This window comes from Nicotiana tomentosiformis, chromosome 2 (assembly GCF_000390325.3).
Source record: "Nicotiana tomentosiformis chromosome 2, ASM39032v3, whole genome shotgun sequence".
In the NCBI taxonomy this organism is placed as follows: Eukaryota; Viridiplantae; Streptophyta; class Magnoliopsida; order Solanales; family Solanaceae; genus Nicotiana; species Nicotiana tomentosiformis.
The window spans coordinates 94138869-94210957 of record NC_090813.1 but is presented as its reverse complement, the minus strand read 5'-3'; the positions used below and the strand labels follow the sequence as shown (position 1 = coordinate 94210957).

The 72089-nt window shown below is 37.9% G+C and overlaps 4 protein-coding genes and 1 long non-coding RNA gene across 5 annotated transcripts; 4 read left to right on the top strand and 1 right to left on the bottom strand.

Moving 5' to 3' along the window:
* Nucleotides 1-4297: 4297 nt before the first annotated feature.
* On the top strand, nt 4298-7548 carry LOC104095517 (mediator of RNA polymerase II transcription subunit 4-like). Its single transcript, XM_009601662.4, has 2 exons — nt 4298-4446; nt 5916-7548. Exon 2 carries the CDS (start codon nt 5939-5941, stop codon nt 7133-7135), a length of 1197 nt encoding a protein of 398 aa, XP_009599957.1. The 5' UTR covers nt 4298-4446; nt 5916-5938; the 3' UTR covers nt 7136-7548.
* Nucleotides 7549-14841: 7293 nt separating this feature from the next.
* On the top strand, nt 14842-16407 carry LOC104095506 (peroxidase 63-like). Its single transcript, XM_009601652.4, has one exon. It carries the CDS (start codon nt 15082-15084, stop codon nt 16069-16071), a length of 990 nt encoding a protein of 329 aa, XP_009599947.1. The 5' UTR covers nt 14842-15081; the 3' UTR covers nt 16072-16407.
* Nucleotides 16408-37557: 21150 nt separating this feature from the next.
* LOC117276663 (uncharacterized) lies at nt 37558-39436 on the top strand. The gene is made up of 2 exons (XR_004506933.2): nt 37558-37748; nt 39083-39436. It is a non-coding gene; the product is annotated as an uncharacterized lncRNA (long non-coding RNA).
* A 15419-nt stretch (nt 39437-54855) lies between these two features.
* On the bottom strand, nt 54856-56949 carry LOC104095488 (U-box domain-containing protein 40). Its single transcript, XM_009601631.4, has one exon. The coding sequence runs from the start codon at nt 56533-56535 to the stop codon at nt 55105-55107; it is 1431 nt and encodes a 476-aa protein (XP_009599926.1). The 5' UTR covers nt 56536-56949; the 3' UTR covers nt 54856-55104.
* Nucleotides 56950-67626: 10677 nt separating this feature from the next.
* Nucleotides 67627-69783, top strand: LOC104086086 (uncharacterized). Its single transcript, XM_070193775.1, has 4 exons — nt 67627-67805; nt 67893-68764; nt 68849-69043; nt 69239-69783. The coding sequence occupies exons 1-4, from the start codon at nt 67627-67629 to the stop codon at nt 69781-69783; spliced, it is 1791 nt and encodes a 596-aa protein (XP_070049876.1).
* Nucleotides 69784-72089: the final 2306 nt, after the last annotated feature.

Below are 72089 nucleotides of genomic sequence, written 5' to 3'. Positions count from 1 at the left end.
TGGCAGTTTTGTTCTCATAACCAATGGTTTAGTTATAATTGGAGGCATACAATTTCTGCTAAATCAACTTAGATTTAAACCAGTATTATCAAGATAAATAATCATAATTTATATTTTGGAACTGTGCTCTGATAATTTGAGCAATCAATCTTGCAAAAGTCAAACTGCAAGTTGATAACAAATGCACATGTGACCATAAAATAGATGCATCTATTAAAATCATATAATAGTAAACGGTATACATGGCAGGTGACTGGGCCCATATATTTATCACCTTTTATTAGTTTCAGAAATCAAAGGATTCAATCCCAACCTTAACTGGTGTATCATGAAAATAAGTAGCACAAGAGAATTCTTGAAGAATCTTATATTTCTTCAATATATGTCAATGTAATTGGCAATTAATTTTTCGCATCATAATTGAACCGAGATGGTCAACCGGTCATGCCAACTAATATTTGTTTCAGTAAACCTCTAGTTTACTTGCGACATATTATTCCATCATCATGCTTATATTTGTGTAGTATAAATAGAAAAAAAATCGGGTAATCTTTCATATTTACCCGTTATGATTATAGAAATATGAAAATATTCAATATTCCTTTCATTTATAGTTTCAATATGGCAATCATTTTGACTTATATATTTGAAACTCAAAAAGTTTCTTTTGAGACTTTGCAATATCAATGTCGTGAATAATTTTATTCATCCGGGTAGAAACAAATATCCAAAGATCTTAATAACTTTTGTACTACAAGATCTTTTGTCACACCATTCATATGGTAAATGTCTCCTTCATGGAGAAAATTATATCATAATAAATTATCGTAGTCGAAATTATTTCTTGCTTTAATTTTGTTTTTAATAACCTTTTATAAGGCACAACAAAATATTTTTTTTGGCGTATCATATGTACGCGACCAATGACATATTCATGTAACCACACAATAATATTTATTCTCGTTGTTTCACTCAAACCTCCCTTAGAGGTGAGTTGTGTGGTATTCATCCAATCATGCATTGCATGTCTTTATTCATTAAGTTTATCACATATTGCAACATTCATCTTTAGGAATGGGTATGCATTCTCAATGCCTATCACAAGTCACATTCTATTCAATGAATGGATCATAATCAGCGGCGTGCTTTATTATTTTTAATACTAATTTGATGGTAAACATTGCCTTCATATTTTGAAGGACTATTTTGAGAACCCTTATTGTTCTCCTTTTATAATCACAGTGATGATTATTATTATTTTGATCTTTGGAACGCCCACGTTCATTGTTCAACCACTTGTCTTCATTTAGACTTATTGTGTGCCGCTACCAAATTCACTTCAAGAATGGAACAAATTAAATGGGACAATCTTCATGCTTTTTTATGAAAAATATATTATTTTTCTTTAGTCATCATTATATCATCAATATGGTACAGTGAGACTCAAACCCAATGTCTTACCAATATAAAGGTATGTTAAGCCATAATGAATTGAGACTCAAACCCAACTCTTATCATCATGGAGCATCAGGACTTGATCCCGATGTCTTACCCTCATGGTGCATTGCGACTTGAACTCATTGAAGTTGATATCATCAATAGCAAAGGACAAAAATAATTTTAAATACAGAGAAAATGCTTACCTCTTGAGTTAAACTCTTCATAATGTCATTTGGATATAATTCTCAGCAATAGACTTTCAAATCAGCTAAGTAATTAGTGTCAGCTAGAATGAATAACATTCTCTAAGTATTCACCTGATAGATCTTTGTTGGCTAGCTTCTTTAGCCTCTCTGAGTTTTTTCTTGTTAAATCTCTATTTCATATTCTTTTAATAAATATTAATCAAGATAAAGAATATATTTTCAGTTTGAAGAACTTGACAAATAGGCTAATCATACTTAATAGGTATGAAATTTAAGTTTTGCCAGAAAATAGATAAATGATATACATATCTTAATTTTAAGTTTATGATAGAATAAAATGAGTATCTACAGCAAGTCTTACTATAACATGTCCTTTCTAGTATCTTAAATAAAATAACAATAAAGGCTTTCATAGCCATATAACTTTGAACATTACTAAAATACTGCTACTCCAATATTACGCAACAGATGAATTCCGAGCACTTAGATCAAGACTGAAGATTTACTTGCTAGGAAAGTGAATTGCCATCAAAGTATTTTTTTTTATCACATTGAGAATTCTTACAAGTCCAATATTGAATATCACACAAAGAATAAACTCAAATATAAAGAATAAGATGTGAAGTATATATGTAGTTTTATGAATTTCACATCATCTCATTTACTTGTAACAGTTCAATTATTAAGAATTGAATACCTTCTCTAGTTAGGCTAGAGGTTTAGAAGTAAGTTGTTCATAGTGGCTGATTCCATAAACTAATTGCTAGACCAACTTTGCTTCTAACATATGTATCGAAAAGAAAAATTGACTAACTCTGGTAGGAAGAAGATAAAACCTGATTAAAGCAGACAATCTCAATTGGTTAGAGCATCGTGCTGATAACGTGTTATGAAATAAAAATAATTTAGTAAAACAAGAAATAAAAGCAATTTAGTAAAACATGAACACGAAATGGAGATAGAGAGAAGGAAGAGATTCTCTTCTTCAATTGTGTGTATTTTCTTATCTATTACAAGGCCTTTATATATGCATGAAGTAAAGTAAGCATAAAAATATATCATTGAATATGTCATTAAGCATTTGAGAACATCATGGAGGAAGAGTAGACATCCATCATAATTTGATTTTTCTTATAACAATCACTAATATTTAAACTAAATTGGAGCTAGTGTTTTTTAAAAAAAAGGGGAATGGCTTAAGTAATGACTAATAAAAGTAACTTAACGTTTTGATTTGAGATGGTGCAATATCATCTAAGAATTAGCCATTTATCAATAATGAAAATGCACTATTATTTTCACGTTGTCCGACATAGTTGACACATAATTCACTTATATAATTGCTGAAGGCCACTTCAAGAATTGCTGCAGAATACAAAGAAAGATGGATGTGGGAAAATATATTCTCATATTTCTCCTATTTGAATAAGCTTTTCTGCACATGTCGTAAAAAAAATAAACAAAACGTGTTACAGAGGTCAGCAAGGATAAAGTTGGAAGGCCCCACAATGTCAGTAATAAATTATGTTCCATCCGTTTCAATTTATCTGAACTCATTTGATTGGGTACACAATTTAAGAAAAGAAAGAAGACTTTTAAACTTGTGGTGTAACATGAGGCACATATATTTTGTGTGGTTATAAATCATTGCATAAAGGTAAATTGTTTCCAAATAAGTAAATGAGTCATTTTTTTTAGCACGGACTAAAAAAAATAAGTTTACATAAATTGAAACGGAGGGAGCAATAGTAATATCTTGGGAACACACTTTAACAAATGGGTCCACTGTTTCATCTAGCTCTTCACACGTGTCCCTGGGACAGTAATAAGAAATGATGGGCTTTGAAAATGCCTCCCTTTATTTACCAAATTCCTTGATGACAACAAACGTAATCATATTGAAAAGCAAAAAAGACGACGACAACAATAAATTTAGCTTAATCCCATAAATTCAGCTTAATTTCATATATGGGGTCTGGTATAATAGTATGTACGCGACTTTACCCTTATTCAATAAAGTCAGAAAGGTTATTTTTGATGGACCTCCGACTAAAAAAAAGTAAAAATAAAACAACAAGCAATAATATATTAATATCAGTAATATAATAAGTAATGGAAGCGAGTAACATAACAAAGTAATAAAGAACTAAGAATACAAGAATAGTACTAATACTATTGGTAAACTCACAACTATCTGTCAATCCACCCCTAATTCTCGACCTCCACACCTTCCTATTGTTAGTCATGTCCTACCTAATCACCTATCCCCAATACTTCTTTGGCCTACCCCTGCCCCTTCCTCAAGTCCGACATGGTCAACCTCTCACACCTCCTGACCAGGGCATCTATGTCTCTCTTCTTCACATGCCCAAACCATCGCATCCTCGATTCCCGTAACTTATCTTCCACAGATGTCACTCCCACCTTATCCCTAATAACTTCATTCCTAATCTTGTCTTTCCTACTATGCCCACATATCTATCTCTAACGTCTTTATTGAAAAGCAAGGGTAAAAATATAAAAGTTTAAGCTGGCATGTCGACGAAGTCCTGTCAGGTTCACCTGTTAGGCACTTCTTATTTCTGCCTAATTTACCGGGTTGGGCAAGAGATGTATTAGTAATGGGCTGATTTGCTAATAGCCCAATATAACTCGTTTCAAAAGAAGAGTAGTTAGCCCAATATCATCGCTCAAATCAACCCGTCTTTCAGATCTTCGCCCAAGTTTTTCTCTCTCCTCTGTGTTCTCGCTCGAGCGAGACCCAAACAATTGATTCGTCCATTTTCTTCAACAGACCAAGGTACGCCCTATCATTTTTATTCTTTCATTTTCATTTTGTTTCCATTCCGCGCTGTTCCCATTTTGAAATTTCATGAAATCAGTTTTTTTTTTAAAAACTTTTATGTAAGTCATCAGCAACTGGTTTTTAGCTTTTGAAATTGCTATGTCGTTTTGGGTTTAGGAGGCATATCATTTGTTAGTTTTATTTGAAGTATCTGAATGTTGTGTTGAGTAAAGTTTCAAACTTGGTGGGTCATGCAATGTTTTCTGCATTTTGCTTCCAGTGGGTGATCTTATTGGTTTCTAGGTTTATTAACAGCTTGTTTGGATGGTTGTTACCTATTGTATCGTATTGTATTGTTATGCCAGAACAATGTTTGTTTTGATTGTTTCATTAAAATTGGTTGTATTGTATTGTTAAATCCATTGTTTAAAAGTCCTATTACGTCAAAGGTGTTTTGCCTTCTTTTGTTTTCTCCTAATTTGATTTTATCTCCAATTCTAATTATCTTTGTTCTGCCAATTCTCGTTTCTTTCTTTATCATAGTTCTTTAACATTTTATTATTATTATGATCTAGTTAGGAATGGAGTGTACTTATTATTGTTTTTAATATTATTAACTTGTTCCACTAGTTTTGTTATAATTTGCATGAATTTAATTGCTTAATCTATTTATAAGACATATTTGGTGATAAATTAGTAGAAAGAGATTTTCTTAAATTATTTTTACGCGTAATTCTTGATAAATTTAATATTTAAACAATTGAGGGTATTTTAGTAAACTTATCAGTTACAGTACAGTACGATACAGTCAAACCAAATAACAAAATATTATTTAACAATAGCAAACAATACAATCTATCCAAACGTTGTATTCATAAAACGATACGATACAATACATTATAAAACGATAGGTAACAATGATCCAAACAAAGTGTAATAAGGGTATGCTACGGACTTATCTGTTAGGTACATGGTTTTCACTTATTTTACTTGCCTTTGAAATGCCTTGATTCTTGTTTTAGTGGGCATGAATCTTATGCTAGTGAGTTGTCTAGGAAATTGAGTGTCGATACTGAAAATGTTGTACTCTTTGGGTATATATAACTAGATCAGCATTTCGCATTTTTCTGTTGGTTCTGATTAGTGCTAGTTGATGGTTTCCAATTGGTTTATTATATTCTTTCTGATCATCCTTTGCATAGTCCTAAATTTTCTGTTTCACGCTAGTTGAATCTTTTATATATTTGTAATATGGACAATTTTACATGTTCAATGTACAAATGTAAAAGTTTGAATTTTGACTGCTACCTTTTACAAAAAAAAAGTTTGAATTTTGCAAGTCTTTTCTCCTCTTTCATAGGTGTGTGTGCTTATCCCTCTCTATCTCTCTCTTGGAAAAGGATGTTGTTCATTCTGTAGTATATTAATAATGTGTTTCATTGCTTAAATTTTTTGTTGACTGTATGGTTTTTTACCATTTCTAGTTTTTCAAACCTGGTGTTTGAAGATGTTACAGAATGCTCAACACCAACTTCTGCAATCGCCGGCCCGGCTTGGCCTGCCAACTCCTAGTTCACCTTCTCTTCAAAACCCAACCACTCCTCCTAAGTTCTCCTCGCAATTGTCACAACATCTTCAACCTCATCAACAGGCAAATATATTAACTACCAGTACCACCTCATCAACACTGCTTCCTCTTCTCCCACCTCTCTCTAGAGCTCAGTCTCTTCTCATTCAAATGGCATCTCTTTCTTCAAGACTCTTTGAAGTCTCACCTAACCGATCCCATTGGCTTAGTGCTTTTCGAGGCTCTTTCCCTTCATTTTTGCCTTCTGCAGCACCGGTTCCTCAAGATTCCTACCCATCGTCCTCAAAAGAAATCCTTTCTGTGTTTACTTCTCTTCAGACACAGCTGTTTGAAGCAGTTGCCGAATTGCAAGAAATTCTTGATCTTCAAGATGAGAAGCAAAAAGTCACCCGTGAAATTAGGTCAAATGATTCTGCAATTCTTGCTTTCGCCAATAAACTCAAAGGAGCTGAGCGTGTTCTTGACAATCTTGTTGACGATTACTCTGATTATCGCCGTCCCAAACGGGTGAAGTTGGAAAATGATATTGATGAATCTTCAGTAACAACTGTAGCAACCCAGTTGAAATTATCTGACATATTGTCATATGCTCATAGGATAAGCTACACTACTTTTGCTCCACCTGAATTTGGTGCTGGACAGGCTCCTCTTCGGGGAGCACTCCCACCTGCTCCACAGGACGAGCAAATGCGTGCATCTCAATTATATAATTTTGCCAATCTCGATGTTGGTTTACCTAAAATAGATGATGACAAAGAGAAGATCATTGAGCCGCTCATTGAACCTTCAGCAGATATTACCAATCTTTCAGCAATTCCAGGCCTCATCCCTCCAAATATCATAGTGCCATCTGGATGGAAACCTGGTATGCCTGTCGAGTTGCCCACTGACCTCCCACTTCCTCCACCTGGGTGGAAGCCTGGTGACCCAATTGCTCTCCCTCCAGTTGATTCTCTTCCACTTCCTCCAAAAGTGGAGGAAGCGCCAGCACGACCAGTACCTCCTCCAGGACTGCCAAGAATGCCCGAGCCAATACAGGTTCGGCATGTGCAGCTTGATATTGAGGATGATAGTAGCGATTATAGTTCTGAGGCCAGCTCTGATAGTGAAGATTGATGTTGTTAGCTGTTTTGAGTAGCTAAAACAGGTTAGCCATATGCATTTTGCTTCTCCTTGTACAAAGCAGCGGTACCCCTTTTTGCCTCCCTACTGGATGAGTTATTTTCTCTCAAACAACAGGTACCACTGCTCTCTTCTGTATAATTGGGGGACATGTCTGTATAATTGGGGGACATGTGAGTTTCAGTTTCATGTTCTTGAGCTTTCTCTACCGTGTGTGTAGTTTAGGTTTTCTTATCAGTTTCGCTTTGCCTGTTGACCATGATATCCCCAAGAAATAAAGAGAGCTAGTGTAAAGGTGATAACATGTATTATGTGGTTTCTTTCCCACTAATTATGTGGCTCATTTTGTCCCAACAGTGTTCTGAATAGTCAAGATCAAACTGTGAGGTTGTTTCTTTGTTTGTTTATATTTGTAACCTGTAAAAGCTGTCATAATTATGCTCTCTGTAGAGTAAAGATCATTCCATTATTCAGCGAATATTTGAAGACAAAACAAAAGTAATGCATTTCTAACATTGATTCTATCGAAATTGACAGATAGTGAACTTGAAGTTCAGTACAACCAGTAAGGATAAGGATTTCATTTTGTGAAGTCTTGATTTTGAGGTGTTAATTTAGGCTTAGGGAGCAAAGTTTACTTTAGTCATATTGGTAATACTTCGTGCATTCTGCTTGACTGCAGTTGAGCAGTTTGAGTCCCATCTACTTTTCACCTTGTTTGACAACATTTCCCAAATTTTCAATTAGCGTCCCCCTGCTTCACTTTTGGTTCGTCCCTCTTTTTGGCAATGTCTTCCGACTAGTCATATCATAATGTTAAACATGGAATTCATGCTTTCCTACACGTAGTCTCAAGCAAAGATCCAGTCCACAGATATTTATTCCATCTGATAACAACTTTGCTGATTCTGTTCCTCTTGTAATTACAAGCCATATGTACATTTTGCTGTGCACAGAATCAGACTGTTCTTGTTTTGAGGAACCTGAATCAGTTCGGAAACTTTGTTTTGAGTCGTCCAGAGACATCTTTCTTGATTAATTCTACGAGGCATGAGCAGGTACTAGAATGTCTAGAGTGTAGATGAGATTTATTGGACTACACGGCTGAGTGATTCCAGAGTGGATCACCTTCAAGCAGGGATGATTTTACAGGTAGCAGAAATTGGATTTGATGGACAGCTTAAACAAGTTAAATCCCTAAATGGCAAGCAAGGGCAGCTGACCATTACCGAAAGGAAATGAGTAGGAAACTAATTTCCAGAAAGCATATAACAGACTGATAAAAGCTAGAAGCTTCCTCGCCAATTGTCCCTTTTAAAGATAATGATAACTTTGATGTCAGAACAGCATCTCAAAAACTATTTGTATTGTCCTCAAATATCTCCTCTGTTTCTTCTCTTAACTTCGTGCATATGTATATCCAATAGCAGCATAGTGGCACGTGTTCTCTCGAAATTTTGGAGAAAAGGGTGGAAGTTATTTTCCTAAAAGAAAATTATTGCATTTTGTCCCGACAAGAAGCTAATGAAATGAAAAAGATACGACTTATTTTGAGTCGTACAAGAAAGTCACAGTGAATGAAGGTGTCTATGACATTTTAAAAAGCGGAGTTCAGGAAGCAGAGTTGAGGTAAAAACAAAGAAGAAAGTGTCAAGCACCTCTAAACCTCACTGGGTGCCGGAAAGGAATGGCTTTAGATGTAGAGAAAAAGCCACAAAAAGAGCGTCTAATTCAATGGCTGTATGCAGGGACAAACTATAGGACAGTTAAGCCGTTTTGATACAGAGAAATCTACATGAAAGGCAGCAAAGACCATATAAACCGAGTAAGATCTTAGCATTACAAATTATTGGATAAATTGCTGAATGAAGACAAAATAGTTGGAAATGCTGATGGGAGAAACAAAGCTGTTAGCCCTCTCAGGATTCTTGCTTTTGGGCGCATGTGGAGGATGTCATTTTTAGTTCCAAAGAATAGAAAGAAGCCCAAAAAGCAGTTCAGAAGAGAGAATTCTCGAGGAATTTGGTTAAATTTGAGTATTGGAACATGTAATAAGCTATTCAGTATCCCCTGAAATTTTCTCTTCAGTTAAACTGAGTAATCAATTTAGAAGTGGGGAGGGAAATTTCTAATTCGAAATTAAAAGATGTGACACCAAGGCTTATATTCTAGTGGAATGGGATTCTCTTATAAATAGGTGTGAGTTCTGTTGGGTTTTCTAATTTAAAACAAAAAGAGGTGCGAATGGAAAATTGTGGGAAAAGAAATGGAGAGAAATGAAATTTTGAATTAGTCTCTTTTACAAAGGAACTTTGTGGGTAGGAAGAGGAAAATTTTTATGCTTATATATAGCACTTCTTCTGGCTCTTAAAGCTTCGGCTTCGACTTCGAAGACAACCTTCTTAAATGGAGATTTGGAGGAAGAAATTTATATGGAACAACCTGAAGGGTTTGTAGTTCCCGGAAAAGAAAAGAAGGCGTGTCGACTTGTTAAGTCACTTTTCGGACTAAAACAAGCATCAAAACAATGGCATGCGAAATTTGACCAAACAATATTGTCAAATGGTTTCGACAATGGTTTCAAGATCAATGGGTGTGACAAATGTGTTTACATTAAGAATACTCCAAATCAAATAGTCATTGTTTGTTTATATATGGATGATATGTTGATAATGAGTAATGACATTGCTAACATAAATACTACTAAGCGCATGCTTAGTCCCTTTTACAAAGAAACTTTGTCCCTCATTGGATAGGAGGAGGAAAATTCTTGTGCTTATATATAGAAGTACTTCTTCTAGCTCTTAAAGAATTGAGAAGAGAGCAAGCCTCGCGCCGCCGTCGTCGCTCGGCTTCGGCTTCGATTGGTTGATAAGTTTTTGGACCAAATTTATTCTCCATTTTCGTCATTTAATATTTCCTTTCCTAATATTTTTGCGCGGAAAAATATTAAATTCGCGACATTATTTCCAACGGCCAAATTCGTGACCAGCCATTCCGTTTAACAGAAATTCGGTCAAATAGATACCTCTTCAAACGAACAAGCACCTTTGCACCTATTGGGACTCAACTCTATTGGCTATAAATAGAGAGGCTCAACCTCATTTTTCACCACCGAAATATGAAAATCTCTTCCCTCTATCTTTTCCATTCTGCATTGGTTTTCAAAGCAAAAACGTAAGCATTTTGTGTGATTTGCTCTGCCATTTGAGTTCGCCGAAGTTCTTTGATTTGAAGTGTCGCTATCACAGAATAGTTATTCCGTTCTATCGTGGGAGAAATTAATCTAAAATCTTGAGCAACTGTGAGGGGAATAAATTCCTTAAGGATACACAAGAAACTTGTGGGCTCAAAATTTTCTGTTTTGTTTTCTTAAACTAAGAAAACAAAACGTTTCTTATTTTCTGATTTTGAATACAGAATACTAAGAGGTTCAGTTCTCATTGTCATGAATTTGATTACATAATTAAGTTCTCAAAATAACGTACTTGAAATGAGTTTAGAAACTAGTCAAAACTCTCGTAAGAAACTAAATTTAACTTCTCGCTGACTATAAACCATAGCTTATATTATGCAGGGAGCCAAGTAAGACATATAAATGGGAAAAAGAAAGGGGGAAAAACACCCTGCTGCAATATACATGTGCTTGTATTTGGGGAAAAGCAAGCCATAGTTTCACATTCACACTCTCTATTATCTAAAGTTTGTTAGAAGGCCTAAAATAATGTGCTTGTTTTTCAGCAAAATGATTTCGGCTTTGCTGTGGCCCAAAAAGGGACAAAAACAGAGAGGTGTCTGAACTTAATTCAAGAAAAGGAAATTTTCCGAGTTAAAGGACAATGAGACAAGTAAGAGGTGTACCTATCATATTGAAGGGCCATAAGAGAAAACCGAGCATGAGCTGTTGGATAACTGTCACTAGTCACTTACCAAAATGTACGTTTCCATTTCTCCTCTCATGACATGGGACCAGCTTTAGCCTGCGCTTTCCTCTTCTCTCTCTTTTTCTTTTTGAAACATCTATTGAGTAATTTTGCTTATTAAAAATCACCTAATATTGTTTTTTTGTTTTTACTGAGGTTTGAACATGTTCTCCGTAGTTTGCACTCATTGACTACTAGGTCATATCTTTAGATGATATGGTTTCCTATTTTCTTCCCTGTCGCCTTATCGTTTACTTCGTATGTTTTAGTTTATGTGTCTTATTTTACTTTTTTGTTTGTGTCAAAAATAATATCTCTTTCTATATTTAGTACTAACTCTTTAACTTCAATTTTTCACATGACATATCTAATACCACAAGATTCAAGGACATTTTAGTACATTACCCACGTCTTTAGTTTAAGACCACAAAATTTAAAAGTTTTCTTACTTTCTTAAATCTCGTACTCAATCAAATTACATACATAAATTGAAATGAAAAGAGTATTATTTTCTTCCCTACAGTCCTATCGTTTACTATTTTCTTCCCTACCGTCCTATCGTCGACACTCTTGTCTGTTATCCCCCTCGACAGTGAATACATGTACTGTAAGTTTTATATGAATTTTTACATGTACTGTTATTTTTCAAAAAAAAATTGCATTTTCAGAAACTAATTTTTTTTCCAACAGAAACAAAATAGTTAAAACTATTGAAATGATGCTTTTGATTCTCTATGTAATGATAATGTTTTTTTTTTTTTTTTTGTGTGTGTGTGTATTTCCCAATTCTCCTGGTATCTCCCATGTAGATGCCTGTTAAACCCTCTTCCTTTCCTCTTTGTCCTTTCATTAATAGATTACTCTATCATTTAGGGTAATTAAGAAAAAGACGAAAGTAGGTACAATAAGTTCACTAAATATAAATACACTACGAATAAGTTGGAGCCTATTTGCTGAATCATATACCACTTGATCTGTAATAACCAAGAGCCATACTACCATGGTTTATAGTTGATTGATAAGATTTCTCTATTCTTAGCCAAAGGTTTTAAGTTTGAACTTTAAAATTAAAAAATCATAATATCGACCGCTTTCTAATTTAATGAACTTACGCCGTGCGGCACTGCCTATTAATTTACGAAAAGAGAACTGCCGAGAGCCGCAAATTGGTAATATGATTAGCTTCAAAGTTCCTACACCGACAATCTGAGGATAGGGGCACCAAACAAAAACAGAATGGGAAAGAGAACAATTAATACTCCGAGAGATAAATTGAACAATAAATTGCTACTCTCAGGTCTCATTTTACCTTTTATTTTGGTCCAAAATAAGTGTCTATTTACATAATCAAGAAGGAATTAATTTTATTTTTTTCAAAAATTGCTCTTATTTACATATTCCAATGTGTCAAGGTAACAATTAATTAAAGTTAATTTAGTGAATACATCTTTTTTTCTCTAAGAGTCCGTATTCCCTTAATGAGTGTGCCAAAAATAAAATGGTCACTTATTGTAAACCGGAGGAAGTAATTGAAAAGAAAAAAGTGTTTGTTTAATGTCCGAAATAAATGAAGAACAAGACTCCGAGAGAGTAAATGTGAGAGTTGCTCGTATTTCTGGTGCATTGTGCATTGCCTTCAGGCCATGTTTTAGAGACTGAAAATTTTACTCTACATTGGCAATGCTTCTGGATTTTGATTATTAACACCGAAAATGTAAAGAGTTTTAACATTATTAGATTACATAGTCAACTAGTAATGTTTATAATACATTGGTTTGAAAATGAGAACAAGTCACTTTTCCCAATCATTTAAAATTATAATTATAATATAAAATTTAAAACTCGTGATACTAGCGATAAATATAATATAGACCGAAATTCTTTTTATGGCCTTCGCCTAAATTTTTACTTCGAGAGAGCCTTCTTTCTCCCCCAAACGATTGAGCATTAAAGAATTTTGGATAATAATGTCACAGCGAGCAAATTAAAGATTCCTACTACCCACCCCAAATATATTTAATGTATGAAACTTTGAACTATGATTATGAAGCTCAATAATTAAAGTGGAAAAATCAATACAATCATGTGATTAAGGACACAACATACGCCGCCGATTCCGTCCTTAATTTCTCCTATGTATACTCTGTCCCGTATTTGTGGAAAGAAAAAAAAGAACATTTAAAATTCCTACTGTTTTTTCTCACAAATTTCCGAAAAAGTACAACTCAAAAGTCACAAATCACATGTTCATCAACTTCAATTAGAGCTTAACCCTTGGATTACATCCTGCTAATGACACGCATCCCTATCTTCACCCTGTCCATGTACTGCCGCTAAACCCGAAAAAGGTTGGATCTCTTTTTTGGAACTTAAATTAAGTGAACTTCGATTAAAATTACAAGGTATTATTTCATTGTTTAACTTTGCCGCGAAGCGTAAGCGGTGTCAATTTTGAATGAGAAATAAGTGTTGAAATAAGTTTACAGTCTGCTTAAAAATTATCAAATTATACTACTCCTAATGCTTCATCCTCTCCCTACATAATTTATGTGAAGGGATTCAGAGAACAAGATTGAAACACTCAATTTTCCAATGTGAATTCGAGCGTAAATTCTTCAAATAATTTTTGAAAATATAAATATTTATAAACTGCATGAAAAACAATTAATATAGTTAATAATTCTAAGATACTAAAATATTGATGAAGATCCTAGTTTAAAGAAACAGTTTGAGCTCTTTAAATGGTACTGCATGTATTCTAATTTATATAATATTATTACTTATTTGTCGAAAGAGAATGATATATTTATATATTTAAAAATAATTTAATATTATTATTTTACTGTTAAAAAGAAAATTTAATAACCGCATATTAAGATATGTTTCCGACCATAAATTTCATACTTTGCTTCTTTTTTTAAATTCACATTAAATGTAAGCGTTCGAGTATGAAACATTATAACTTCAGTAGTTGGGGTCTCGGAAATTGATCAAATTAACCATTATGGTAAGACGTTACTATGCTTTTTTTAATTACTCTGCTGAATTAACTGGTTTGTCATCTCAAGTCCACAAAATTTGAACCCAAAATAAAAATGGTAGAACAGCACCGACGGGTCAATTCAAAGAACCGGGTTCCCATGTGGACCCATGTTTCTAGCTAGCGCACATCCCGTGATTAGTGGTTCATGCAACGGCGCGTCTCTCAATTCCTTCTTTTCCTTTCCTCATTGGATCCTTTTAATAAATTTCACACTCATATGACACCTGTCTTCTTTTTTTTTTATTTTTAAATCTACTGTATTATTTTTATTTCTCAGTATTGCTGTTTTACTGACATTAGCATATGCTTAAAGGCTAAAGCTCAGCCCAAAAAATTCTTTCATGAAAAATTGTAGCTAAATATTAGGAAAGACAAAAACTTATTCACCTCAATACTAATTAAACTAAGTCCATCATAATGGTCAATGAAGTTTATTCTACTAATAATCAGGGGTAGATACACCTTTGCCCCAAGCAATTTAACCTCTTTGTTAAAAAGTTATTATATGTACATATATATATATATATTAAGTATAAAAATATTAAGTATAAATATAAAAAAATAACATCGCTTACATTTACTCATTTATTCATCTCTTCAGAAATGGTTTTAAAAACGTCGAGTTAGTAGTCCTTTTTTCCCATAATAATGTGCTACGTTGTAAACAGAAAAGCATTTGGAATTATGGAAGAAAATGAGAGTAGAACATGTTCCATTAAATAAAAATAAAGTAAAACCAACCAAAAAGAAAAAATAAATCATTGAATGAAGAGAAGTGAGAAACCATTGAAGCCGTCCAGCTATTTCCCATCCCCCACTCCATTACCTATTTCCCTCTCCCTTTTCTCCACATTTTTCTCTAAAAAATCCAAACATATCTACTTTCCCTTCTCTCTCTCTCAAAGCTACTCAATCCAAAGCCAAGAGTGAGCTCAGAAGAAGAAGCAGAAAATAGCTTAGCAAAAACTGTGCAAATGGCTTTAAAAATGCTTCTTTTTCTATGCATCTCTGCCTTATTAAGTACTCCCTCTTTATCCCAGCGCCATTCGCCCCTAAACACTGCTTATTACCGTAAATCATGCCCAAGATTTGAGCAGATAATGGAAGAAACCACTACAAACAAACAGATCACTTCCCCTACTACCGCCGCCGCCACTCTCCGCCTCTTCTTCCACGACTGCTTCGTCGGCGGCTGTGACGCCTCCGTCCTCGTTTCCTCCACTCCCTTCAACAAAGCAGAGCGTGACGCCGAAATCAACCTCTCTCTCCCCGGCGACGGCTTCGACGTGGTCGTACGCGCCAAGACAGCGCTTGAACTTTCCTGCCCAGGTATCGTCTCTTGTTCCGATATTCTCGCCGTCGCTGCTCGGAACCTCGTCGTCCAAACCGGCGGCCCGTTTTATCCAGTTAAATTGGGCCGTAAAGATTCTTTTGTATCCAAAGCCTCATTAGTAGAAGGAAATCTGCCCCGGCCCACAATGCCGATGGATCAAATCATTAAGATTTTCGAGTCCAGAGGATTTTATATCCAAGAAATGGTAGCATTATCTGGAGCTCACACAATTGGATTTTCCCACTGTAAAGAGTTCAACTCAGATCTTTATAACTACAACAAGACTTCACAAGCTGACCCTTCGTACAATCCGAGGTTTGCTCAAGCTTTGAAAGATGCTTGTGGTAATTCCCAGAAAGATCCAACATTATCAGTGTTCAACGATATAATGACTCCTAACAAATTCGACAATATGTATTATCAGAACTTGCCAAAGGGTTTGGGTTTGTTGTCTTCAGACCGTGGTCTGTTTTCAGATCCGAGGACGAGAATTCACGTTGAAGAATATGTTAGAGATCAGAATGCATTTTTTAAGGCATTTGCTTCAGCAATGCAGAAGCTTAGTGAACATGGTGTTAAAATTGGTAAACGTGGTGAGATCAGGCACAGGTGTGACGCTTTCAACAATTGATAAGGCGTTTCCCTCAAGAGTTGATTATCTTATGTTTTTGGGTTCGAATTTATTTGTTTTTGCATTAAATTACTTACGAGATGAAAGCAACTTATAATATGTATACAATGTTTTTACCCTTTTATTTAGATTAGAAAGCTCTCCTTTTGCAAAGATTTAGTTCTGTTTTTTTGTTCTGTGTTCTGTTAATTAGGTAATTGGTATTGTATTCGAGGGAAATTACCGTATTTGTGATTAGTGTGAGTTGCGTTGTGTTGTAATGTGTATACTGATTCAGGTGAGATGCACGTATGAGGCGGAAATCGTAAATAAAATTTGCAACTTTTTATTGTTCTATTTTGCATCTAGTTTGTCCAGTTTCCTACTTTTTCGTTTCCTTTGCAACTTTTGTGTGAAAGATGTTGCCTTTTCAGTTCAAAATGTTTGATTGATGGATTATCTTGTTGCTTTATGATTTTGAAAGCGAGAGTTTAAAAAAGTTGGATGCCGGTGTCTCCTTTTGTTACAGATTACAAAGGCATTGCCAACTCAAGATCATCTGGCATTAGCACCTGGTATGATGCGACTGTTGGAAAAAATGAATTAAATTTAACTTGAGGCGCGTAGAAAACTCAGCACAAAAGAAAGAGGAGAAGATACTTTCTTAGTTTTTTTCCCTTGTCTTTCAAAGTGAGCACACAAAGGACTTATATAGTCCAAAAAATGAAATGCACCATCTGATCAAAACGTCCAAGCCATATAGGCTCTTCAAAAGTTTATACGTTAAAATCATAAACCATTAAGGCTATCAAATGGCCAATTGAGTTTTCAACAGTAACGTTCAAATTAGCATTCAATATTCATATTTATTTTGTCCCAATTGAATTTAAAATTAAATTAATTTTCTGTTACAAATATATAAAAAATAATTACTATAATAATAAGAAAATGAATCTAGACATAGTTTTGGATTATTTCTTTTTGAGATATCAAAAGTATTTTTCTATCAATCCCCCACATATCTCAAAAAGAATATTTAAAAAAATAGTATAAATTATTTTTTGGGTTTTCACAAATGAGCATAATCCATCGAATTTGGTGTCTCTTGAACTATGAACCAGACCTAGATAAAATAAGATTAAACATACAGAACAATTGGTGAAGTTTAGAACTTCTATGAACCAAGAATTCTTTTGTAAGTTTAGGGTCTTATCTATCACATTATACCAGCACACACTTTGTTGTTTATCGCGTTTTTGCTCTAATAGGCCATGCGCGCGCCTGGGTTTCATGAGTGCTCTAGAAATTTTTTGCCATAAATTTCATAGGAGCGGCCCCACTCCACACTCATATAGGTCCATCCATTAAGTGTATTCTGCAGCATAATACACCACCTATAAAAGGCTATGGATGATTAGATTAAGAGTTTAATAACTCAGCCTCCTATTCCTTACAGTCTTGCACTATATACACACACCATAGGAAGGGACATAATTTAATAGTGCATATTTAATTAACTAATGACTTGTTATTACCCATATGACCCTACTTCATGGGATCTTCAATCACATAGATGGGGTTACCATCATTGCTGACATAACTCAAATTGGCAATAGTCCCATACCCCTCGATGTTTGAGATATTAATTTTCTTCCTAAAGGTTTAGTCAGAGGATTGGCCATAGTCCCGTACCCCTCAATCGGATATGTCTACTCTTCCTATTGAAGGATTTATTTTTAGCAATGACTATTGCAGCTTGGCAATCACAATGCATCGACACAGAAGGTGTCAGTTTTATTCCTAGTGGAATACTTGCCAAAAGGTTCTTTAACCACTCGGCCTCATTGCCAGCCAATTCCAATACCACAAACTTAGATTTCATGGTAGATCTAGCTATTATTGTTTGTTTAGCTGATTTTCATGCCACAGCACCCCCACGAAAGGTGAACACATAACCACTAGTGGATTTTGTCTCATCTGAATCAGAGATCCAGTTAGCATCACTGTATCCTTCTAGTACAGTGAAAAATTCACTATATTTAATACCATAGTTCATTGTACCTCTCAAATATTTCATTACTCTTACTAATGCATTTCAATGATCATGACTCGTGTTTTAAGTATATCTACTCAATCTACACACAGCATATGCAATATCAAATCTAGTAAAATTCATCAAATGCATTAGACTACCAATAACTTGAGCATATTTATTTGGCAAAATACATAAAGACCCCATTAAACTTGTCCAGAAAATATGTTTGAACACTTAAACTAAACGGGTAATTTTTTACCCCCTGAACACATTGTGAGTGAATTTTATTCCACCCTAATAACTGATGTGGCAAAAAAATAATAATAAAAACATAATTAAGTGCGTACATAATGAAAATATGAAAAGGTGGCCCCATTTCTTTTCTCTTCTTCATATCGCTTCAACCACGCCTTCTTTCTCCTCCTTGATAAGTAGGGGTTTGACCGCTTATTTGCTCTCTTTTACTTACGTTTTAGCTAAAAAATTCTTAAAAGTATTCCCGAGAACTAATAATATGTGCTTTCTTGCAGGAATACTGGGAAACGAGCCAAAAAGTAAAAATCAACTCAAAAAGGAGAAATTGGACAAGAACCAAAACAAGGCAAAAAAGGCTACAGTGCGGACCGCACAATACTGTATGCAGCCGCAAACTCTGAAGATGCACTGATAGAATTTCGTCACATAGTGCGGACCGCACAATTATTGTGCGACCGCAGAAGACTGGATTCAGAGACTTGTAGTTTGGGAGCTTGAAGATGTGCGGACCGCACTATTATTGTGCTGCCGCACTCATAAATGTGCGGTCCGCAGAATGAAGCTTAGATCTAGTCCAAGAGCAAGAGTGCGGCCGCATTCAGAAATGTGCGATCCGCACAATTAGAGAAAGTGCGACCGCATCACACTCTTATGCGGCCGCAGAAAGCCAACCTGACCAGTCAATCTCAAAGTGCGGACCGCACACATAATTGTGCGGCCGCACAACCTTTGCAGGGGCAATTTTATTAGATATTTTCAACTGGGTATAAGTAGATCTTTTTGTCATTTTTAGGTTAAGTTGGGTGTACCTGAACACTTAGAGCCGTTTTTATTTACTGTATTGGGTAACTTTGTACTAGTTTAGCATTTAAATATTAGATTTTCTTTCCCTAATCAGTTATTATACATTTTATCTTAGTTTCTTCTTTAATATCTTTATTTTCTATGAGTAGCTAAACCCTTAGCTAGGGTTGTGACCCAAACCTAGTATGGGTGCTTAATGAGTGATTGATTTAGGGCTTATTTGTGATTGGGTATATGAATTTTAGCCAAGTTCTTGCTTGAATTTGAGAATTAATGGTTGCAAACATTGATTCATGCCTAATTGATTTAGTCTATACTTGAGAAAGTGAGACTAAGTCTAGAAAAACTTGACTAACAAGAAATTGGGGTGAACTCAAGAAATTGATAGCCCCAATTAAAGGGTCGAATCTAGAGATAGTAAGACCCGACTTGAGCATTTATCACTTATTTCGTGAGATACCCATTTGGACTTGAGAAAGCCGAATTGGGCAAAATCACTCAAACTACCGAGAGGTATAGAGTGAGTAATTACGTGTGATTGCTATATTGTATCCCGATCAACCAAACATGCCCTAAAACTATAAATCCGTTAGGTAACTAACTAGGCGGAGGTCGCAACTCTAGATCTTTTATAACTTGAAAAATAACCAAAACCAAAAACATTATCTCTTAGCTTTACAATTGCAAGCATTAGCCTAAAAGTAGAAGTAGAAACAACAATTGAAAATGTGGAAGTGTAATCTTAGGCACGTCATACATTCACACTAGGTATATACCTAATCCCACATCAAGCTCCCTGTGGAATCGACCATGACTCGCGTTGGGTTTTTATTATTGCAACGACCGCCTCACAACCTAAATTAGTGGTGTGAGTTTGGGCGATATCAATTTTTGGCATCGTTGCTGGGGAGCTAAAAATGGATTTAGCTATATATTTAGTTTTCTGTGTGACTTGTCTTTTTTTCCATCCAGGTTACTAACCTTTTTGTGAATCGATTGTAGGTACAAAAAAATGGCTCTCAACAATGATCCTCTCGAAAATATGTCTTTGGGGGTTGTGGACGTGGAAAACGACCCAATTAAAGAGGTTCCTCTTGAACCTCAAGCAAATAGACGAGGCCGACCACCTCAAGACAACATTCCCATTCCTCCCCCAAATTCACTAAGAGCGACTCCACACCGGGTGTTGCCGAATGAAGGGTACGCAAATGTCATAGTTCCACCCCGCATTAGGGCGGAAAACTTTCAAATCACAAATGTTATGCTTACATTGCTTGAGCAACATGATTCTTCACCGGGGCTCCAAATCAAAATGCGTACAAGCACTTGAAAGTATTTGTGGACACCTGTTGGGGGAGTAAACAGACCAACGTTTCTGAGGATGCTTTAAGGTTGAGACTATTTCCCTTTTCTCTACGGGGGAAAGCCTTGGACTGGTTAGAAAGATTGCCAAACCATTCTATCTATACATAGGATGAATTGGCGGAAAAATTCATTGCCAAGTTCTTTTCTCCCCGGCATATGACTACTCTTAGAGATGAGATTCTAGCATTAAAATAAGAATCCAATGAGCCTTTGCATGAGATATAGGAGAGGTACCACACTATGGTGAAAGAATGCCCAAATAATGACATGACCGAGGCTATGATTCAACAAACCTTCTACAAGGGGGATCACTACTACCAATCAATGCGTGGTCAACCAACTTGCCGGTAAAAATTTCATGACAACACCATATGCCGAAGCTTGTGAAGTCTTAGATGAAATGGCGGATACTTCATCGGCATGAGGAAATGTTCCTCAAGGTGATCCAAATGTGATTCACCTACACAATGAATTACCCGATCATGGGCAAGCAATTGCCGAGTTGACCACTATAATGAATCAATTGTCCAAAGCTCAACTTCAACAGGTTCAAGGTCCTAAGCAAGTAAATACAATGGAAGGTGTCAATATGATGGTGAACAAGAGAAGGCAAAAGGGTCAACAAGTACAAAACTGTGTACAACAATTTGTGCAAGATGATAGTGGATTCGACCAAGACGAATCATATAATGAGCAAGAGGAAGAAGTGCAATATGTGAATAACTACCAAGGGCAAAGGAACAACTCCTAAGGCCTGAATCAACAACAATGGCGATCTTAGGAAAATCAAGAAAATTGGAACAATCAAAACCACCAAGGCAATTGAAGTGATGGAACTAATAATCAAGGTAATTGAAACAATAGCAATAATCAAGGAAATTGGAACAATAAAGGCAATTGGGAGTGTCAACAATCATGGATATTGGGGAGGCAACAACCAAGGAGGTTGGAACGGTAACCAAGGGAATCGGGAGTCGGGCTCTCAAAGGCCCCCGATGTATCAACAACCAAACAACCTGCCTCCTTATCCGTCTCAAGGTTCTAGTTCTTCCAATAATGAGATGGTACGGATAAAAAATATGTTCAAACAAATGATGGAGAAAAATGTCGACCCCGATGCTCAATTAGCCTCTCACAACACTTCAATCCGCAATTTGGAAGTTCAATTGGGGCAAATCTCGTAAGCTTTAAACACTCGTCCTAAGGGGGCACTACCTAGTGATACAGTGGTGAACCCGAATGGTGGGAACAACACGGGACATGTCATGGACGTAACAACAAGGAGTGGAAGAGGTAGAGATACAACCACCTCAAATCAGAGAAGAATTGTGGTTGATGATGTAGTGGTTCAAGAAGATAAGATTCCAAGTAATGTGATTCAAGCTAATGAAGAAGTGAGACTTGATATTGATGAGAGTGTGGAGGAGACCCAAGAAGAAGTGAACCCGTTTAGGGAACATGTGATTGACATACCAGAACCAGTAGTGCCAAAGGCCAAGGCACCAATGCCAAGGCCTCCTCCTCCATACCCTCAAAGGCTCGCTAAGCAAAATAGTGAGAACCAATTCAAGAAGTTTATTGACATGATGAAGAGCTTATCCATTAATGTGCCATTGGTTGAGGCGTTGGAACAAATGCTCGATTATGCAAAGTTCGTGAAAGATTTGGTGACAAAGAAAAGATCAATGAATTGTGAGACTATCAAGATGACACATCAAGTGAGTGCTATTGTGCACTCAATGGCTTCGAAATTGGAAGATCCCTACGCTTTCACATCCATTGCACTATTGGAAGCGCCGACTTTGCCAAAGCTCTATGTGATCTAGGGGCGAGTATCAAATTGATGCCCTATTCAATGTTCAAAACTTTGGGAATTGGGCAACCAAGACCCACATCTATGAGGTTACAAATGGCGGATCGTACTATGAAGAGAAAATTGGGTATTATTGATGATGTGTTGGTTCGTGTTGATAAGTTCATCCTCCCGGCGGACTTTGTGATTCTTGATTGCGAATTGGACTATGAGGTGCCTATTATTTTGGGTAGACCTTTCCTTTCTACGGAAAAGGCTCTTGTTGATATGGAAGCCAGTGAGCTCACCTTTTAGGGTGGGCGATGAAAAGGTGATTTTCCATATGTGCAAATCTATGAGGCAACTGAATAGCAACGAAGTTTGTTCGTTTGTGGACTTAGTGATCGAGGTGTTTGTTGATGATGCTAGTGCCATGATGAATGTTGATGATACTTTGGAGGCCGTATTGCTTAATCATGATGATGATGAGAAGGATGGCTATGTGGAATGTGTAAATGCATTACAAGGAATGAGGTTGTATACTTATGAACCCCAAAAATTGTCCTTAGATCTTGAGAACCGGAAGACTCCTCCAACAAAGCCCTCAATCGAGGAGCCTCCCACTTTGGAGTTAAAGTCGTTGCCTTCACATCTCAGGTATGAGTTTCTTGGCCTATGTTCTACTTTACCTGTTATTCTTTCCTCTTGCTTGACTAACGTGCAGGTAGATTCTACTTTGGCGGTGCTTCAAAAGAGGAAGAAAGCTATAGGATGGACACTGGCGGATATTCGGGGTATAAGCCCCCCGCCTTTTGCATGCACAAGATTATTTTGGATGAGGATGTCAAACCCTCCATTGAACATCAAAGAATATTAAATGAAGCAATACAAGAGGTGGTGAAGAAGGAGATCATAAAGTGGTTGGATTCCGGGGTAGTTTACCCCATTTCCGATAGCTCGTGGACCTCTCTAATGCAATGTGTCCCAAAGAAAGGGGGCATGACTGTGGTCACCAATGACAAGAATGAATTGATTTCTACAGGAATGGTGACCGGGTGGAGAGTGTGCATGGACTATCGGAAGCTCAACAAAGTCACTCGGAAAGATCATTTTCCGCTTCCATTTCTTGATCAAATGCTTGATAGGTTGGCCAGACGAGCTTTTTATTGTTTCCTTGATGGATATTCCGGCTACAATCAAATTCTCATTGCTCCTGAGGACCAAGAGAAGACTACTTTCACTTATACCTATGGTACTTTCACATTCTCGCGGATGCCATTTGGGTTATGCAATGCACCGATAACTTTTCAATGGTGTATGATGGTCCATCTTTACCAATATAGTGGAGGATTTTCTTGAGGTCTTCATGGATGACTTTTCCGTGGTGGGGAATTCTTTTGATGAGTGCTTGGACAACTTGGACAAGGTATTGGCAAGATGTGAGGAAACAAACTTGGTTTTGAATTGGGAGAAATATCACTTCATGGTCGAAGAAGGCATAGTCATCGGCCACCAAATTTTAAAGCATGGTATTGAGGTCGATAAGGACAAAACTGAGGTGATCTCCAAACTCCCTCCCCCTACACCCGTGAAGGGAGTGAGGAGCTTCTTGGGTCATGCGGGGTTCTATCGCCGATTCATCAAGGACTTTTCTAAGGTGGTAAACCCCCTGTGCAAACTTTTGGAGAAGGATTCCAAGTTCCATTTCAACGAAGATTGTATGAAGGCATTCGAATTGATCAAGTTTAAGTTGATTACTACTCTTATTATCACCGTACCGGATTGGAGCTTACCTTTTGAGCTCATGTGTGATGCAAGTGATGTGGCAGTTGGAGCGGTGTTAGGGCAACGTATTAACAAAATCTTCCATCCGATCTACTATGCTAGTAAGACCATGAATGATGCCCAAGTCAACTACACAGTGACCGAAAAAAATCTCATTGCTATTGTTTTTGCAATGGAGAAGTTCCGCCCGTACTTGATGGGTACAAAGGTGATTATTCACACCGACTATACGACGCTTCGATATTTGATGAGCAAGAAAGATTCTAAAATAAGACTAATGCAGTGGGTGCTTCTTTTGCAAGAGTTTGATCTAGAGATTCAAGACCGCAAAGGTAGTGAAAACCAAGTAGCAGACCACTTGTCTCGATTGGAGGAGGAGGGGAGGCCACATGATGGCCTTGAGATAAATAATTCATTTCCCGACGAGCAACTCCTAGTCATTTCTATGTCCGGTATGCCATGGTTCGCCGACTTTGCCAATTATCTTATGAGTGGCATTGTACCGACTGAGTTTTCTTCAAACCAAAGGAAGAAGCTCAAACGGGATTGCCTTGACTATTATTGGGATGAGCCTTATCTCTTTCGGATTTGTACCGATGGTGTGATTCGACGATGTGTACCGTAGGAGGAACAAATGGAAATTCTTGAGGCTTGCCACTCTTCGCCATATGGTGGTCACCATGGTGGAGCTAGAATGGCAACAAAAATGTTGAGTTGTGGATTTTATTGGCCTACTCTTTACAAGGACGCTAGCGATCTCGTCAAGCGTTGTGATGAATGTCAAAGGGCTGGTGGAATTTTTAAGAAAAATTAGATGCCCCTCACCACCATCTTGGAGATTGACATTTTTGATGTGTGGGGCATTGATTTATGGGTCCATTCGTGAGCTCTTGTGGGAACACTTACATATTGGTAGCTGTGGATTATATGTCAAAGTGGGTTGAAGCCGTGGCTTTGCCCAACAATAAAGCGCGGAGTGTGGTGGCATTTTTGAAAAAGAATATCTTCATAAGGTTTGGTACTCCAAGGGCCATTATTAGTGATGGGGGATCACACTTTTGCAACAAATCTTTTGATACCTTACTTACGAAGTATGGTGTTACTCACAAAATATGGACCCCCTATCATCCTCAAGTAAGCGGGCAAGTTGATGTTTCCAACCGGGAGATCAAGAGTATTTTGTCAAAGACCGTGAATGCCAACCGGACGGATTGGTCAAAGAAACTTGATGATGCTCTTTGGTCTTATAGGACATTTTACAAAATACCAATTGCTATGCCTCCGTATCGGTCAGTGTTCGGGAAAGCTTGCCAACCGGTGGAACTTGAGCACAAGGCTATGTGTGAAGAAGCTTAATCTTGAATGGGATGTCGCAGCCAACTTAAGGGTGGCATAATTGAATGAGCTTGATGAATTCTGGTTCCATGCATATTTAAGTTCGTCCTTGTACAAGGACAAGATGAAGTACTTCCATGACAAGTACATCCGGAACAAGGAGTTCAAAGAAGGCGATCTTGTACTATTGTTCAATTCTCGATTGCGGATGTTTCCGGAAAAGTTGAAATCCAAGTGGAGTGGTCCATTTGAGGTTGTGCATGTGACACATTTTGGTGCATTAGACTTGAAGAACAAGAATGATGAAGTGTTTAGAGTCAATGTTCACCGGGTGAAATATTATCTTGGCAAAATTAATGGTGGCCACGTTGTGGCGTTAGTTCATTTCAACTGATTGATGGTAACCTGTGTCGTGCCGTGACGTTAAATCAGGCGCTTCTTGGGAGGCAACCCATGTGTCTTTTTCTTTTTCTTTTTCATTAGATAGGCTTTGTTTTGTGCTAACTAGTTTTGAAGTGTATACAGGAATGGATGTGCATTGCAGGTACTGTGCCATAGAAAAATTTGGCTAAGTGTTAAAAGAGCGTGTACCACACATTAATTGTGCGGACCACACAATTCTAAAGGCAGCAGTATAAATCACTCTGCGGCCGCACAATTCTGTGTGCGGTCGCACAACTGGAAGACCAAAATTGCAAGTTCTCTGAAGTTGGCCTGTCAAAATTCATAGACAATCTGTGGCCGCACACAAAATTGTGCGGTCCGCACAAATTCTGCGGTCGCACTCACTTTTATGCGGACCACATAGTTGCTTCAAGGTCCAGATAAAGAGTGCGATGCGCACTCAAACTTATGCGGCCGCACTAGCCTTAGGTATGGGGCGACTTGGTCAACCTATAAATAAAACCTCAAGGCACTATTCATAACTTTACCACTCTGAGTTCTTGAACCCTAAGCAAACACAGTACACGATCAATTAGTTCACAATCTTCCTTCATTTTATCAGTGTAGATTCTTACCTGCATTCTTCATAACTGGTATGTTCATTACATCTTTAGATTTTGCAATTTCTTTTAGTTTTTGTTCTTTTGTGGTAGAGTTATTTTTAGACCCAAAATATCAATTGTTAGTCATGGTTGCTTAACATTATGTGGGTAGTTTCATATATGTTCATTAGGGACTGGGTAGACCATTAATCATGTTAATTTGTGCATGCCATATCTAAATTGTGAAAATATTACATGAACCCTAACCTTACCGTCCTAAATGTTCACATTGTGCGGCCGCACACAAATTTGTGCGGTCCGCACACCACTTGATTAGGGCAAATATTGTGCTTGAAAAGTGCGGACCGCACTCAAAATTGTGCGGTCCGAAGTAAAATTATCCGGCGGCATAAAAATGTGTACGACCGGACTTTTGAACTTCAGAGAACCAGTATCTGAGGAATGGACTTGTGTGGCCGCACTCAAAATTGTGCGGTCCGCACTTCAGGATGTGCGGCCGCACTTATAATTATGCGGTCCGCACTTCAGGGGGTGCGACCGCACTTCAAAATTATGCGGCCCACACTAGACAGTCTGCGGCCGCACTCAGAATTGTGCGGCCCGCACTGTCTCGTTTGATGGTTGTTGTGCAAATATTTGAATTATTTTTAACTCAACTGACCTATGTATCTTGTATTGCAGATAATGGTTAGATCACGTGGTGGATGCGATACATCAAAAGGTAGAGGTGAATCCTCCCAAGGTAGAGGAAAAGGCACTCTCCCTCTGCGAATGCAATTGAAGCCTATTGCTAAAAAGCCGTCTACCGGGAGAGGAAGGGCCATAGAGCCCTCAGAATCTAGTTCCTATGCCCCATCCAGGGAAGCCTCCGAGGTTCATTCAATGGAGGTCCAACCTGAGGCCCAGTCCCAACTATCCCAACCCACTAGGCTTTATCAATTGCGCGACGAACCTACATCTAGTTCTTCTGGGGGTTCTGATGCGGGAAGCTAGGGTTTCGATCCCTCCTCTGCACCTACTCCTCCGGCACCAATAGCTTTTGATGTCGATGATGATTATGTCCCGGATGATGGTAGAGGGGGGGGGGGGACACTCAAGTGGGCGGCCTTGAGAGGTCGAAGAAAAAGGAAATATGGGAGGATTGGTTCGTGAGCTTGACAGCCTTCAATAGATTCCGGGAATTGTGGCCCCAGAGGTCGCTCACACTTGAGCGACAGTTCTTAATGAAGGATTTGGATATTCATAATCCAAACGTCCTTAGATAGTTTCACGAGCGCAAGGGGTGGAAGTGGTTCACTCACAATGTCATCGATGCAAATGAGCACATGGTCAGGGAGTTCTACGCCAATGTGGCTCACATCAAGAAGGAGACAAAAGTGACAAAGGTGAGAAATTTGAAAGTCCGCTTCGACGCCTGCTCTTTGAACACTTATGTGGGATTCGAAGAAGTGAAGGCAGTCGAGTACTTAAAGAAGTTGGCTCTGGGTGATGCAGCTCGCCACTGGCTAGCTAAGATTTTGGCCACCCGAGGACCATCACCATCATGGATTACAACAGGAGTTCCTATCCTCTGAGCCACCCATAATTTTGCCAGCCTCGTCCTTAGTTGCAGTCGCTGCTGTTTCGGAGAACTTCAAGGTACATTTGCCCGCGCCCGCAGACCCTCGTAGTCCCCCTCTATCCCTCCTATGTTGATTTTTCTCTTATTTCTATAGAGACTGATGTATAGAACAGTTAGAACTTCATAGAAGCTTGTGACTTACGGTGTTCCGGGTCTTGGGAGTGTCATGTATATTTCGAAAGTTGATTATTGTATATGCCGAGCGGCATCTCAATTGCTTATTAAAATATCTGTTACTGTTAGTTGCTAATTTTGATGTTTTTCATTTTATTTCCACAAGTGTTAGGCTTACCTAGTCGTAGAGACTAGGTGCCGTCACGACGATTCACAGAGGGAGAATTTTGGTTGTGACATTGGCGAGCCTCAATAACTGGATGCAAACATCCACTTCTAAGTTGTCTGACATATCCAGTACTATTGCAGCACAGTCCTCTACCCCGGCAGCACCACAAGTCCCTCCGTAAGTGGAGGAAACATTAAAGAAGATTCTGGACAACCAGAAGACTATTATGGATATACTGGTGGCTCACGGGGGTGCTATTGAGGAGTTGACCAAGCAGGTGAAGAAGATGAGGAAATCCCAGGCTCCAAAGAAAGCAATGGAGAGTTTGAGAAAGGGGGTGACGAAGATAGCAGTAGCAGGTGATTTGCCTTTTGACCTACTGATGGAGACAGATCCATCAGTACCAGCTGACCCAACGGCACCATCAGCAGAGGCACCAGGTGTCCAGTCTGACGATCCAAATCTCACTGCCCCCATTGCTGAGGAGATGCTTCAGATGCTCACCTACCCTGTTGTCCCTCAGCCGGTGATGATGAGATACAATTGGAGGAGACTGAGGGTGGTGATGTTGCCAGTCACCCTGAGACCACATAGGGAGTTTTCTTTACTCTCTATCCTCTTTTATTTTGATTTTTCTAAGCATTGAGGACAATGCTTGTTCTTATTCTGGGGGATGGTCTATTTTGGTTCATTTTTGGATGACTCTGATGACATTTGATTACTTTTGGGCCAGTAATAACTTTAATACTCTTTTTCTTTTATTTTTATTTTCTCCCTCATTATGTATATATATTCATCCCTCTTGTATATATTCTATTCCTCTCGGTTTGTATATTCATTTGCCTTACTTTCAATAGTTTATTTCATAGCTTCTTCATTTTGTTTTCTTAATAGCATAGCCTCTTAGTTACTTTATTAGCTTCTTTTTGATTTGTTAGCTTCTTTTTATGTTTTAGTGAACAATAAGCCTTTGGTTTTCTTAATACTACAGTTCTTTCCAAAGGTGGGTCTTGTGTGAACTGGGTGGCTCTTCTCAACGATAGATGGCGTGACAACCTTCTTAACGGATCGAGTCAGTTTTTGATGATTAGGTAGAAACAAGTAGTATTAATGAATAAATAAGAGTCAATGATGCTTCACTTGGTACCAATACACTTAACTACGCGCTTATGGTTAAAAATAAGTTTTTGTAAAGAAATAGCCCCAGTTAGTGACCTTGTGACTCTTGTATTGACTTAGGCAATCATCGGGTTATTTAGTTGAACCATTAGCGATTTTCAATCTTGAATGCGGTTGTTGTGGGCCCTCGACTCTATTCTCTTTGACAATCCGGTTGTGTGAGAGGTGAGGTATTTTGTTACAATTCTTAGTACCCGTGCGAGTGGTCTAGAACTTGCCCCAAATGTGTTTCTAGGCAAAATTCTAAGTTAGCCTGGCTTGAGAAATGATTGTAGGCTATCCTTGACCCGTTTTGAAACCTTACATGGCCCACCAATGATATCATCCTTAGTAAACCCTTTTGAGCCTAAAGCTGTTTTATTCGATAACCACATTACAAGCCTTTACCGTTTTATAGTGACTCTCTCTTGGCACCCGAACTTTCTTTAGCACTCATGTGATTCAAATGGCAAAAACATAAGTTTGGGGGAGAGACGAGGAGTTTAAAGATGGTCTCAAGGCACAAAAAGAGAAAAGAAATGAAGAAGAGGAAAGGCAAAGAAAAATAATGGAAGAACAAAAGAAAAACACAAAAAGAAAGTGAATAATGTGAAAAGGTTGAAAAGATGCAAAAGAAAGCAAAAGTTCAAAGCATGGAGATAACAAAGAAGGAAAGTATGAATAGCATGACAAAGAAAGAGTGATGTCAAGTCTCTCTAATCCCCCTAAGGAAAAAGAAAATGACTCAAAGAGTCGGCAAAGTAAGAGCCAAAAAGAGAATATGAAGTGCTGAAGGAAAGATGAGCCAATTCCATTCCGATATTTCCCTTCTTAGTCCAAAAGCCTTCATTACATGCCGGAAAAACCCTACATGATTTCAAGCCGAGCGAGATTACCTTAGTGGTGATGTACATGAGGGGCAAGCATATGGTACTTAGAGCCAGGCTTGTGACATTCTTTTGAGAGTGATGAGTGAATCTTTCTCGAGTCATTGAATTGAATTTTTCATTCGTGAGTGAGATGAGCTTCCGGAGAGTATAGGAGGAGGAGTTTGGGATCCACAGTGACCTGCATGAAAGTGCGAGCTTCCTTGATGAACAAAGTCAACCCTTGATGCTCAAGCGTTACATTAGAAACATTTGTGCTTTAACATTCAAATCATAAGCTTGTTAATGATTCATGAGCGTGTGGATAATTGTTGGTCCCAATTGATTTGTGTTTGATTCAACTTAGGCCACCTGAAATAGTCCTTTTCTATAGGAGGTGGGAAATTGCCTTAATTGCTTGAGGACTAGCAAAAGCTTAAGTTTGGGAGAATTGATAAGTAGGGATTTTGACCGCTTATTTGCTCTTTTTTACTTACGTTTTAGCTAAAAAAATGCTTAAAGGTATTCCCGAGAACTAATGAAATGTGCTTTCTTACAGGAATATTGAGAAACGAGCCAAAGAAGTGAAAATCAACTCAAAAAGGAGTAAAATTAGACAAGAACCAAAATAAGGCAAAAAGGGCTACATTGCGGACCGCACAATACTATGTGCGGCCGCAAACTCTGAAGATGCACTGATAGAATTTCTTCACAGAGTGCGGATTGCACAATTATTGTGCGGCCGCAGAAGACTGGATTTAGAGACTTGTAGTTTGGGAGCTTGAAGATGTGCGGACCGCACTATTATTGTGCGGCCGCAGAATGCCAAAATACGGCCGCACTCATAAATGTGTGGTCCGCAGAATGAAGCCCAGATCTAGTCCAAGAGCAAGAGTGCGGCCGCATTCATAAATGTGCGGTCCGTACAATTAGAGTAAGTGCGGCCGCATCTCACTTTTATGCGACCGCAGAAAGCCAACCTGACCGGTCAATCTCAAAGTGCGGACCGCACACATAATTGTGCGGCCGCACAACCTTCGCAGGGATAATTTTGTCAGATATTTTCAACTGGGTATAAATAGATCTTTTTGTCATTTTTAGGTTAAGTTGGGTGCACCTGAACACTTAGAGCCATTTTTATTTATTGTATTGGGTAACTTTGTACTAGTTTAGCATTTAAACATTAGATTTTCTTTCCTTAATCAATTATTATGAATTTTATCTTAGTTTCTTCTTTAATATCTTCATTTTTCATGAGTAGCTAAACCCTTAGCTAGGGTTGCAACCCAACCCTAGTATGGGTACTTCATGGGTGATTGATTTAGGGCTTATTTGTGATTGGGTATATGAATTTTAGCCTAGTTCTTACTTGAATTTCAGAATTGATCGTTGCAAACATTGATTCATGCCTAATTGACTTAGTCTATACTTGAGAAAGTGAGACTAAGTCTAGAAAAACTTGGCTAACAAGAAATTGGGGTGAACTCAAGAAATTGATAGCCCCAATTAAAGGGTCGAATCTAGAGATAGTAAGATCCGACTTGAGCATTTATCACTTGTTTCGTGAGATACCCATTTGGACTTGAGAAAGCCAAATTGGGCAAAATCACTCAAACCATCGAGAGGTATAGAGTGAGTAATTACGTGTGATTGCTATATTATATCCCGATCAACCAAACATGCCCTAAAGCTATAAATTTGTTAGGTAACTAACTAGGCGGAAGTCGCAACCCTAGATCTTTTATAACTTGAAAAACAACCAAAACCAAAAATATTATCTCTTAGCTTTACAATTGCAAGCATTAGTGTAAAAGTAGAAGTAGAAACAACAATTGAAAATGTGAAAGTGTAATCTTAGGCACGTCATACATTCATACTAGGTATATACCTAATCCCACATCAAGCTCCCTGTAGAATCGACCCCGACTCGCGTTGGGCTTTTATTATTGCATCGACCGCCTCGCAACCTAAATTAGTGGTGTTAGTTTGGACGATATCACTCCTCCCCCTTTCTTCTTTAGATACTATTTCATTCTCTTTCTTTTTTTTTTCTTTTTTTCCTACTTGCTACAATTAGTCTCCGGCGCCGAAAAAACTGTTCATCGCCCCAAATTCGAAAGACTATCATGAATCCACCAACCAACTATCTAAACATAGAATCTTAGGTTTAAATTCAAGTCCACTGGTTCAAATTAGAAACCTTCGATCATAGCAATAATGGTATGAATGAATGAAATTGTTGGTTCCGTTGAAAATTTTGGCTGAAGGTGTCATTATGAATTAGTTAGGTAGCAAATATTGATTGTTTTGAGTGGTTTGGGGTGTTGTTTTGGTCTAATTCGAAGCTATCGGTGACCACTGGGTCTCCGACGATCTGATTTTTTCTTGTTTTCCTAATACATGTCTTCTTTTTTATGTAATTTTTCTATCTGGTATTGGTTTTTCCTTTTGCTTAGTATTATTATTGAAGCATTTTAATGGTTAATTAGGATTATTAGTGTAAAACTATGAGTAAGAAAATATTAAAAAAAGAAGAGGAAAGTTAAAAGATTTCTGACGTGGTGCTGACATGGTTTTGACATGGCGCGCGTGTGTAAAACATCTCATATTATGAGACTGGTATTAGTATTTCAGGGGGGAAATAATTCACTCCAAATACGTTTTGGGAGGGGGGGGGGGGGATAAAAAATCACCCGTTTAGTTTAAGTGTTCAAACATATTTTTTGGACAAGTTTAATGGGGTGTTTATGTATTTTGCCTATTTATTTTGATCTACAACATCTCCCTTATTCTCTTTTAATTGACTACTAGCATCATAAGGAGTGCTTACAGGTACCACATCAAAACAATCAATTTTTTTAAGAATTCTTTCAACATAATGTTCTTGAATCAATATCAAGAAATTGCCATCTCTTATAATTTTCATGCCTAAAATAACACTATCTTCTCCCATGTCTTTCGTCTCAAAATTAGAAGACAAGAAAAATTTGGTTTTATGTACCAAATCAAGACTAGAACTAAAAAGCATGTCATCCACATAAAAGCAAATAATAACACATGTACCATCTACATATTTTGTATAAACACACTTATCTACTTTAATTGATGAAAAATCATCATTAATCAATACTTGATCAAAATTTTCATGCCAATGTTTAGGTTCTCGCTTTACACCATACATAGATTTTGGCAATTTACATACTTTGTTTTCTTGGCCAGACACTAGACAACCCTCAGGTTGCTCTATGTAAACTTTCTCTTTTAAATCACTATTTAAAAATATAATTTTAACATCCATTTGGTGAATAAAAAATTTATAAATAGAAGCCAAGGCAAGTAAAACACGAGTTGAGAAAATTCTAGTTACAGAAGCATAAGTATCAAAATAATCAATATTTTGCTTTTATGTAAAACCTTTTGCAACAAGTCTAGCTTTGTATTTATCAATGGAACCATCCGGATTGAGTTTCTTCTTAAAAATCCATTTACAACCAATGGGTTTAGCTCCCGGAGGTAAATCAACTAAAATCCAAGTTTTATTTTGTAAAATTGAATTTAATTCTACATCAATAGCTTCTTTCCAAAATGATGCATCAAACAAAGAAATTGCCTCAGAATATGTCAAAGAATCATTATCCACAAGATAAGTATAAAAATCATTACCAAAAGATTTCCGTTCCTTAGTCTTTTGCTTCTTCTTAATTCCTCACTTTCAAAATCATTTTTAATAATATGAACACGAGTAATACAATCACTTGGAATAATAGGAGCATCACAATATTCTCAAATTTTAAAGGAAAAATATTTTTTTTTTAAATCAGCATTTTTTGTTTCAACAATAGTATTGTGTTCAAGCACATCACTTTTGATTACTAAAAATTTATATGGTGCACCACTTTCAGCATACCCAATAAACATACAATTAGATATTTTGGATCCTATTTTTCTTTTTTTAGGATCGGGTAACATAACTTTAGCAAGGCACCCCCACACTTTCAAATATTTCAAGTTAGGGGGATGGCCTTTTCACAACTCATAAGGCATTTTACCCGTTTTCTTATAGGGAATCCTATTTTGTAAATGACAAGCAGATAAAATGGCTTCCCCCCAAAGATTATCCGGAGCACCAGAACTAACAAGCATGCTATTCATCATTTCCTTTAAGGTCCTATTTTTTCTTTCCGCTACACCATTTGATTGTGAAGAATATAGCGGAGTTATCTCGTGAATTATGTCTTCTTTCTCACAATAATCATTCAACAAAATAAATTCACCACCTCTATCGGATATAACTCTTTTGATTTTCTTATCAAATTAATTTTCTACTTCATATTTATAAATTAAAAACCTATCAAAGGCTTCATCTTTATTTCTCAACAAATAAACTTTTGTATATCTAGAAAAATCGTCTATAAAAGTCACATAATATATTTTCCCTCCTCTGGTAATAGTTTGTTTCAAGTCTCCTAAATCAGTATGGATTAAACTTAATGATTCAGATTATCTAAACACAGAAGCACACGATTTCTTAGTTTGTTTAGCTTCGGCACAAACTTCACACTTATCAATATTTGAATAATTAATATTTGAAATGAGACCTTCAAAATCCATTTTCTTAATATAAGGTAAACTAACATGTCCTAATCTAGCATGTCATAAATTAAAAGAATCAATCAAGTAAGCAGAAGAACTAGCATTTTCATTCATAACATTATGTACAAATAAGCCATGGCTATAATAACCCTTGCCAACAAAATTATTACTCTTGGTCAACACGACCTTATCAGATTCAAAAGAAACCTTCACCCCCAGTTTTTCAAATAATCCCACAGAGACCAAATTGGCTCGGATACTAGGAACATGCAACACATCATTCAATGCCAAAGATTTGCCAGATGTGAGTTTGAGAAGAATTTTGCCTTTTCTAAGAACTTGAGCGGTCCTTGAGTCACCAAGATATACAGCTTCTTCTCCTTCCTCAACTTGAGTGTAAGACACAGAGTCTTTTTTGTTAGCATATATGTGCCTAGAAGCATCAACGTCTAACACCTAATCTTTCACATTGGCCACAAGGTTTATTTGGGAAACAACTGCAGCAATTACGTCATCCTCTTTGGCTTCAGTTAAATTTATTTTAGCCTTAACGGGATTATAATTCCCAGCCCTTTTCCGACATTGAGCAGCATGGTGGCCAGGTTTGCCACACACAAAGCAGTTGCCTTTTTTCTTGAAGGTTTGATTGTTGATTTTGGGCTTATAACCATTTCTTTTATCGTACCTGTTGTTTGATTTGTTCTGCCGCATGTTATCCTCCACAAGGTTAGCTCTTGTAGCAATATCCTTTTCTTAGTCAGTAACAGCTTGTTTGCGGTTGGTATTTTTAATTATAATGTGCTTGACCAAGTCCTTCAGTGACAATTGCTTGTGTTTGTGCTTCAATTGTTGTTTGTATTCACTCCAAGATTTGAGAAGTTTTTCTATAAGCATACCAGCAGCAAGCTGTTCGGGCAGAGAGATTTCTTCAGATTTGAGATCTTCAATCAGCTTGTGATATTCGTTGATTTGTGCAGTTATGTCCTTGTCCTCCTTCATCTCCCACTTGTAGTAGTTTTCAATGACAAACTTTGGTTTGGTAGCGTCTTCAGAAGTGTACTTTGTTATCATTGACTCCCAAATTTCTTTTGCCTCCTTGTAGGAAATGTAGACATCGAATAATTCGTTAGAAAGAGTAGAAATTGTAGTATGTCTACATACCTTATTAGCATGAATCCATTGATCCATCTAAATGGAAGATGCTTTAGTTGGCTTAGGATCAGTAAGTGCGAAAGCAACTCCATGCATATCCAAAATAGAATGCACGTGTTCCTGCCAGCGCTTAAAACTATTTTCACCAAAAACCTCAATTTTCGAAATATCAGGAAAAGGTTTGGCATAGGTAATTGGTGATGGAACAATAATATAAACAGTTGGTGCAGCGAGTGTAGTAGCATCAACAGCAACATTAGCAGCGTTATTCTCCATAATAACAACGTGGAACTACCCTTAAGATTGTTGGAAAAACTATTGAATTATGGAGAATAAGATTTAGCTTGAGGCGTGTCAAGGAAACTGTCCTTGAGGATATTTCGCCCACACCATGATGAATAAAATTAGACGTATCTCCCAAGATTCAACAAGCTCCTTTAGTATAACTATGAGCAGAAACAACAAAGATTGAATAATAGAAAACCCAACACAAAAGAAAGAGGAGAAAATACTTTCTTAGTTTTTTTCCTAGTCTTTCAAAGTGACCACACAAAGGACTTATATAGTCCAAAAAAATGAAATGCACCATCTGATCAAAACGTCCCAGCCATAAAGGCTCTTCAAAAGTTTATACGTTAAAATCATAAGCCATTAAGGCTATCAAATGGCCAATTGAGTTTTCAATAGTAACGTTCAAATTAGCATTCAATATTCAGATTTATTTTGTCCCAATTGAATTCAAAATTAAATTAATTTTCTGTTACAAATATATATATAAAATAGTTAATATAATAATGACTCATTAATATAATAGTAAGAAAATGAACCTAGACATAGTTTTGGAATATTTCTTTTTGAGATATCAAAAGTATTTTTCTATCAGCGACTAACTAAATGAAGAATAAGCTATAGACACATAACATGCTTGGTATTAATTCTAAATGAATCCAAATTCGTCGAATCACTCATGTTATAATCTTATACATTCTTGATTTTCCCGTTTGGTCATCCAGTTTATGTTCTTCAAATAACATTCGGACCGATTGACTCTATGAAATTATGTCGATACTGTCACGGATAAAGGTGGCAAATGGATACATATGGTCAAATTTTGAGTGGGTCGAAACGGGTGAAGTTATTGGAGGGATCATAATTCAATTAGTCTAAAGTTTGACTATTGGTTATGTAACACCCCAAAGGTTTAATTAATATTTGCATTCTCAATTGAACATCTTTATAATGAAGATCGATTTTACGTCATACTTCCTAAACGTTAATTTGACAATATATAACAATTTCTTACTTTAGGTTGTATTAATATTGACAAAGAAGTTCTATGGTATTTCTATGTGTAACACTTAATATTATTTTGATTAATTGCTATTAAATACATTAGATATTTAAGGTTTTGGGCTGCCAGCCATTTTGTATTTATCCAAAGAAGAAAAGTTGAGCAGCCACCTTTTGTTCATCATCGTCTATCCTTAATGACCTCCTCTTATAGTTTATTCTTTCATGCCAAAGAAAACCCCTACCATCTCCCCTTCTTATCACCTAAAATACTTCATGATAATCATCAAAAAATTTTACTAAACCAACCAGCAAAACTCGTTCTTGGTGAAGCTCAAGTTGCTCCTCTCTTTTGTGGTAAGTTACTAAACCCGTTTTAACACTAGATAACTATTAGTGTTTTCTTCGTATCTTCTTCTATAAGGATCTGTTTTAAGTGGTCCAAGCTTTTCTGGAAAGATATTTCATAGATCTATAGCTCTTATTCAGGCATCAAAACCTGATTTGTCTTTTATTTACCCAAAAATGGGTGATGAAGTACAGGGCAGGTGCTGCCCAGATTTTCTATTTTACAAATCCTTCTTGTACTACTGTTAGTAATTTTAGCATAACTTTTTGCACAAAACTGATATGGGGGTGATTCAAGATTTTCTGAAATTGTAAGATATATATCTACAACTGTAATGAGGACCACACAGTCTACTTTGTCCATTTTCATCTTCAAAACTGAGTCACAATACAAGACAGTGATACTGTCCAGAATTTTTGTTTAAAATATTTTGGGTAATTTGCACCAATATCATGTTTAGTTTGACATGTTAAATCACTGAACTTATATAGATATTTGATTATGTATTTAAGGTATATATACCCTTGTAAAATCTAAGGGGAAGTGTTTGAGAAAGTGGACAGATTTGGTTTGTCTATGGCGTAGACGATTCGAACTTGCTCAAGTTGTGGTTGAACTGTTTTGTAGTAAAACACCAAGGTTTATGTATATACTTTGTACTCTTTTTACTTGCTGGAATATTTTGAAATAACCTGATACTTTATTTTTATTTTTGTCTTCAATTTATATCGTTGTATTCGTGTTATATAAAGTATTGTAAGATATTCACTAAACCGCCCACTCGTACGGATTTGCTTGATTATTTTGCATTCTTGTTGGTACTTTGTCCTTCTTGTGGAAGTGACTTTTTCACTCATCTTGGCATGCCTCTTGATTCGGATCTTTTGCCATCTTGACTTTGGATTTGTAGTTCGTCTTAAATTATGGAACTTGTTCGTGTTAAGTACGAACTAGGAAGCCATTTTTAATATCGTTCTTGATTCTCTTGACTATTGGGTTTTGACCCTACTTGATTTGGGACTTTGGTCCACCTTGATATCTCATTACGCTTAGTGTGATGGCATGACGTACATATTGGACGAAAAATAAATATTTGACAAACTCTTTTGGATTGATAGTATACGCTTTCTCGACTCTTGAATCTTGAACATTGTTATTGATATTTAAAAATACTTCAAGGTTTGACATTTGATAATTTTGATATATTTGTTCACTTGTTTTAAATTATGTTTAATTTGAGCTACCTATGACTGAAAAAAAAATTGGAGTATTTAATGGCTCCAAGCCCAAAGTTTATACGGCACTAAGCTTTATGCTTAGTGATAGTTGTTTTCTATCGTAGGTAATGTATGGGAAGAGAGTTGAAAACGGACTTATGAAGTAGTCTTTTTTGGGAGCAGTTATGGAGATCACATTTGCATATGCACCTAGATTTTGTATAGGTTTGGGACTTGTACATGATCTATATGTCACACTCATGTACGTTATTTTGGAGGCTTGTTGGATCTTAAGACCAAAATCTTGTAACTTGAATTTGGTAATAACTCAAGTCTTGTAATATGTTGAATCTACACTGTCTTGTAAAAATGTACAAAGGAGAAGACTAGTTTTATTTTTTTTACTCGCTAGTTTGAAATTTATGTACAATATGAACATGCAGTGATGTTGAACGAAAAGTATAATTTTGTTAGGAAGTTGCTTAACGTGTTGATTATTCAAGAAGGGTTATATCACCTTATGTTGATATTTTGACATAGTATTTTATTTTTAAAAAAATATTATGAAGTGTATTTTTAAAAACAAAAATATTGCACTTTGAACCTTTATCGAATAGGCCTATTTTCGCTTCTAAATTATTCTAAATATCTTTTTGGATTAATATCTTCTTAATGTTGTAAGTAGTAAATTAGATTTATTTCGTAAGTAGCATCCTCCCAAAGGGGTTGCTACATGTTAAGGTAAAATGAGTCAATTGTGTCGTAACCTTACTTGCTCAATGTGACACAACCTCTCCTCTTCTTCTTTTTACCAAGTTCTTCCAAATTGATAAAATTTCAATCTCAAATTTTTTATTTTATATGGTCAAGTTTGAGTTTTGACCCATTGGGTTACATTTTTTGACATGTTTACTAGACATCATTTCAAGTTCAACTCGGTCAAGTCAAAAGATGGATCATAAATCATCTTGTTTAAGTTTAGACAGGTTGCACAAATTACGTAATTGTTGATTCGTAGTCCATGTGCATTGGCTAGAACATAACCTAATTTCTGCCGATTAAAAAGAAATAGAATAAGGTGTTTTTAAGTGGAATCCATTGGTTTCCAGTTTGCATTTGTTTGCTTTTGCAACTAGTGTGAAAGATGTTTCCTTTTCAGTTCAAAGTGTTTGCAACTATCGATATTTGGATTACATAGGAAGTTTTAAAAAAAGTAGGATCTTGCTTGTCAATGTTTTCTTTATTACAGACTGTAAAGGGTCGTTTGGTATGAGAGTATAAGGTGGGATAATGTGTAGGATTAAATTTATACTCTGTTTGGTTGGCGAGGATAAATTTATACCTCCAACCAAACAAGATATAAATTTAATCTCAGACTTAATCAAGGATATTCCATCGTGTCCCACCTTATCCCATCAAATGTGGGATTATTTTATCTCATCTCTTATGTGGTATAAATTAGTCATGAGATTATAATTCCAGCCGAAATAATTTAGTCCGCGTACCGAACGATAAGGGCATTGCCAACTCAAGTTCATCTGGCTTTAGTACCTGGTATGATGCGACTAACCAAAGCTAGGAACACATAACGTGCTTGGTATTGATTCTGGTATAGGTGTCAAAATCATATCATGTTTTTGTAACTCCGCCCATTCCATCCAAGTTAACACGGATTGGTTATAACTCGTTTGTTGATTTGATCCAACGGACTGAACGCAAAATGACTCATTAAATTATTGGGTCAAAACAATGTAGAAAATATAACTTGAATCCAAATATATTAAAAATTATTTTAACTTGAAAGCAGGGGTGGAATCAAGGTGGCCGAAGGGGATTCACCCTTTGCCAGAAAAGTATACTCTTTATACAAGGTTAAAATTAATTTTTATGACATGTATTAGATGTTAAATCACCTTGACTTTTCGTGTATTGTATTAGATATTTTGTGTATTTACTTTTTTATATTTTAAATTTTCTTTATAAAAATTCCGACTCCGTCACTATTTGAAAGTTGGAAAGAACTTAAGTTAATGATTTAAGAAAAATACATTAGCTTTTATAATTTTTCACTAAAAGGAAAATTAAAAAGGATGATATTTTAAGTCATTTTGAAAAGGTTGAGCTATGACCAGTTGATTGATCTCTATTAACCCAACTCATTTAAACCAAACAAATTCTGGACGAACTGGGTCAGTTTCTGTTTATGGAGTTTATCCCGCTATAACTCAACTTTTTAATTTATGCTGCGTGAAAAGAAATAGAATAAGGTGTATTTAAATTGAACCTGTAGTAGGTCTTGATTATGCTGACTTATATTGGAATACTTAAATTACATAAGTGTATAGGTCGAAATTTGCCCCAGAATATTTGGGGCAAGGTACCATTGAGGAAAGAGTCAGTCGAGATCGACCAGAAAGCAGCGAGACTCGTGGTCGAGATGTCAACAATGGTCGAGGTCGAGCACCGCATATAGAGCTATAACAGCTAGTTTTAAGAATATGATATTAAAGAGAATATTCTAATGGATATTCTCTGCACTTGTACTATTAGGGTTTGTTAGGGATATATCATATATAAAAAGAAAAAAAAGACAATGAGTGGGGGCGGAGGCATGTGATATTCATTTGATAAGAACACACTTTTGAGAAAAGATTCTTTTTCTTATAAAGATACAAACACTACCTTTTCATCAAGATTCTTGTTCATATTATTCCACACTTTTCCATCAGAACCGAGAATAATTCGAACATTCTAGGATTTATCTGTCACTCATCATTGTCAGGAGAAACAATCATCTAGTTCATCCTTTATTGGGTGAACCACTTCTCCTATTTTCTTAAATGTCATTTATTGTTATTTATTGTTTATTGTTAGTTCTCCCTTCATTATTGCTCATACTTTTTGGAACAATTAATGCATGTTGTTGTCAACCCACTGCAAGATCTGTCTAACATTATTCACGTTTTCGGAACTCACATCTAGAGATATTATTATTAACTAAGTTTAACCCATTATTATATAAACTCAATTATTTTAGCCGAAAGTTATAGTTTTTGGTCAAACAATTTGGCGTCGTCTGTGGGGATTTCCTAGTTAGATTTTTAGTTTCTTCTAGATCGATAACTAACACGGATCGTGAATGTAAAAAAAAAAAAAGCAAGAACAAGATTTGCTTTCTTTGTATGCACAAATCCAATATGGCAGGTAACAGAGAAGAAAGAACGAGAATAATAAGTGACCTCCCAACCAACCTCATAAACGTCATCAATGAGAGCTGTGAAACAGCGGACGAAGACGCAACGCTCAATGCCTCCTCTAGGCGAGATGGGTCACCCCTCTCCACTGCAGCATCACAAAATCTTTTGGTAAGGGAGCTTCCACATCTGTGGGGGAAGAGACGCCCCCAGCTGTAAAAAAGCTCCTTGAAGCATGGCTAACTGATACGCTAACTGGCGTCCTCAACAAGTCCGCCCGAGATGCGGCTGTGGAAAATGCAAGGATTTGCACTGTGCAACAGGCGAACGAACAGTATGACCAACTCCCTCCACCTCCAACAACAAGTATTACTCACAACGTCATTGATAATGCAGGTGATACTCCGAGATCAAATGAAAGAACACCAAGAAAGGGTCGATAAAATTTCGGGCGCCCCCAAACTGTTGCCGAAGAGAGACACCGGCCGATTTGTCGAGCAGTCATTCAGTGACGATGCAGCCCTGCATGCCATACCGAAGACCTTCAAAATGCCGCCCTAAGTAAAAATATATGATGGCACGACCGACCCTGAAGATCATGTGACTCACTACGTCACCACCGTGAAAGGCAATGATCTCACCAAAGAACAAGTATCCTCCATTTTGTTGACGAAATTCGGTGAAACCCTCATAGGAAAAGCGTTGACATGGTATTCACAACTACCTGCGCGCTACGTTGAAACTTTCGAAGAGATGGCCGACAAGTTCGTAACGGCCCATGCTAGGGCCAAGAAAGTTGAGGCAAGAGTGAACGACATATTTGCTATTAAGCAGTCTCCGGGAGAGGGACTGAGGGACTTCCTCGCCCGTTTCAACCGAGTAAGGATGACCCTACCGAATGTGTCAGAAGGGATGGCAGTCGCAACCTTCCAAAACGGGCTGAGCAGGGACGGTTCGGGGGCGACTAGAAAGCTATTGAGTCGACTGATGAAGTATCCCCCAACCACTTAGGATGAAATACACAACGTATATTATGCCGAGGTTCGAGTAGATGAGGACAATCTCAATGGACCAACTCATTGACTGACCTCGGTACAGGCTGGATCCAGAAAAGATCGAAGAAATGATACCAAAAGGGACCTCACTGCTTCACGGCCCAACAGGGAATGACATCAACCATATGTTAGAGCGGTCGTTGCACCCTCCTCCCGCCACGAAGAAGGAACACCCAGATCAAGCACAGGGACTCACCAGAACAAAATAGATATGCCTCATTTATTATCCGCTCACAACTTTTGTGTGTCACCTACAGAAATAGTCTACGCCTTGGAGAAGCTCGGACCAAAGGTGAAGTGGCCACAAAAGATGAAGTCAGAACCGAGTACCAAAAAATTGGACGCCATTTGCAAGTTCCATCAAGAACGAGGGCACAAAACCGAAGATTGCATCGCCCTAAGGCAGGAGGTCGTAAACATGTTATGACAGGGACACCTCAAAGAGTTGTTGAGCGACCCGGGAAGGACCAACTTTGCCAGAGGACGCGAATAACATCAAGGACCACTGAAACCGCCCTCACCGACCTGCACCATCCACATGATCATCGGTGGCGACGAAGATGCTTCCATCAACAACGTAAAGTTCACCACTACCCACAAGCTCAAACAGTCAATCACCCGCAAGCGGTACGACGAACTAGAAGAAAGTATCATCTTCGATAAGTCAGATACTAACGGTTTGGGTTTCCCTCACTATGATGCCCTTGTTATTACTTTACAAATTTTAGATACAGCTGTGAGACGCATTATGGGAGACGATGGGAGTGGCGCGTGCATTATCCACCCTCAAGTACTTGTACAAATGAAACTCAAAGATAAGATAGTGTCGCGTTGCATCACGCTAACTAGTTTTAACAATGCAGTTGAGCGAATATCATGTGAAATCACGCTCCCCGTTCTGGCCGATGGCGTCACTTTGGAGACCACGTTCCACATTATGGACCAAGACACATCGTACAATGCCATAATAGGGCGATCATGGATACACACAATGAAGTCTATCCCCTTCAGCTTATACCAGGTCATCAAATTCCCGACTCTCTGGGGGGATATTCAACATACGAGGGGAACAACGCACATCCCAAGAATGCTACCGCATTGCCCTAGAATGCACGGTCACTCAACAAACGAAGGAAAAAAAGAGGCATAGCAATCAACAGGGTCGAGGTAGATATGTGATGATAGCGAAGACGTCATCAGAGACCCCGATATGGTCGAAGCTACGGAATAGACCATAGAAGACCTCGACCCCGTTCAATTAGACACCAACGATCACAGGAAGAAAGCTTACATCGGCTGCAAATTTCAGGAACTAGGTAAATTCCATCAGTTCTTAACTACTAATGCAAATTTATTTGCTTTCAGCCATGCATATATGCCGGGTATCCCAAAGGAAATCGCCACGCACAAACTGAACGTCGACCCATTCCACCCCCCGGTGAGGCAGGTCAAGTGTAAATTCAACTCCGCGATTAATGACGCGGTACGAGAAGAGGCGGAAAAACTATTGGAAAATGGTTCCATCAGGGAGTCGAAGTATCCCCAGTGGGTTGCCAACGTGGTGAAGGTGAAAAAGAAGAATGGGAAATGGCGGATGTGCGTGAATTTCACAGATTTGAACAAAGCATGCCCCAAGGATTCGTTTCCATTACCCCATATCGACCAACTCATCGACTCAACAGCCAGGCATGAATTACTGAGCTTCTTGGATGCGTATTCAGGCTACAATCAAATCCTCAGGGAAGAAGAAGATTAGGAGAAAACCACATTCATCATCCATCAGGGGACGTACTGCTACAAGGTCATGCCATTCGGGCTGAAAAATGCAGGGACAACTTACCAAAGGTTGGTGACGAGGATGTTCAAAGACCGGCTCAGCAAAACGATGGAAGTCTACATAGACGACATGCTAGTCAAGTCCAAAAGGAAAAAAGATCACATCGACCATCTGAGAGAGACCTTCGACATACTCAGACGATACAGAATGAAACTGAACCCCGAAAAATGTGCATTCGGCGTGGCCTCGAGAAAATTTCTAGGTTTTGTGGTATCACAATGAGAAATAGAGGTCAATCCTAATCAAATCAAAGCCATCAAGGGGATACCAGAACACTTGACCACCAAAAAACAAGTTCAAAGGTTGACAGGCCATATCGCCACCCTTTCAAGATTCATCTCACGATCATCACACAGGTGTCACAGATTATTCGGCGTACTCAAAAAGGATAACGGCCTCCAATGGACTTCTGAGTGTGTCCAGGACCTAAAGGAGTTGAAAGCGTACCTGTCATCACCACCACTACTTTCAAAGCCGGAGCCAGGGGAACGTCTCCTCCTTTACCTCGATGTATCCGAAGTAGCTGTAAGCGCAGTCCTTGTTCGAGGAAGTAAAGCTACGCAGTATCCCATCTATTACATTAGCAAAACATTAGTAGACGGCGAGATGAGGTACCCTCACCTCGAAAAATTGGCCCTGGCCTTAGTCATAGCTTCGCGAAAGCTTAGACCATATTTCCAGTGCCACCTCATCTCGGTCGTCACGATTTTCCCCCTAAGGAGCATTTTGCATAAACCGGAGCTGTCGGGAAGGTTGGCCAAATGGGCCATCCAACTGAGCGAGCACGATATCACATATCAACTGCGAAAAGCGATAAAGTCACAAGTCCTCGCTGACTTCGTTGCCGACTTCAGCGCAAACGTAATTCCCGAAGTTGAAAGAGAAGCCGCCCATGTTTCTCCCCAAACATAGGACCTCTGGGTCCTGTACACAGAAGGCGCGTCTAATGAGTCAGGGTTCAGACTGGGACTCGTACTCGAAGTCCCAACCGGCGAAGTGATTTGCCAGTCCATAAGGTGCCTAGATATGACTAACAACGAGGCCGAGTATGAGTCCGTAATTGCAGGGTTAAGACTAGCACTCAAGTACGGGGCGAAAAGGTTAAGACTACGCTGTGATTCCCAACTCATAGTCAACCAAGTCACATGGACTTTCCTAATCAAGGAACAAAGGTTACAGAAATTTCAGACCGAAATCTGCATGTTGCTGCCCGAGTTCGATGAATATCAACTCGACCAGATCCCACGAGCACAGAACGCCGAGGCGGACGGTCTCACCAAACTAGCCGCAGCCACCAAAAACATAGCAACCGGAGACAGAAGTGTAGTCCACCTTCTCAACTTGTCGATAGACCAAATCGAGGTAAGAACCATAAAACTGACTTGGGACTGGCGCAACCGTATTGTTATGTACTTGCAAGACGGCATACTCGCAGGTGCTAAAAAAGAGGCCAAGAAACTAAAAATGCAAGGATCCAGGTACATCATCATCCACAACGACCTGTACAAGAGAACGTATGACGGCCATCTAGCGAAATGTTTGGGCCCAAACCAGACGCGACGCGTCCTTGAAGAGGTCCACGAAGGCCATTGTGGAGCTCATTCCAGCAATCGGGCTTTGGTCAGATGCCTCATACGGGCAGGGTATTACTAGCCCACCATGAAAAAAAGAGGTCGCGAACTTCGTGAAAAAATACGAGCAATGCCAAAAGTATGCCCCAACGATTCACCAAGCAGGCGAACATTTCCACTCGGTCACCTCACCTTGGTCGTTCATCAAATAGGGAATGGACATCGTAGGGCCCCTCCCAGCAGGGTGAGGTAACGTACGATTCCTTCGGGTTTTAACTGACTATTTCTCTAAGTGGGTGGAAGCAGGAGGGTTCGTCCAAATACATGAACAAGAAATTATCGCCTTTATATGAAAAAACATCGTATGCCAGTTCGGCCTCCCCAAAGAGATCAGCTGCGATAACGGACCCCAATTTACTGGGAAGAAGGTCGCTGGATTTTTTTAGAAGTGGCGTATCAAAAGAATACTTTCGACGCCATACCACCCCGCGGGCAACGGGCAAGCGGAGTCCTCCAACAAGTTGATACTGAACATCATGAAGAAGAAACACGAAGACGCCAAGGGTCTGTGGCAGAAATATTACCAGAAGTATTGTGGGCCTACCTAACAACGCCAAAGACAAGCACAAGAGAGACACCCTACTCTTTAGTCTATAGGACTGATGCAGTAATAACGGTCGAGGTCGGGGAGCCTAGTCTAAGATACTCCCACGAGAGCGGACCAAGGAACGATGAAAGCAGAAGGTAGGAACTCGACGAAGTCGAAGAACGAAGAGACATGGCGTACATAAGAATGATTGCCCAAAAACAACAAGCAGAACGCTATTACAACAAGAAGGCAAAGGTCAAGCCGCTCAAAGTCGGGGACTACCTGCTTAAAGCTAAGACACAAGCAAGCAAAGACCCACGGGAAGGCAAACTAGGAACAAATTGGGACGGTCTGTACAAAATCACAGCAACAGCGAACAAAGGGTCATTTCAACAAGAAACAATGGAAGGAAAGCTACTACCAAACAACTGGAATACTACCCACCTCAAGTACTTCAACTTCTAAGAGATAAAGCGTCCCCCAAGTCGTACTCTTTTTTTCCTCACTTGAGTTTTGTCCCAATTGGATTTTCTCAAGGAGGTTTTTAACGAGGCGACGAAGGGGACACTTCAAGTCAAAATATGCAAAGACGGAGGCACAAGACGTTTAGTTCATTGCTCGATCTCTCAAGCCTTCTCCAGGTCGACCAATGAAGGGACTAGATAGACTGGGATTGAGACTGGAACGCCAGCCAACGCTCGAAAATTTGTAAATTTCTCCAAGTGTATGAACAAAGCAACAATGCATGAAGTTTATTTCTATTTCTCCAAATGTACAACCAAGGCAACAATGCTTAAAGTTTATGATGTCGACAAACTCCGCACCTAGAAACATATCTTTTTAAACGTAGGTTATGTTCGACCTTGTTCAAACTAACACTTACTGGCCTTCGGCCATAATTAAACGTAGGTTATGTTCGACCTTGTTCAAACCAACATCTACTGGCCCTCCACCATAATTAAACGTAGGTTATGTTCGACATTGTTCGAACTAATACCTACCGGCCCTCGGCCACAATTAAAACGTAGGATATGTTTGACCTTGTTCGAACTAAAACCTACCGGCCCTCGGCCATAATTAAACATGTGTTATGATTTGACCTTGTTCGAACTAACACCTACTTGCCCTCGGCCATAGCTAAACGTATGTTATGTTCGACCTCGTTCGAACTAACACCTACGGGCCCCCGGCCATAGCTAAACGTAAGTTATGTTCGACCTTGTTCGGGCCAATACCTACTGGCCCTCGGCCATAGTTAAACATAGGTTATGTTCGATCTTGTTCGAACTAACACTTATTGGCCCTCGGCCATAGTTAAACATACGTTATGTTTGACCTTGATTGAACTAACACCTACTGATCCTCGGCGATAATTAAACTTAGGATATGTTCGACCTTATTCAAACTAAGTGATTACGGCTAGAAAATCAAGGCAAGAAAGCGACGAAATCAACAAAAAAATACAAGTACGAACCACTGGAAGAAAATCAGATGCAAATAACAAAGTTGACATTTCATAATTAGAACATTTTTACAAAAGCTCATGAAGATGCCACTAACTACTCACAAAGATATACAAAAAAGACAAAAAAAGAAAACTACTGGCCACCACCTTTATCGCCTGTAGGATCCTCTCCGACCTGGCCCTCAACTAAGTCACCCTCTTGACCTTCAACACCCTCGCCATCGCCGCCTTCGCCCTCAGGATATGGAGCATCATACCATGCGTTTTCCTCAAGTCGGTCTACATCTTCGTCCCCTTCGTCCTCGCCAGCCTCTGGAGTAGCAGAATCATACCCGCAAGCGACTCGAGCTTCACGAGCCTTAACATAAGCACCTTCAAGGGCGGCACCAGAAACAGATCTCGCCACATGCAAATCTCGAAAAACATCAATTTGGGCCTTGGCATGAATCCACTCCTCGTATAACTCTCGAGGAACATTAGGAGAGTCTGAAGTATGAGAAAAGGACGATCGCGCAAGTAGTTGGGCCTTCTCGACCTCAATGGCAGTAACGCGGTCGTAGAGGTCACAATTCTCTTTCTCCAATTCTCGGATTCTCTCATCAAGCCGCTGCTCTTTTAACCTTGCCGTTTCTAAGTCGTTCTTCCGCTCATAACGGAGGGTCCGGATCACCACCTCAAGGGCCTCCATCTTCCTCAAAGCCTCCGACCGAGCTAACTCCGCCCTATCCAGCTCGTTCTGCTTCTCGGTGATCTCGCCATGAAGAACCTCCATCTGCAGGCGACACTCCTCTAATTGCCTACACAACTCGATCACCTGCGTCTGGAGGTCGCCACACTGAACCTTCATGAAACTACTGACCTCGAGCTCTACTTCTTTATTTCTCAACGTCCCCTCAAGGACACTGCACTTCTCGATGACCTTCACCAGCTCGTCATCTTTTTTATTTTAGCTCGTCCCGAAAAGTATGCAAATTGTCGCCCTCGTCAAAATGCCTGCGGATTTCCCGATACTTGCCACGGTACTCAAGGTATTTGCGCTGAAGTTTCGTGAAAATAGCCTTACGCCTCTCCTCCCTTTGGGCGCTTTCTTTTTCCAAGATCACGGTCTGCAATCACAACAAGAAAGAGAGTCAAACACAAGAACGCCTCCACTAACAGGGGCAAAGCACTAAAACGAAGCCAAAAATCTCAACAAAGCAGATAAGAAAAAAAAGCCTTGAAAAATTTACCCTGAGAGCGAGGTCGGCTATGCTCCTCGATAAGGTGGCGTCATCCAACTCCGCAAGGGTTTCACCCTCCACGTCGGAACAAAGGGGACCAAGGGCAGGGACCACGTTCTATGTGTTTTATAACATATCACGATCCATTGGGATCGCGATGGTCTGCGTAGACCCCTCCAACCTCACTTCGAGCTGAATAAATCCTTCTTCCATCATCCTCCGCTATGCAGTGTCAAGGTCTAAGCCCGTCTCATAGCCATCCTCGGCCATGCCTTTATCTCTCCCATCAGCCGGTGAAGAAGCATTGTCAACCGGTCGCGAGGTCGATGGCCCCTCTTACCACGGTCCTTCGGCTTCCGTCGTCGCAGAAGGGAGAGATACGCCCTCTACGGCCTCAGCAGATATCGGAACCTCACACGCCAGCTCGACGTCGTCTACAAGTATTATGGTCGTCGTCTCATAGATGGTAAAATCATCCATCACAGAATCTATAGTCCGGGCAACCACGTCACCAACATCGACTAACCTTCTCTTACGGGGTACCAAATTCCCATCGCTTGGCGACGATTCCTCCTCTTCGTCCACAAGACAGAATAAAGGGGAGGTCGGAAGCTCCACTGTCGAAATATTTGCAGGCAGAGAAGAAATCGATGCTGAGGCAGTGGTAGACAGGGTTGAAGATCGAGCAGACCTAGCCGCGGTCGAGGAGGGAACAGAAACGGAAGAGCGAGTAGGCCTAGTCGCGGTCGTAGGGGGGATAAACGCCGAAGAGGAGGTAACTTTCCTCTTACGGAATACAGGAGGGGGAGCTCTCGGCCTCCTCAAAGATCCTCGGGCTGGAAAAGAAAGAATCGAAAAAGGTTATCACTATTAGCAAAAGCAAACTATAAGAAATAGGCGACTAAGAGGCCAAAACAAAATTAAAAAAACATACGAGCTCACCGGTCTAGGAAGTAGCAAACCCAAACTTTTTTTAAAAAACCCGGCCACTCGCGAATTCCCACGATGTGAGGGAGAACCCGGCCAAACCAATCAGAAATGTCCCCGACCAAAGGAGGGGACGTAGTCTTGGCTACATAAGAAGGGAACAAAAGTTCAAAACCCACGACTAAAACAAGCAAATCAAATGTTTCAACGAAGAAAGGTTAGATGCTTACGAGTATAATTCCAAGTCTCGGGGAAGCCGTCCGCGTTGGCCACCACATCTTCGATTCTGACAAAGAAAAAATTGTGCCAAAACCGGCGGGTCTCCTTGTCGTTCATCTTCACCACCAGGCATTTTCCCCCTCGGTGGCGAAGGTTCAACATTGTCCCCCTATAGAAACTAGGGGCGAAGAGATGCATCAGATGTCGGAGTGTGATCTCGACCCCAGCCAATTCCGCAAATTTAGTAAGCATCCTGATGAGCTTGTAGATATATAGGCCGAGTTGAGCCGGGCAAACGCCATAGTAACGACAAAGTTCCTCCGCCAATGGGAGAAGAGGAAGGGCGTAGCCAACCTGGAAGGGGTATGCGTAGAACGCGCAATATCCGGGGCGGTGGATTTGTACCACAGCCCGTCCTGTAGGGACCAAATTGATGCGAGCAGGAATGTTGAATTTAGCCCTAAGCTCTACTAGATCGGCCTCTTTCGTCGCTAACTCAGAGACTTCAGGCGCCTTTGAGAAGTCAGACTTGACTTTCTCACCATGAGGAATTATGTCCTCCACGTAGGAAAGTTCTCATCCTCAATGGCAAAAGAGACGCCCTCAGCACGAGGAGGCAAAATTATCGCCAAGTGGACCGGTTATTTCCCTCACCGGGACCAGAGGACACGTTAGCCATAATTCTGACGAAAGAAAGGATATTCAAGTAAAGAAGGATTAAAAGCAACTGGAATCACTAGAACCAGGAAAGAAGACACACAACAATGGAGTAAAGAGAAGAAGGCACAAGGATTCGATATAAAAAAATACGTAAAGCACGAATGAATTCCCTCACATCCCTATTTATAAGAATTCGGGCATCAAAACCTAGAAATTATGCCATCATTACTTAGCACTGGTATCAAAATGGCAGACTCAAACAACAGACGCACGGGAAACGACACAAAGCATCGGGAAAACGCGTCATAATGACGCATGATGCCATGACGTCACTTTGGTGTAGAAACGACGTAACCCCAAAAAGTTGCGGCTCACGAAAGGCCACATTGTCAGCTCGTCCCAAACATTACTACCCGGCCCACTCGTCCAATCTTCTCGACCACAACAAACAGAATCCGCTCATCATGGTCGTCTGAGGTCGGTCTCAATAAGCGGAAGGACTAACTGTATAGGTCAAAATCTGCCCCAGAATATTTAGGGCAAGGTAGCATTGAGGAAAGAGTCAGTCGAGGTCGACCAGGAAGCAGCGAGACTCGTGATCGAGATGTCAACAATGGTCGAGGTCGAGAACCGCAGATAGAGCTGTTACGACTAGTTTTTAGAACAGGATATTAAAAAGAATATTCTAGTGGATATTCTTTTCACTTGTACTATTAGGGTTTGTTAGGGATATGTCCCATATAAATAGAAAAAAAAAGACAATGAGTGGGAGCATCTGACATTCATTTGATAAGAACAGACTTTTGAGAGATACAAAACACTACATTTCATCAAGATTGTTGTTCATATTATTTCACACTTTTCAATCAGATTCGAGAATAATTCGAACATTCTAGGATCTATCTGTCACTTATCATTGTCAGGAGGGACAATAATCTAGTTCATCCTTTATTGGGTGAACCACTTCTCCTATTTACTTAAATGTCATTTATTGTTATTTATTGTTAGTTCTTCCTCCATTATTACTCATACTTTTTGGAACAGTTAATGCATGTTGTTGTCAAACCACTACCAGATCTGTCTAACGTTATTCACGTTTTCAGAACTCACATCTAAAAATATTATTATTAACTAAGTTTAACCCATTATTATATAAAGTCAACTGTTTTAGCCAAAAGTTATATTTTTTTGTCAAACAACAAGAACAACATAATTTGGAATGTTTGAACAGGACCTAAATTCGCATGCAAATGAACGAGAATTGCCAATCAATTGTGTCTCCGTCATCTCCGCCCTATTGTCTGGGTCCTGCTCCAATCATTAAAAATTTTAGTATGAGATTTAAAATCAAGAAATATATTTCCTACGGCCTCTTCAAGTCAATACTCATACCCCATTGCTACGAATACATAGTAACATAGTTCTACTGTCAATACATTAAAAGAGTAACATAGTTCTACTGTCAATACATTAAAAGTTTTGACTTTTGACTCACTTTGCTACTCCTTGGCCGATTTGTCTGTCATATTTGAATTTTCAAATGCCAGTTTAAGCAAATTAACATAAAGATAGATAATTCAATCTTCTGGAAGTAGAATATGTACATCTAAACTGCACAAGAACATACAAGAATAGACAAAAGATTGTAGACAGTTTAAAATGAAGAACATTAAGACATTAATTCTACTAGCACAAGAAAACAAGCAGGTTAAGCAAAACAACTAAACTTAGTTCGACTCTCCAGTCTCAATTGAGCTTGAGCAGATACCAAGTTTTAGGTCTCAAAAAGCAAGTTACGTGCCCTTTCATCAAGGACCAGAGGGTCCATTTGGACACATTATATCCCGGTAATTAGCTGTATCCGTACAAGCACAAATTTCCATTAACAGATTGATGGAAAAGTTTCACAGGAAAAACCTTGTCAATCTGCAGTTGATACCCAATCGTCTAGAGTGTGATTACGAGTAACTATGGCAATGATGGGGGGTTCAAGGAAAGGAAATGGAAGAAAGGGTGTCTTTCCACTCATTCCCCATCAAATATATTGGTGTCTTTCTTACTCTCTTACTTCTTTGGCAGAAACTATTTTGCTCTTATAACTATCTTTCTTAATGCCTTTGGAGTCATATGCTACATTACTGACCATCTTTCACAAAATTCAGTTATCTTTCTGATTTGCCAAGAGAGCAAAAAACGAAACCTCACACTTTACAGGATGGCTCACCTTAAGAATCCTATGCATGTTCAGAGAGCATTCCGTATTGATCCAAGCCACTTATATACTCAGCGTAACTGGCACGTTAAAGTTATGTTCATAGTTGGATACAACTCTGTGAGTATAGTTTTACTGCCAGTTCTATTTTCTCAGTCATGTGGGTTCTATATCAGGATTGTACTCCATAAAGAATGCTTTTAGAGTTCTCGACGTATGGAACCATATAGTACCAGACACGAGATTTATCTTCCTAAAAGCAAAACCTTTTCAAGTAAGCGAATTCATTTTGGACCCTGCAGATTCATTCCATTTCCTATTCAAAGATTGACCCCTTAATATTGAAAGAAAACTAGAGCATTTTATCCATTGGTAAATGAAACTTCGAGAGCATTTTATCAGAAAGAGGAAGCGCAGGACATGGTTACGAGGTTGATCTTGTAGAGATGATCGACCATCTCACTCTGACAAACATGTCAATAGTAGATGTATGGCATGAATAGCAGTGCCTGTATATTTCCCAAGTACACTATATATTTATTGCAGCAATATAATATGTAATGAGAATCTTTCTGAATTGTCTTTGCATGTAAAAGTCAGTATTATAAGTTTAGTGCAGAAATTCTAACCTTCACAGAAGTACCTGACAGCAGACTAAAGATTGTGGGAACGCTAGACCCCCTTCTTTCTTGCTTTCATTGTTTGAACACTAATGCTAGAAGATAACGAACAACTCTGGAGTTCATGTCCTTTGTTCTGCAGCAACATCTATTGTATGATAGACCTCTAAGTCTAAGAAACTTAGGAAGGACAATTCCCCTTACAACTTTCGTAGTTGCAAAGAAACAATCAAATCAACAGAGAGAGCACATGTAAGCCACAAAAAGTTCACAAAATAAGCCTAAGGCACACAAGTAGTCGAACATCATCCGAATTAGGAGGCCATGGGTTCATGTTAAAGACAACATCTTTTTTCAAATCAAAAGCACACTGTTCAGAATCTTTTTCTTTACAATTTCAACATTATTTACCCTGTCAAAGGTCACAACATGATCTCAGAAGACATCAAGAGCAAAGCCAAAAACCCAAATCATGCTATCAGCAGCTATGCGAAGAGAATATCGTGCCTAATTACAAGCCATTTCTCAGAAAACAAGAATGAAACAGCATACAATGAAGAAACAAAAACAAACAAGAGCTATGAAGAACTTGTACTTATCCGTAATTGACTGATATCATCATCCGAATTAAGCAACTTCTCCCAATCAACTTCCTCCTCCTCTTCATCCTTCTGCCTCAACACCTCCAATATCTTTCTAGCCTTATCCTTAGCCCGTACGCTTCCCATTTCCTCAACTTGCATCAGCAACTCCTCTGCAGCAGCCTCCTTTGACAACCCTTTAAACCTTAACCCACCATGACTAAGTCCATATAATGCAGCAATACAATTCTCACGACTCGACTCCGAATCAAACTCTCCCTTTCTCAACATACTAACAAAACATTCCACTGCACCCCCATCAAGCATTGCTGCTCTCCCTTCAGAACTCGCAGCCAGGTTACAAAGTATCAACATGACCCGACCCGTCATATGACCCGTTTTAACCATTCCAAGCAATGCCTGAACCGCCCCGAGTTTCACCAACTTAGCCCTGTTACTCTGAACCAAAGAAAGATGATACAGAGCCAAAGCTGAATCATGCCTAGTTCGTTCCGATTCGGAGCGAAGGGCATGAAGAAGCGGAGGCAGTGCTCCTAGCACCCCAAGTGCAGTCTTGTTCTGATCATCTAATGCTAAACTAAAAACTGCACCCGCAGCATGTTCCTGTGATTCTTGAAAACCCCCTTTTAACACATCAATTAAAGGCGGAACAATTCCAGAACGTACAATTTTCACTTTATTTCTATTCTCTAATGACAAGTTCACCAATGCAGCTACTGAATTAACTTGTATTGAAGCATACCTTGATGTAATAAGTACACGTAGAGCTGATAATACACGAGGGGTGCAGAACTGGACCCGGGTTTCTTCTCGGGTTCGGGTCAACTTCCTAAAATAGCTTACAGCTTCCTCTTGTTCAGAAACTTGGGAGCTTTTTAATTTACCAACAAGTTCATCTTCTTCATAAGAATTAGTGTTCAGGGTGTCCACGTCAGAGGCTGAAGATGAAGAGTAACAAGAGGGACGTGTGGGCCCACTTCTTGGAGTCACAGATTCCTCTGAACTCGTTGAGATATGACTCAGTACTCGATTTCTTAAACTACTGAGGTTTTGTGCCTTTTGGGTGTGCATTAATGAAGAAACGAGGTTTTCAGCAGTGAGGAAATTGATGGGTTTTGGAGGGTCAAGAAGAGAAGAACGACAAAAGTTGAGGATAGTGGATTTGAGAGCCAAGTTTGGAATAATAGTGGAGAAATCAGGGATAGAACCATCTGGAAGAATAGGTGTAAAAGAAAGTGATTTGCAGGCATGAACACAGTGGCGTTCAAATGTATGGCCAGAAGAGACAATTACAGGATCAGCCATTAGAGAACCAGAAATTGGACAGATAAATTCTTTAGGAAAAGATGGTTGCTTTGATGGAGACTTGTGAAATGAAATCCTCCACCTCTGCTTGCTAGTACCCATGTAAAAAGCTTTCAAGATTAAATCTTTAGCTTCATATATGAATGAATAAACGTTGGGTTTATGGAAAAGCTTTCAAAATTCAATCTTTAGCTTCAGATAGGAGTACTCTATGTAACGTTGGGTTTCTGGAAAAGGTTTCAGAGCTTTCAAGATTCAGCGTTTAGCTTCAGATAGGAATGAACAAAATATAGGGTTTATGGAAAAGTTTTCAAAATTCAATCTTGAGCTTTAGGACGTATGCAGGGGTTTCAGGGAGAGTTATCGAAGGAAACATGATTGACAGAGTGAGATTTGGAGAGAGCAAGAGGAAAGTGAGTCAGAGATTTGGATGTTATTACTATAAATATTAGGATTGAGTAGGGGGAGAGCTACGTTTCATATTTTGTCGAACCATTTTTGTTTTTTACTGTCCTTTTGGCAATGTAGTGCAGCTGAGTTTTCAACTCAAATAGTGTCTCATTATATTACTACTAGTATGTTTTAAATTTGTATTTTCTAAGCATCTTGATTCAACTAAGAAACTAACAAACCAACAGCAGATGTTTTCCTTTTGAGCAGAGTAAAAGTGACTTTAAGCTATTTTTCTAATTGGGATTAAAGGGGAACCGAGGAAAATTGAAATTGGATAAGAGACTCCCCACGGGTTGTCTTTACTCTGGTCACCTAATAATTCATGCTATATTAATACATTTTTATGGTTTTGTTTGTGATTAGCCGAGATTCTTCCGAAAATAGTTTCTTTGTCCTTCTGAGGTAGGGGTAAGGTCTGCGTATATTTTATCCTCCCAAATCCTCACTAATAAATATCTATTGCATTGTTGTTGTTGTTGTTTGTGATTACTGTTATTGGACCAAATGTATTTAGTAAATGCAAACTTAAAGGATCGTATGATGAGTTCTTAAGCTTATGAACCGTTTGAGTTAGAAAAAAAATGTAATGTAAGAACTTTCTCGAATTTGTAGAGTATACTTTCTATTTTGGGAAATTAAGTGGGCGTTTGGACATAAGAATTGTGAAATTTAGGAAAATAAGTGAATTTTTTTTTTTCAAGTTGAAAATAATATTTAAAAATTAAAGTTGTGTTTAGACATGAATACAATTTGGAGTTGTTTTTGAATTTTTGTGAGTGCTTTGAAGTGAAAATTTTAAAAAAGAAATTTTTGGAGTTTTTTAAATTTCGAAAAAAATTCTGAAATTTAACTTCAAGTGAAATAAAAAAAATCGGAAAAAAGATATCTTATTTGGTGGTCAAACGGATAGTTATGAGGAACTTTCAACAACTAATGAGACGGGGGAGAAGCGAATTATGAAGTGTTTGGACTTCTTTATAAAACCTAAAGTAACTTTACCATTGCTAAAGTGCAACAAATTTTAAAGTTTTGGACTTCTTGAAATTAAAAATGCTGTGGATTCTTTTAAACCCTATAAAGCACCAGGGCCGGAGGTCTACACCTTTTTTTCTACCAAAAATTTTGAAATGAAACTAAGGAGAAATTAATTGAATTCTGCAAAGACACCTTTAGGGGGGAAAAATGACTGAAGACATGAATAGCACTTATATTTGCCTAATTCTAAAATACAAAATGCTAAAACTATTAAGCAGTATAGACCTATTAGTTTGTGCAACACTGCCTATAAGGTAGTAACAAAAATCATCGTCACTAGAATTAAGCCCCTACTGTCCAAAATAATCCATCCAACACAAACTAGCTTCATGAAGGGCAGAAGATCTTCAGACAATGCCATTATTGTTCAAGAGGTTTTAAACCATTTTAAAAACTTAAAAGGCAAAAAAGGGAAAATGTTGATTAAAATAGACTTAGAAAAGGCCTGTGACAAATTAGAATGGTGTTTTATAAAATTCTCGTTAACTTTCCTAAAATTCCCTCAAGACCTAATTGACCTAATCATGTCCTGCATCTCTACCACGTCTACCTCCATCATTATCAACGGATCTAACACAAAACCTTTTAAACCATCTCGAGGTATTCGCGAAGGAGATCCCTTATCTCCTACATATTCATAATTTACATAGAAATGCCTTTAAGACTAATTCATCACGAAATTGACTGTTGTAGGTGGGACCCAATCAAAATCTCTCCTAAAAGCCCCCCTCTCTATCCCACATTTTCTTTGCAGATGACCTAATTCTTCTAGCGGATGCTAATCAAAAGAGTTGCAACTCCATTATAAATACCCTTAATAAATTATGCGCACAATCGGGCCAATTTATCAACTTCAATAAGTCAAGACTAATCTTGCTTGAAAATAGTCCCATGAATATGAGAACTGACTTTAGCAACTGCCTATCAATAAGCCACACTAGAGAATTCGGTAAGTACCTAGGATTTCCCGTAGGCTTCTCTAATCCCTCAGAGAAAGACTTCCAATATATAATCGACCGACTAAACAATAGACATAAGGGATGGAAAATAAATCTCCTTAACATAGCTGGGAGGACCACCCTCATTAAGTTAACATTAGTCGCAATCCCCAATCATGTTATGCAAATCTACAACCTTCCCCAAGCTACTATTAAAAATATTGATAACATCCACAAGAACAAAATACGGAGAAGCACCTCAGAGAAAAGAAAGTGTCACTTGATAAGTTGGGACGCATCCACCAAACCAAAACAGGAAGGAGGTCTGGGATTATATAAATCAAAATGGAAGAACAAATCCTTCAGTGCTAGTTTAGCTTGGAGATATAAAAAAGATCACAAATCTTTATAGAGCAAGGTACTTCACAACAGATATAATAGTAGGAACTCCCACCAAAGCTGGAATCTCCAAGATAAAAATGGCTCTCATATCTGGAAAAAATATTATTCGAGGCACTAATATTTGTAAATGGGGCATTCATGGGAAGTTGGGGATGACCAGTCCATAAAGACCTGGCAGGATGCCTGGCTAGGCAACAAGGAAATCTTAAGATCTTTAATCCACGGGCCCTTAAAGTATCATGAACAACATCAACTGCTGTCAAATATCATTGAAAATAACATAATCAATATTAATAACTTATCCTTTCAGCTACTAAACGATGTTAAGAACAAGATAACTAACACCTATATCAAGCAATTCCAATTGATCGAAGAAAATTGGTGTGTACTTATGAACAAGCAACATGTTATCCTAGAATTAGATTCACAACTTGTGGTGTATATGTTACTAGGAAAGATCAATGTTCCATGGAGTCTTGAATAAGCAGTCCAATCAATGAAAAAGGGTATAATGAAGCAGAATATCATGATTCAACATTGTTATATGGAAGCTAACCAAGTAGCTCATGAGTTAGTTAAACATGGTGCAACCTTACTGTGGAGGTTTTATTTTTAAGATGAAATATTCTTAAAATGAGGGTGAATGAGAAATGGAGAGAAAATAAAATTTTGAGTAAAATTTTAAGTTTTCCCCTCTTGACAATGAGACATTGTCCCATATTGAAAGAGGAAGACATTTTTGGTGGGTATATATATAATTGCTCTTCTTGTAGCTCTTAAAGAGTTAAGAAGAAAGCAAGCCTCGCGCCGTCGCCGTCGTCGCTCGCTCGGCTCGGCTTCCGCTACGGCTACGGCTTCGGCTTTGGATTTGGATTTGGTCAAATGATCGATTGATTGATTAATTTTTTGGACCAAATTTATTTGTTAATAGTAAATATTAACGTAAGATTATCCGCATTTGTAACGGATATTTTTCAATCCGTGTATTGACCATTTGGCAGCCGCCTAATGCTCTTCCCACCATGAATGTGCTTGCTCCACAAACATGAAGTGCTTGCTCCACAAACAAGCTAATGTTTGCTCCACAATGGACACTGGTTGCTATATATATGTGCAGCAGATGTTGAAGAAAGACACTCAACACACAACACACAATTCGCTCAACAAATTGGCTATACATTGCACTCCTTCCTCTCAGCATTTCCATACGATTTTCTGAGTTTATACTCCTTCGTTCTGCATTGTTTTTAACTTCAAACAAAGCAACTGTAAGTGTGATTTGCTACCGAACTTTGTGTTCGCTGAAACACTGGGGTTTGAAGTACCGCTACACCAGTGTGTTATTCGTTCTATCCTGGGAGGAAATAATCCATTACCTTGGGTACTAGGAGGGGATTAAATTCCTTAAGGAAACACTGTGAATTCAGTGGGCTCGAATTTATTATTGTTTCATTACGTTAACTTATATTTTGCAGAATTATTATTTACAAATACAGCAATATTAGCGGGGATAACAATCTTAAGGAATTTAATATTTATTTCTGTATTTGTGTTATTCTTATTAATCTGCAAACTAAAACATATGTGGTTTGTGTACTCCCGTTTTGGAGAGTTAAGCCTTCGTGGCGTTTTGTTGGATATTAAAATCTACGTGATTTTTACTCCAGTTTGAAAACGTGTATTAAACGTTTGTTTGTGTCATTCTTTTACAGTAAAAAATGATGACTGAAAGCGAAAACCAAGTTGTTCCGATGGTAACTGCCAACGCATCGACAAGCCGAACACCGGCGTTGGCACCGGCAGAAAAACCCGAAAAAATTTTCGGGATTGATTTCAAGCGCTGGCAGCAGAAGATGTTCTTCTATCTAACTACGTTATGTCTACAGAAGTTTATCAAGGAAGATGTTCCTGATCTGGCAGATAAAACTCCAGAGAATGAATGCTTTCTCGTGATTGAAGCGTGGAAGCATTCTGATTTTTTATGCAAGAATTATATTCTTAGCGGACTGGATGATAATTTGTATAATGTATACAGTAGCGTGGAGACCTCAAAAGAATTGTGGAATGCGCTTGAAAAGAAATATAAAACTGAAGATGCCGGGATGAAGAAATTCGTTGCCGCAAAATTTTTGGACTACAAAATGGTAGATAGCAAGTCTGTTATTACCCAAGTCCAGGAATTGCAAGTGATTATTCATGATCTACTTGCTGAAGGTCTTGTCATCAACGAAGCATTCCAAGTAGCAGCAATGATTGAGAAGTTGCCTCCGTTGTGGAAGGACTTCAAAAATTATTTGAAACACAAACGAAAGGAAATGTCCCTTGAAGATCTCATTGTTCGGTTGAGAATCAAAGAGGACAATAAAGCTGCTGAAAGGAGAGGCCGTGGAAATTCAACAATAATGGGAGCAAATATTGTTGAAGCTAACAAAAAGAGGAAGAAGGCTTCTGGTCCGAAATACAACCCAAGCAAGAAGCGGTTCAGTGGAAACTGCTACAACTGTGAGAAAACTGGACACAAGTTTACGGAGTGTCGTGCTCCGAAGAAAGACAAGAAAAGAGGTCAAGCAAACATGGTAGTAAACCATGATGATGTTGATAACTTGTGTGCCATGCTTTCTGAATGTAACTTGGTGGAAAATCCTAAACTGTGGTGGTTTGATTCAGGAGCCACTCGCCATGTTTGTGCAGTTAGAGAGGCTTTTGCTACTTATGCTCTTGCTGAACCCGGAGAGACAGTTTATATGGGAAATGCTTCAACAGCAAAAGTTGAAGGATATGGGAAGATATTTCTGAAAATGACTTCTGGCAAGGTCATGACTTTGAACAATGTCCTTCATGTTCCCGAAATGAGAAAGAATTTAGTCTCTACTGGACTTCTTGTTAAGCACGGTTTTAAGTGCGTTTTTGTGTCCAACAAGGTTGTCATTAGTAAGAATGAAATATTTGTAGGAAAAGGTTACCTCACCGAGGGCCTTTTCAATCTAAATGTAATGGTTGTGGAAAATAATAATAATATTTCAGCTTCTTCTTACTTACTTGAGTCAAATGATTTATGGCATGTACGTTTGGGTCATGTCAATTATAAAACCTTGCGGAAAATGATTAACTTGGAAGTACTGCCCAAGTTTGAATGCGAAAAATCAAAATGTCAAACATGTGTGGAATCTAAGTATGTTAAACATCCTTATAAGTCAGTTGAAAGGAATTCAAATCCTTTAGACTTAATTCACACAGATATTTGTGACATGAAGTCAATACCATCTCGCGGTGGAAAGAAGTATTTCATAACTTTTATTGACGATGGTACTCGATATTGCTATGTTTACTTACTGAATAGTAAAGATGAAGCAATAGACGCATTCAGGCAATACAAAAATGAAGTTGAAACGCAACTTAACAAGAAAGTAAAAATGATAAGAAGTGATAGGGGTGGTGAATATGAATCTCCTTTTGAAGAAATATATTTAGAATGCGGAAAAAAAGAATCGCACATTAAAGGAGATGATGAATGCGTTGTTGATAAGTTCTGGTTTGCCACAGAACTTGTGGGGGAAGCCATTCTTACGGCTAATCGAATATTAAATCGAGTGCCCCATAGCAAAACACAATCCATTCCATATGAAAAATGGAAATGAAGGAAGCCCAACTTGAATTACTTTAAAGTGTGGGGGTGTTTGGCAAAAGTGCAAGTTCCTAAACCCAAAAGGGTAAAGATAGGACCGAAAACCGTTGATTGTGTTTTCATAGGATATGCGACAAATAGTAAAGCATATCGATTTCTGGTTCATAAATCAGAAAATCCCGACATTCATAATAATACGGTTATAGAATCAGATAATGCTGAATTCTTTGAAAATATATATCCGTATAAAAAGGAATGTGAGTCATTTGGTGAAGGATCTAAACGACCTCCGGAAGAAACAAAAGAAAGTACATGTAACCAGGAGGATCCAAGACGTAGTAAACGTCAAAAAAGAATGTCTACTTCATTTGGACCGGATTTTGTGACTTTCTTATTGGAGAATGAGCCTCAAACATTTAAAGAAGCTATGACTTCTTCGGAATCATTATTTTGGAAAGAGGCAGTCAATAGTGAAATAGAATCCATATTGAACAACCATACATGGGAATTGGTTGATCTTCCTCCTGGAAATAAACCTTTGGGTTCTAAATGGATTTTTAAGAGAAAAATCAAAGATGATGGCACTATTGATAAATTCAAGGCAAGACTCGTAGTCAAAGGGTATAGACAACGAGAAGGTCTAGACTACTTTGATACATACTCTCCAGTTACAAGAATTACATCCATACGAATGTTAGTAGCATTAGCTACAGTGTATGGTCATGAAATTCATCAAATGGATGTTAAGACGGCCTTCTTAAATGGAGAGTTGGAGGAAGAAATTTACATGGAACAACCTGAAGGGTTTGTGGTTCTAGGTAAAGAAAAGAAGGTATGTAGACTTGTTAAGTCTCTTTACGGACTAAAGCAAGCACCCAAACAATGGCATGCAAAATTTGACCAAACAATGTTGTCAAATGGTTTTAAGATAAATGAATGTGATAAATGTGTGTACATTAAAAATGTTCCAAATCACATAGTCATTGTTTGCCTATATGTGGATGATATGCTGATAATGAGTAATGACATTGCCAACATAAATGCTACTAAGCGTATGCTCAATAGCAAGTTTGATATGAAAGACTTGGGAGTTGCTGATTTAATTCTGGGAATTAAGATCCATAAGACTCCTCAAGGTCTGGCATTGTCACAATCTCATTATATTAAGACAGTACTTGAAAAATTCAAGCACTTGGGCTTTAAAGTTGCAAAGACTCCAATTGACGTGAATCTTGCATTAGCAAAGAACAAAGGCCAAAGCATATCACAATTGGATTATGCTCGTGTGTTGGGATGCTTAATGTATATCATGAATTGTACACGACCAGATATAGCTTGTGCTATAAGTAAACTGAGTCGATATACGAGCAATCCAGGCCAATCTCATTGGATGGCAATGAAACGAGTTTTGGGATATTTAGAACATACCCAGAACTTTGAATTGCACTACAGTAATTTCCCTGCGGTGATTGAGGGATACTGTGATGCAAATTGGATCACCGGTTCAACTGATTCTAAGTCCACGAGTGGATATGTATTCACTATTGGTGGAGGAGCGGTATCTTGGAAGTCGTCCAAACAAACATGTATTGCCCGCTCTACAATGGAGGCTGAATTCATAGCCTTAGATAAAGCCGGTGAAGAAGCTGAATGGCTCCGAAATTTCTTGGAAGACATTCCATTTTGGCCCAAACCGTTGGCACCAATATGCATACATTGTGATAGTCAAGCGGCAATTGGAAGGGCTGGGAGCGTTATGTATAACGGTAAATCTCGTCATATACGACGAAGACATAAAATCGTTAGGCAATTACTCTCTAGAGGAATTATCACGATTGACTATGTAAAGTCAAGTGATAATGTGTCGGATCCACTTACAAAAGGCCTAACTAGAGAGGTAGTTGAGAAATCATCAAGGGGAATGGGGCTATGGCCGAGAACAAGTCATTGTGGCGGTAACTCTACCTAGAAGACTGGAGATCCCAAGATCTAGGTTCAAGGAGATCAAACAAAGTCATTAATGACGGTTCAACATTGTCAAATAAAATTTTAGTCCGTTCTCGTGATGAGACAATGTTCAGTACCAAGGATAAAGCATTAAGGCTTTTTAATGATTTCTAAATTTGATACGGGGTATATCAAATAGTGTATCTACAGGATGACACGTTTAGGAATCACCTATGTAAGTGTAAAGTGTTAGCCGCTTCAAGGAGAACTTTGTAAGGCCAGTTCTCTACGCACTTATGAAACCAGGCGGTGTTCATGGCTGAAACGAACACAACAATGAGAACCAAAGACGGTTAAGGGTTGATTGTGTGACTTATGGTTGTCTAGGTATACACCAAAGATCGACGGTTCAAAGATATCAAATCTACCGATTGACCGAGTATATCCGACATAAGTTTACTACGGAAAGTTCAAAGGAAAACCTACTTATCCAGATGCGATTAATCCTTACTTGTAAATCACACAGTTTTTCCATGCATACTTCCATGATATAGCCATTCCCCATTCATGTGGGGGATTGTTGAGGTTTTGTTTTTAAGATGAAATATTCTTAAAATGAGGGTGAATGGGAAATGGAGGAAAAATGAAATTTTGAGTAAAATTTTAAGTTTTTCCCTCTTGACAATGAGACATTGTCCCATATTGGAAGAGGAAGACATTTTTGGTGGGTATATATATAATTGCTCTTCTTGTAGCTCTTAAAGAGTTAAGAAGAAAGCAAGCCTCGCGCCGTCGTCGTCGTCGCTCGCTCGGCTCGGCTTCGGCTTCGGCTTCGGCTTCGGCTTCGGCTTCGGCTTCGGATTTGAATTTGGATTTGGATTTGGATTTGGTCAAATGATCGATTGATTGATTAATTTTTTGGACCAAATTTATTTGTTAATAGTAAATATTAACGTTAGATTATCCGCATTTGTAACGGATATTTTTCAATCCGTGTATTGACCATTTGGCAGCCGCCTAATGCTCTTCCCATCATGAATGTGCTTGCTCCACAAACATGAAGTGCTTGCTCCACAAACAAGCTAATGCTTGCTCCACAATGGAGGGTGGACGTTTGGTCTTCTTCAACACTGGCTGCTATATATATGTGCAGCAGATGTTGAAGAAAGACACTCAACACACAACACACAATTCGCTCAACAAATTGGCTATACATTGCACTCCTTCCTCTCAGCTTTTCCATACGATTTTCTGAGTTTATACTCCTTCGTTCTGCATTGTTTTTAACTTCAAACAAAGTAACTGTAAGTGTGATTTGCTACCGAACTTTGTGTTCGCTGAAACACTGGGGTTTGAAGTACCGCTACACCAGTGTGTTATTCGTTCTATCCTGGGAGGAAATAATCCATTACCTTGGGTACTAGGAGGGGATTAAATTTCTTAAGGAAACACTGTGAATTCAGTGGGCTCGAATTTATTATTGTTTCATTACGTTAACTTATATTTTGCAGAATTATTATTTACAAATACAGCAATATTGGCGGGGATAACACTTACAACAATTCAACTCCCCAGAAATCTATTACAGGAAGGAGGATATGCCAACAGACAGGGGCGGATCTAGTGTTATGGATACGGGTTCAATTGAACCCATAACTTTCGACAAAACCCGAGAATATACTGTGCAAAATTACTGAAATATGATCATATATTAGTGTTTGAACCCATAGACTAAATGAGGCTATGGGTTCAGTGGTAAAACTGATGGGCGAAGTTCCACTTATTGCGAGAAGACTTAAGTTCGAATCTCTGTGTACACAACTTTTATTGCAATTTTATTTAAGTTACTGTTTGACTTCTTTGTTACTTATGGGCTTTTTTTGCCCCTTCCCATTTAAAGAGGTCCGTTTCTTATTCTTAAAAGATGAGGACCACCTAATTAATTTTATTCTTTAATGTGTACTTCATTAACTTGTGGGGCTTTTTAATAATTATAAAAAAGTTGGTCTTCACAAAACTTTAAGAGATCAAAACCTTTCATTTTTCAGAAGGTTCACGGTTCCCAAATTTTTAAAGCTAGGGTTTCAAAAGAATCAAAGCAAAGGTTCTTCTTCAGTTTTTCTTGGACATAAACTGCAAGTCTGCAATCAATCCTCTTCTTTAGTTTTGCTGGTATGCCTCTATTGCTCTTTGTCAATAATAATGCAATAATATTTATTAATTATAAGTTACAAGATTTGCCACTACTGTTCTTGGTTCTTGTATTTTGGTTCCATATAAGAAACGCACTATCAGAACAAAACTTCACCCAAAAGGATGTGTTTTGACTTTTGATCTTGTCTTTTTCGTTTTTTTCACAAAGCAGTTCAGCTTATTTTTATAGAAAATAGTTAAAGAAACAAGGAATAAAGAGATGATAAGATTGCTTTGTATTGATGGGTTTTGTCTTGATTCGACTTGTCTCCTAAGAAAATACTGCTCTATGTACTACAGAAAGGCGTGAAGTGTGAACCTTACATTGGGAAGTTTAAGATATAATAATTCAAATAATAATTAAACTTTAAGTAAATTAATGAATTTAAATTTAACTTTTTATATCAACTTAATTACTAGTCAATCCTTTCCTAAACTAATCTTACTTTTAGGCCTAGGGATATTGTATCATATTAACTCCAACTTCATAAGTACTTAAGTTGTTGAAATATTAATTTGGTTGGATTAAGTTTCAATTACACCTTGAAGTGTAATTTTTTTTTTGTTGTGATTTTTAGGATCTTTTTAGTGAGTGTGGATATGATCACAAAATTTTTCAAGGCTATTCGAACTCCTCAAAGTTCTGGTTCTGGTTCTAGTCCTCCTACACCGAGTTCTTCTCCATGTCCAATTATTCATGACAATATTAATCCTTCGGCGGTATCAAACAAAGAGAAAATGTTGAATTTGAATCTTGAACCTGATCCCGCAGAAAGAAAGTAAATTTTAGAGTATCCTCCGAATTTACGTGACCGAGTGAGAAGATATTATATTCAACAAGGACCTTGTCAACCTCGTAATTGTAGTTTTCCAAAAAGAGATTTTGGTGGATTTATGCGTCAATTTAATCTTGAATGGTTTAACACTTCATACTCTGGATGGTTAGAATATAGTGTTAAAGTTGATGCAGCATTTTGCTTATGTTGTTACTTGTTTAAAAATGAGCATGGAGGACATGAAAAAGTTGGGGATTCTTTCACAAAGAATGGTTTTAGAGCTTGGAATAAAGCTACAGAAAGGCTTAACGCACATATTGGAGAGGTGAATAGTCTTCACAATAGATGTTTTATGATGATGAGAGATTTAATTAATCAAGAGCAATCAATTCTAACCTCTTTTGACAAGCAGTCTGAAAAAATTAAAAGTGATTATCGAGTTCGGTTGAATGCTTCGATTGATGTGGCAAAATTTCTTTTAAAACAAGGAATGTCTTTCCGGGGCCACGATGAAGGTGAAACTTCTATTAAAAGAGGAAACTTTGTAGAACTCTTACAATGGTATGCAGATAGGGATGATGAAGTGAAAAAAGTTGTGCTACAAAGTGCTCCACAAAATAACATGATGATTGCTCCAAATATCCAAAAAGAGATCGTGAATGCTTGTGCGAAAGAAATAATTAAAGCAATAGTTGAAGATTTAAATGGAGAATATTTTGGAATTTTGGTTGATGAATCTAAGGACGTCTCTCATAAGGAACAAATGGCTCTTGTTCTGCGGTATGTCAACAAAGAGGGAAAACTTATTGAGCGATTCCTTAGTATTGTTCATATTAAAAAAACAACTTCATCGTCATTACAAAAAGCAATCTATGATTTGCTTTTAGAGCACTCATTGAGTCCATCTCAAATACGGGGACAAGGTTATGATGGAGCTAGTAACATGCAAGGAGAAATCAATGGTCTTAAAACTTTAATTCTGAAAGATAATCCTTCGGCATATTGTATACATTGCTTTGCCCATCAATTGTAATTGACTCTTGTAGCCGTTGCAAAAAAATATTATGATGCAAATCAATTTTTTGATATTGTTGCTAATGTCTTGAATATTGTTGGAAGTTCTTTTAAGCGTAGGAATATGCTACGAGAGGATCAGGCAAAAAAACTAGAGGAGCTACAAGTGCTTGGTGAAGTTCATACAGGAAGTGGACTAAATCAAGAACTTCGACTCCAAAGGCCAGGTGATACCCGATGAGGTTCTCATTTTAAGACAGTGCGTAACTTTATTGCATTATTCTCGTCAATCATTAATGTACTTGAGTTTCTTGCAAGTGAGGGTGTAAATTATCTTGAGAGATCAGTGGCAAAAAGTCTAGTGAATGACATAAGATCTTTTGAGTTTGTGCATATGATACATTTGATGTTAAAATTATTAGCAATCACAAATGATTTGAATATAGCTTTGCAAAGAAAAGATCATGATATTGTAAATGCTATGAAGCTTGTTGGTTTCGCCAAAAGGCAATTGCAAGTGATGAGAGAATCTAAATGGGAATCATTGATAGATGACGCCTCTTCATTTTGTTCCAAGCATGATATTGTGATCCCTGAAATGGATAAGAACTATCATCTTGGAAAGTCAAAGCGTAGGAGTTCAAGTGTTACATATTCTCATCATTTGCGTGTCGAAGTTTTTAATACTGTTATTGATTTGAAACTTTCGGAGCTTAACAGTCGTTTTGATGCGGTGAATAGTAATCTACTTCTTGGTATGGCTAGTTTGAGTCCGGATAATTATTTTGCAAATTATGATAAATACAGAATTATGAAACTTGCTACACTTTATCCTCATGAGTTTAGTGGTTCAAAGCTTGAAGATCTCAGTTACGAGCTTGACAACTATATTCTCTTTGTGAAAGAAGATAATGATTTCTCTAACTTGAAAGGACTTGGAGATCTTTCAGAAACATTAGTTGAATGATTTGTACAAGACTTGGAGACTTGTGTTTTGCTTGTGAAGTTAAGTCTGATATTGCCTGTCGCTACTGCAACAGTAGAAAGAGCTTTTTCTTCAATGAAGTACATCAAAAATGACTTGCGTAGCAGAATTGGTGATGAATTTTTGAATGACTGTTTAGTTTGTTATATAGAAGATGAAGTATTTGAAAGTGTACCTAATGATGCGATTATTGATCGTTTTCAAAATATGACAACCCGTCGGGTACAATTGTAATGGTGATATTTATTGAACATATATTATGTTAGATGGTTCGGTACTTGTTACATATATATTAAATATCATTGTTCGTATTTCATTCGGTTATTATTGTATAGTACCTTGAGTTATATACTAGAGTCTAAATCTTGAACCCATAAAATTAAATTTTTGGATCCGCCTCTGCCAACAGAGGCCACTGGTCCATACACTTTGGACAAAGCGGGAGTAACTTCTTTAAGAATCAAGAAAGCTAAACATAGTTCCATATTTTCCTCTTGCTTCTTAATGTATATGATGTTACAGTGTAACGGGACGAGCTTTTCCCATGCTAATTTTGTGGTACATAATGTAACCCTAGATGTGGTATTAACACTAGGACCAAAACATCTTGGCTGTCACTGGTACAAAGACACTAGTGCAGTCTTTTTTTATGAGCTTAAAAATGTAAATGAATTGGGAATGCCCAATTCACAAGTGCAATTCGAAGAGGTAAGGTCTCATATCCGCTCCTTCATGTGTTTATTTTTTGGATATTAATATACGAGGCAGGGTCAATTCCAAACCCCCAACACCTACAGGTCAATATAGCATGAGGTGAAACTGGTTTCAATAAACAAAAACAAAATCAATTGGCACAAAGACAAAACGAAAGAGAGATTATCTTTAATACTTTTTTGTACATTCGTGATGATTATAGATACCACATGAGTTGCTATCATAGATAAAACAGCAAATAAACTTTGTCATATTAAAAGTCTAAAAAGTCGTGCCCAAAAAAGAGCACTGACAACCTTGCAATTGAGACTTGCAAGTCGGAGAAACCAAAGTGAAAGAGAAACCTCTCAGAAGAAACATCACTCGTGCATGGCAGTGTAATCACATCATTGCTCTTCTTTTTCTTTTTTATTTTACACATTTAATAATATTTATAATCCGACTAATTTAAAAAAAATTCCAGAAAAAAAACCAAGCGCACCCTAAATAAAATCCCCAACATTATTCAATAATGCTCTTATGCTTCTATACTTAGCTTTGCTGCTAAGCTTCTTTCTTCCTTTTTCTTGCTGCACTCCTCTCTCTCTCATGTCTTCCATTTTCAATTATTTAGTAGGCGTTTGGACATAAAAATTATAATTTTTGAAAAAAATTATAAGTATTTGGAGTTAAGTTGAAAAATTATATTTGAAATTTGAAATTATGTTTGGATATGTATTTCACTTGAAAAAGTTGCAGTTTTGTGAGTGGGGAAAAGTTTTTCTGAAAATTCTGAAAACTCATTTTTGAAATTTTTTCAAAAACTTGTAAAATTTTATGGACAAACATATTTTTGAAAAAACAATAATTGAAAAACGGAAAAAAATCATGTACAAACGGGGCCTTAGTTGGCTCCTTGACTACAAAGCCGTTTTGTTTCGACTTTGGTTTGTGCTGATTTAATGAATATGTTTTGTTGTTAGTAAATGTTTTGGTATGTCTGGAAGATTACTCTTACACATGATTATATCAGAAATTGACGTGGAATCTGAGTTTTGAAGTGGAAATATAAGAATTTGTTGTATTCAAATTTATGTTTTGTTCTTCAACTGTTAATTTTTAAAATAAAAAATTACTATGTTTATTATGGAAAGAACTTCGGTTGGTCGTAGAAAAAAACATCCATATCTCATTTGCTAAATAATTGAATGTCAGAAATTCTCTTTTGAATTTCCCAAAAAAAGGAATTTTCTTCAAAAAAAAAAAAAAAAAAATACAACTATCCAAACGCTTTTTCTTGGAGAAACTTTATTTAGCGTTTGGACATAAGAATTGTAAAATTCCGGAAAAAAGTGAAACAAAATTTCAAGCGAAAATGGTATTTGAAAACTAGAGTTGTGTTTGACATGAATATAATTTTGGGTTGTTTTTTAAGTTTTGTGAGTGATCTGAATGATAATTTTGAAAAACAGATTTTTGGAGTTTTTCAAATTTTCGAAAAATTTCAAAATCCATCTTCATGTGAAAATTTAAAAATTTATGACCAAACACTAATTTCGGAAAAAAATAAAAATAAATCGGAAAAAAGTGAAATT

Coding starts and splice junctions, on each gene's coding strand:
- LOC104095517 (XM_009601662.4), top strand. CDS start 5,939: ATGTTACAGAATGCTCAACACCAACTTCTGCAATCGCCGGCCCGGCTT.
- LOC104095506 (XM_009601652.4), top strand. CDS start 15,082: ATGGCTTTAAAAATGCTTCTTTTTCTATGCATCTCTGCCTTATTAAGT.
- LOC104095488 (XM_009601631.4), bottom strand. CDS start 56,535: ATGGGTACTAGCAAGCAGAGGTGGAGGATTTCATTTCACAAGTCTCCA.
- LOC104086086 (XM_070193775.1), top strand. CDS start 67,627: ATGATCACAAAATTTTTCAAGGCTATTCGAACTCCTCAAAGTTCTGGT. Junction 68,765..68,848: donor CATGCAAGGAGAAATCAATG/GTCTTAAAACTT, acceptor TGACTCTTGTAG/CCGTTGCAAAAAAATATTAT. Junction 69,044..69,238: donor ACTTCGACTCCAAAGGCCAG/GTGATACCCGAT, acceptor TAAAATTATTAG/CAATCACAAATGATTTGAAT.